The sequence below is a fragment of the Lolium rigidum genome, chromosome 1, assembly GCF_022539505.1.
Source record: "Lolium rigidum isolate FL_2022 chromosome 1, APGP_CSIRO_Lrig_0.1, whole genome shotgun sequence".
Lineage (NCBI taxonomy): Eukaryota > Viridiplantae > Streptophyta > Magnoliopsida > Poales > Poaceae > Lolium > Lolium rigidum.
In genome coordinates this window covers 86,033,745-86,105,833 of record NC_061508.1, presented here as the reverse complement: position 1 = coordinate 86,105,833, position 72,089 = coordinate 86,033,745, and the positions used below count along the sequence as shown (strand labels likewise).

The 72,089-nt window shown below is 44.1% G+C and overlaps 1 protein-coding gene and 1 pseudogene across 1 annotated transcript; one reads left to right on the top strand and one right to left on the bottom strand.

Annotated features, from left to right (window-relative positions):
- Nucleotides 1–37,929: 37,929 nt before the first annotated feature.
- On the top strand, nucleotides 37,930–50,381 carry LOC124648565. Its single transcript, XM_047188306.1, has 6 exons — nucleotides 37,930–39,185; nucleotides 42,138–42,234; nucleotides 48,383–48,452; nucleotides 48,535–48,605; nucleotides 48,823–48,895; nucleotides 49,896–50,381. Exon 1 carries the CDS (start codon nucleotides 37,930–37,932, stop codon nucleotides 39,163–39,165), a length of 1,236 nt encoding a protein of 411 aa, XP_047044262.1. The 3' UTR covers nucleotides 39,166–39,185; nucleotides 42,138–42,234; nucleotides 48,383–48,452; nucleotides 48,535–48,605; nucleotides 48,823–48,895; nucleotides 49,896–50,381.
- Nucleotides 50,382–63,553: 13,172 nt separating this feature from the next.
- On the bottom strand, nucleotides 63,554–67,182 carry LOC124648554 (annotated as a pseudogene).
- Nucleotides 67,183–72,089: the final 4,907 nt, after the last annotated feature.

The following is a 72,089-nucleotide window of genomic DNA, read 5'->3' as shown; positions in this document are numbered from 1 at the left end:
TGATACGTCTCCAACGTACCTATAATTTCTGATGTTCCATGCTTGTTTTATGACAATACCTACATGTTTTGCTCGCACTTTACAATGTTTTTATGCGTTTTCCGGAACTAACCTATTAACAAGATGCCGAAGTACCAGTTCCTGTTTTCTGCTGTTTTTGGTTCCAGAAAGGCTGTTCGGGCAATATTCTCGAAATTCGACAAAACAAAGACCCAGTATCTTATTTTTCCCGGAAGACCCCAGAACACCGAAGGAGAGTCGGAGGCGGGCCAGAGGGCCACCACACCATAAGGCGGCGCGGCCCCAGTGCCCGGCCGCGCCAGCCTATGGTGAGGAGGCCCCAGGCGCCCTCCTGCGCCGCCTCTTCGCCTATAAGACCCCTTTCGACCTAAAAACGCGATACGAATTGACGAAACTCCAGAAAGACTCCAGGGGCGCCGCCGCCATCGCGAAACTCCAATTCGGGGGATAGAATCTCTGTTCCGGCACGCCGCCGGGACGGGGAAGTGCCCCGGAAGCCATCTCCATCGATGCCACCGCCTCCATCATGCTCCGTGAGTAGTTCCCCCATGGACTACGGGTTCTAGCTGTAGCTAGTTGGTACTCTCTCCCCCATGTACTTCAATACAATGATCTCATGAGCTGCCTTACATGATTGAGATTCATCTGATGTAATCGGTGTTGTGTTTGTTGGGATCCGATGGATTGTTACATTATGATTAGTCTATCTATAAAGTTTGTGAAGTTATTGTTGCTGCAATCTTGTTGTGTTTAATGCTTGTCACTAGGGTCCGAGTGGCATGATCTTAGATTTAAGCTCTATACTTATTGCTTAGATTGTATCTACAAGTTGTTTGCACATGTCTATATCTGGAACCCGAGGCCCCGCAGTGACAGAGAATCGGGATAACTGGAGGGGAAGGCTTAGGTATGAGGATCACATGTTTTCACCAAGTGCTAATGCTTTGCTCCGGTGCTCTATTAAAAGGAGTACCTTAATTTCCAGTAGATTCCCTAGAGGCCCGGCTGCCACCGGCTGGTTGGACAAAAGATGTTGTACAAGTTTCTCATTGCGAGCACGTATCCTACATGATTAATAATCTTGATGTTCTGTCTTAATGCTATTTCAGTCCTATCAATTGCCCAACTGTAATTTGTTCACCCAACACTTGTTATTGGGGAGTTACCACTAGTGAAGATAGTTGGGAACCCCGGTCCATCTCTCATCATCATATACTCGTTCTACATGTCATTGGAAATAGTATCAACTATTTTCTGGTGCCATTGCATCTGTGTTACTATTACTCGCCGTCGTGTTATCGTTACTATCGCTCTCATATTACTCGCTGCTTTCACATCACCCCCGTTACTAGTGCTTTTCCAGGTGCAACTGAATTGACAACTCAGTTGTTAAGGCTTATAAGTATTCTTTACCTCCCCTTGTGTTGAATCAATAAATTTGGGTTTTACTTCCCTCGAAGACTGTTGCGATCCCCTATACTTGTGGGTTATCAATCCTCCGCAAATTTCCTTCCCCATATTATGGTTGGATCCAATTTCCTCGCTCACGCCATCCTCCTATCATCCGCTAGCCTCATAATCTTGGTCATTAATCATTTATGATCTACGATCAAAAATAACAATAATATGTCACTCCTAGCCCACCATCCTCTTCTAGCCTTCACAACGCATGTCGCCGTCGCCGAACCGTAGCTCCGCACCCATCCGTGTGGCACAACATTTAGTGAAAAAAAATCCACAAAAATACCCTTGCAATACATGTCATGTGGTAATTCTCCATAAGAGGTCATACCACGGTGACAGCCGACGACGTCTACCCTTGGATAATGGTGACAGCTAGCAACATCCTCGGTCCTCCGCATGGGCGGCATGGACTTTTCAATGCTAGTCACGGACGACATCTTATGCGATGTTGTTAGTGGAGAAGGTGACATGATGGTGGCGCTTAGCGACGTCCTGCATCTTCCATGCAAGCATGGACTATCATATGTTGATGGCCCCGGACTTCCTCCATGCCATCGGAAGCACGAACATTAACCTGATTTCATTCTTGTTAGTAACTGAAATTTCCTTTTGTTCTTTACTTCTACACGATCTGTTGATTGGTGTTTCTCGCATGGATCCAAAGTCTAAATGGTTCCTCCTTCTTCGTTCCCCACATATGATGGGTGAGATCATGGAAGGTCGTACACGAGTAAACACATGCCCCTCAACAGCAACCCTGCTACGCGAACAAAGATGATGAAGTCAACCCGAAGATGGCACTGGAGCCCAGCTTGCAGACACGCGATGACAGGAAAAATGAGAAGTAAGATCAAATATCCGCTCCCCCGCCAACAGAGCCTATCTTGCAGATCCGGTGATAGTTTGTTGTGTGCACTAAAAATGGCTGAAAGTGCATGGAGCCACCATTCATGGTTTTCGTAATTAATGAAAATCCCTAGAGACTAATGTTTGCATTGAGTCCCATTTGTAGGATTTTCCATAGACAATGCCTAAATCATATGTTGTATTCAAGGTTTCAAGAAGAATAACAACAAAGAAGATCAAGTGATAAGTATCTCGAAGAAGAAAATGAATTGAGCTCTTATGTGTATCTTCAAGACATCAACATGATGAAGAAAGAAGAAATGAAGTGTAAGTTCAAGATGAGCCATCTCAAAGAGATCATATGCTTGAATATTTCCATCCATATGGTAATCATCTACATGTGAAGATGCACTGAAGAAGAAGCTCTCCCGTGCTAGAGTATGGGGAGCAATCCGCACGAATTCATCAAGCAAGCAACCAAGAAAGGCATTCCATCTTGCATTCTTGTTGCGGTCAAGATCATCATCATCAAGATCAACTATAATTTGCAAGGTTTTGTTCTTCATAGGGCTTCTTTCTTACCGGTCTAGTAGTGTAGTTGGGAGACCTGTTTATAGGATAGTTGGTTATACTATCAAGGTTTGGAGAATACTCTCCTTCTTCTCCAAGTGGAGGTAGCAGTTCCTTCTTCTCCAACTGGAGGTAGCACTTTCCTAGCTCACCATTCCTCCTATTATTCTTGTATCTTTTTGAGGGAAAATGAGATGAGATCTAGATCTATATTTTCAGCAATCAAAATACTCTCTAAGTGACAGAAACATACTAGATCTAAATCTTAGAGTTCTTTGTGGACTTCCTTTGTTTTTCCTCTCTTCTTCCCAATAGCTTTTTTAGCTTTGGTGAAATTTGAGAGGGAAGAATTTGAGCACCTTTCGTATTCTTGCCATTGCATTTGGTGCATCCATTTGAGTTATCCTCGGTGATACGTGGAGGTGAAAGTTCGTGAGTATATCTCTTCGGGAGCTTGTTGCTATTGGGTCTTGGACCCTAGATGGCTTGGTGACCTTTGTGGTGTTCTCGGGGCGTCCAACTAAGTTGTGGAGATTTCTCAAGCATGAGGCCTTTGTGCAAATTTCTTGGTAGCCTCCAAATAAGCTGCGGAAATTTCCCCAAGCTTGTACGGGTTTGTGACCTCCCTCAAGGGTCCCTTAGTGGATCGGAGACTTCCCTTCTATAGGGAAGTCTCAAAGAGAATACGGTGAGGTCTTTGTGGCATTTGGAGTGCCTTGTGACTCCACACCGTTCCAGTGGAGAGTAGCACTCGCAAGAGTGTGAACTTTGGGACACATCGTCGTCTCCGCATGCATCGGTTACTTCTCTACCTGAGCTCTTTACTGATGCACTTTACTTTGTGATAGCCTCCGTGCTTGAAGTTAAATATCTTGCTATCACATGGTTGCTTATCTTGCTTAGCATAATTTGTTGGTGCACATAGGTGAATCATAGTATATATAAGTTTTTTGATTGACAAATTAAATGGTAGTTTTATTTTGCGTTTGTTCAAGCTATTATCATAAAAGTTTTAAACCACTAATTCACCCTCTGTAGGCGGCATGTGTGTACTTTCATTGCCGCTGGCATGCGATCTCGTCAGCCATGGTGCCTCCTTCCGACTGAAAGGGAGCCGTTGGCAGGCCTACACCTGCCGACAGTTCGTTGAATTAGGCGGATAGAGTGACTAGTGTATTAGTTCTTTTTTCTGCAGGAAACATCGGTCGCCGGGGGAAAGGTTTGAGTCATTGGATGCAAGCCACACAAATGCAATGCACGATTGGGTGCATTGCTGCAGATGCAGGCAAGCCCCTTCCATCGTCGCCCTGATGCTGCCGCATGATACGTCTCCGACGTATCGATAATTTCTTATGTTCCATGCCACATTATTGATGATATCTACATGTTTTATGCATACTTTATGTCATATTTATGCATTTTCCGGCACTAACCTACTAACGAGATGCCGAAGAGCCGATTGTCGTTTTCTCGCTGTTTTTGGTTTCGTAAATCCTAGTAAGGAAATATTCTCGGAATTGGACGAAATCAACGCCCAGGGGCCTATTTTGCCACGAAGCTTCCAGAAGACCGAAGAGAAGACGAAGTGGGGCCACGGGGCGCCGCCACACTAGGGCGGCGCGGCCAGCATAGGGCCCGCGCGGCCCTGTTGTGTGGGGCCCCCGTGACCCCTCCGAGGCTGCCCTTCCGCCTACATATAGTCTTCGTCGCGAAACCCCCAGTACCGAGAGCCACGATACGGAAAACCTTCCAGAGACGCCGCCGCCGCCAATCCCATCTCGGGGATTCGGAGATCGCCTCCGCCACCCTCGCCGGAGAGGGGAATCACCTCCCGGAGGACTCTTCACTCGCCATGGTCGCCTCCGGAGTGATGAGTGAGTAGTTCACCCCTGGACTATGGGTCCATAGCAGTAGCTAGATGGTCGTCTTCTCCTCATGTGCTTCATTGTCGGATCTTGTGAGCTGCCTAACATGATCAAGATCATCTATCCGTAATGCTATATGTTGTGTTTGTTGGGATCCGATGGATAGAGAATACTATGTTATGTTGATTATCAATCTATTACCTATGTGTTGTTTATGATCTTGCATGCTCTCCGTTATTAGTAGAGGCTCGGCCAAGTTTTTGCTCTTAACTCCAAGAGGGAGTATTTATGCTCGATAGTGGGTTCATGCCTCCATTAAATCCGGGACGATGTGACGAAAGTTCTAAGGTTGTGGATGTGCTGTTGCCACTAGGGATAAAACATTGATGCTATGTCCGAGGATGTAGTTATTGATTACATTACGCACCATACTTAATGCAATTGTCTCGTTGTTTGCATATTTAATACCGGAAGGGGTTCGGATGATAACCTCGAAGGTGGACTTTTTAGGCATAGATGCATGCTGGATAGCGGTCTATGTACTTTGTCGTAATGCCCAATTAAATCTCACAATACTCATCATATCATGTATGTGCATGGTCATGCCCTCTCTATTTGTCAATTGCCCAACTGTAATTTGTTCACCCAACATGCTATTTATCTTGTGGGAGAGAAACCTCTAGTGAACTGTGGACCCCGGTCCATTCTTTTACATCGAATACAATCTACTGCAATACTCTACTGTTTTCTGCAAACAATCATCATCCACACTATACATCTAATCCTTTGTTACAGCAAGCCGGTGAGATTGACAACCTCACTGTTTCGTTGGGGCAAAGTACTTTGGTTGTGTTGTGCAGGTTCCACGTTGGCGCCGGAATCCCTGGTGTTGCGCCGCACTACATCCCGCCGCCATCAACCTTCGACGTGCTTCTTGACTCCTCCTGGTTCGATAAACCTTGGTTTCTTTCTGAGGGAAAACATGCTGCTGTACGCATCACACCTTCCTCTTGGGGTTCCCAACAGACGTGTGTCTTACACGCCATCAAGCACTTTTTCTGGCGTCGTTGCCGGGGAGATCAAGACACGCTGCAAGGGGAGTCTCCACAATCCAATCTCTTTACTTTGTTTTTGTTTTGCTTTATTTTATTTACTTTTTTGTTTGCTGCATTATATCAAAACACAAAAAAATTAGTTGCTAGCTTTACTTTATTTACTGTCTTGCACTCTATATCAAAAACACAAAAAAAAAATTAGTTACTTGCATTTATTTTATCTAGTTTGCTTTATTTACTACTGCTAAAATGAATACTCCTGAGAACACTAAGTTGTGTGATTTCACTAGTTAGGCTTAATGGAAAACAACAAAAATATTAGAGATCTTTATAGTATTTATCTTGAGTTAGGACATGAGGTGTTTGAAGAGAAAATTAAAAAACCCATGGAACTTTGTTTGCAAAATAGTTGTAGCAATGTTATTAGCATGAACTCTTTGAACACTATTATTGCTAATGCTATGGAAGAATTTAAGCTTGGGGAAGCTAGTTTTGATGAGCATGATATTTTTAGTCCCCCAAGCGTGGAGGAGAAAATTTACTTTGATGATACTTTACCTCCTATATATGATGATTACAATGATGACTATCATCCACCTACTATTGAGGAGAAAATTAATTATGATTATACTATGCCTCCTATATTTGATGATTATGGTGATAATGATAGCTACTTTGTTGAATTTGCTCCCACTACAATTAATAAGAATGACTATGCTTATGTTAGGAGTAGTAATTATTTTATGCATGAGACTCATGATAAGAATGCTTTATGTGATAGTTATATTGTTGAGTTTGCTCATGACACTACTGAAAGTTATTACGAGAGAGGGAAACATGGTTATTTGCATCTTAATAATATTAAGTTTCCCCTCTCTATGTTGAGAATCTTGAAGTTACTCGTGTTTTATCTTCCTATGCTTGTCACTTTGCTCCTCATGAATTTATTTGTGTACAAGATTCTTTCCCATAGGAAGTGGGTTAGGCTTAAATTTGTTTCATACTTGCTTTTGATGCTCTCTTTTGCTTCAACTCTTGTTTCTTGCGAGTGCATCATTAAAATTACTGAGCCCATCTTAATGGCTATAAAGAAAGCACTTCTTGGGAGATAACCCATGTATATTTTACTACAGTACTTTTATTTTATATTTGAGTCTTGGAAGTTGTTACTACTGTAGCAACCTCTCCTTATCTTAGTTTTGTGCATTGTTGTGCCAAGTAAAGTCGTTGATAGTAAGGTTCATACAAGATTTGGATTACTGCGCAGAAACAGATTTCTTTGCTGTCACGAATCTGGGCCTAATTCTCTGTAGGTAACTCAGAAAATTTTGCCAATTTACGTGAGTGATCCTCAGATAGTACGCAACTTTCATTCAATTTGGGCATTTTCATTTGAGCAAGTCTGGTGCCTCAATAAAATCCGTCTTTACGGACTGTTCTGTTTTGACAGATTCTGCCTTTTATTTCGCATTGCCTCTTTTGCTATGATGGATGAATTTCTTTGTACCATTAATGTCCAGTAGCTTTGTGCAATGTCCATAAGTGTTAAGAATGATTATGTCACCTCTGAACATGTGAATTTTTATTATGCACTAACCCTCTAATGAGTTGTTTCGAGTTTGGTGTGGAGGAAGTTTTCAAGGATCAAGAGAGGAGAATGATACAATATGATCAAGGAGAGTGAAAGCTCTAAGCTTGGGGATGCCCCGGTGGTTCACCCCTGCATATTTTAAGAAGACTCAAGCGTCTAAGCTTGGGGATGCCCAAGGCATCCCCTTCTTCATCGACAACATTATCGGGTTCCTCCCCCGAAACTATATTTTTATTCCATCACATCTTATGTGCTTTGCTTGGAGCGTCGGTTTGTTTTTGTTTTTGTTTTGTTTGAATAAAATGGATCCTAGAATTCATTGTGTGGGAGAGAGACACGCTCCGCTGTTGCATATGGACAAATATGTCCTTAGGCTTTACTCATAGTATTCATGGCGAAGGTTGAATCTTCTGCGTTAAATTGTTATATGGTTGGAATCGGGAAATGCTACATGTAGTAATTCTAAAATGTCTTGAATAATTTGATACTTGGCAATTGTTGTGCTCATGTTTAAGCTCTTGCATCATATACTTTGCACCCATTAATGAAGAAATACAAAGAGCTTGCTAAAATTTGGTTTGCATATTTGGTCTCTCTAAAGTCTAGATAATTTCTAGTATTGAGTTTTGAACAACAAGGAAGACGGTGTAGAGTCTTATAATGTTTACAATATGTCTTTTATGTGAGTTTTGCTGCACCGGTTCATCCTTGTGTTTGTTTCAAATAACTTTGCTAGCCTAAACCTTGTATCGAGAGGGAATACTTCTCATGCATCCAAAATCCTTGAGCCAACCACTATGCCATTTGTGTCCACCATACCTACCTACTACATGGTATTTCTCCGCCATTCCAAAGTAAATTGCTTGAGTGCTACCTTTAAAATTTCTATCCTTTACCTTTGCAATATATAGCTCATGGGACAAATAGCTTAAAAACTATTGTGGTATTGAATATGTACTTATGCACTTTATCTCTTATTAAGTTGCTTGTTGTGCGATAACCATGTTCCCGGGGACGCCATCAACTACTCTTTGTTGAATATCATGTGAGTTGCTATGCATGTCCGTCTTGTCCGAAGTAAGGGAGATTTACCACTCATTTAATGGTTAGAGCATGCATATTGTTAGAGAAGAACATTGGGCCGCTAACTAAAGCCATGATTCATGGTGGAAGTTTCAGTTTTGGACATATATCCTCAATCTCATATGAGAACATTAATTGTTGCTATATGCTTATGCATTAAAGAGGAGTCCATTATATGTTGTCTATGTTGTCCCGGTATGGATGTCTAAGTTGAGAATAACCAAAAGCGAGAAATCCAATGCGAGCTTTCTCCTTAGACCTTTGTACAGGCGGCATAGAGGTACCCCTTTGTGACACTTGGTTAAAACATGTGTATTGCGATGATAATCCCGGTAATCCAAGCTAATTAGGACAAGGTGCGGGCACTATTAGTATACTATGCATGAGGCTTGCAACTTGTAAGATATAATTTACATAACACATATGCTTTATTACTACCGTTGACAAAATTGTTTCTTGTTTTCAAAACCAAAGCTCTAGCACAAATATAGCAATCAATGCTTCCTCTCGCGAAGGGCCTTTCTTTTACTTTTATGTTGAGTCAGTTCACCTATTTCTCTCCACCTCAAGAAGCAAACACTTGTGTGAACTGTGCATTGATTCCTACATACTTGCATATTGCACTTGTTATATTACTTTACATTGACAATATCCATGAGATATACATGTTACAAGTTGAAAGCAACCGCTGAAACTTAATCTTCTTTGTGTTGCTTCAATACCTTTACTTTGATTTATTGCTTTATGAGTTAACTCTTATGCAAGACTTATTGATGCTTGTCTTGAAAGTACTATTCATGAAAAGTCTTTGCTTTATGATTCATTTGTTTACTCATGTCATTACCATTGTTTTGATCGCTGCATTCATTACATATGCTTACAATAGTATGATCAAGGTTATGATGGCATGTCACTCCAGAAATTATCTTTGTTATCGTTTACCTGCTCGGGACGAGCGAGAACTAAGCTTGGGGATGCTGATACGTCTCCGACGTATCGATAATTTCTTATGTTCCATGCCACATTATTGATGATATCTACATGTTTTATGCATACTTTATGTCATATTTATGCATTTTCCGGCACTAACCTATTAACGAGATGCCGAAGAGCCAGTTGCTATTTTCTGCTGTTTTTGGTTTCAGAAATCCTAGTAAGGAAATATTCTCGGAATTGGACGAAATCAACGCCCAGGGGTCTATTTTGCCACGAAGCTTCCAGAAGACCGAAGAGAAGACGAAGTGGGGCCACGGGGCGCCGCCACACTAGGGCGGCGCGGCCAGCATAGGGCCCGCGCGGACTCTTCACCGCCATGGTCGCCTCCGGAGTGATGAGTGAGTAGTTCACCCCTGGACTATGGGTCCATAGCAGTAGCTAGATGGTTGTCTTCTCCTCATGTGCTTCATTGTCGGATCTTGTGAGCTGCCTAACATGATCAAGATCATCTATCTGTAATGCTATATGTTGTGTTTGTTGGGATCCGATGGATAGAGAATACTATGTTATGTTGATTATCAATCTATTACATATGTGTTGTTTATGATCTTGCATGCTCTTCGTTATTAGTAGAGGCTCTGGCCAAGTTTTTGCTCTTAACTCCAAGAGGGAGTATTTATGCTCGATAGTGGGTTCATGCCTCCATTAAATGCGGGACGAGTGACGGAAAGTTCTAAGGTTGTGGATGTGCTTGTTGCCACTAGGGATAAAACATTGATGCTATGTCCGAGGATGTAGTTATTGATTACATTACGCACCATACTTAATGCAATTGTCTCGTTGTTTGCAACTTAATACTGGAAGGGGTTCGGATGATAACCTCGAAGGTGGACTTTTTAGGCATAGATGCATGCTTGGATAGCGGTCTATGTACTTTGTCGTAATGCCCAATTAAATCTCACAATACTCATCATATCATGTATGTGCATGGTCATGCCCTCTCTATTTGTCAATTGCCCAACTGTAATTTGTTCACCCAACATGCTATTTATCTTATGGGAGAGACACCTCTAGTGAACCGTGGACTCCGGTCCATTCTTTTACATCGAATACAATCTACTGCAATTCTTGTTCTACTGTTTTCTGCAAACAATCATCATCCACACTATACATCTAATCCTTTGTTACAGCAAGCCGGTGAGATTGACAACTTCACTTGTTTCGTTGGGGCAAAGTACTTTGGTTGTGTTGTGCGGGTTCCACGTTGGCGCCGGAATCCCTGGTGTTGCGCCGCACTACATCCCGCCGCCATCAACCTTCGACGTGCTTCTTGACTCCTCCTGGTTCGATAAACCTTGGTTTCTTTCTGAGGGAAAACTTGCTGCTGTACGCATCACACCTTCCTCTTGGGGTTCCCAACGGACGTGTGTCTTACACGCCATCACCGCACACTACATATCTTCTTGGTAGTGCCATGACGACCTCGGCCGATGTCGATTAGCGTGTCTACGCTCTGTCAAGGGTAGCCAATGGAGCAAGACACCTGCGATACACACAGCTTAGGGGTCAGCGCGTCTTCATCAACCTCCTCCTAGGCTCGACATCACTTTCACATCAGGAAAGCGCCCGTCCTGCGTAGACCAAATTTTGTGCCTTCGTTGTTTTGTTGATTTTGGTTTTTTATGGTTGCTATATTTCTACCACAAATTTCAGTTGACTTCTTTTCATCCTATAATTTGTTATTTGGATAAATTTGCAATGGTGTGCATAAGCTGCATGGGGAAGTAGTATGAAGGTACTGCTGCTATTGTTGCTCTGCTATAGTTTTATAGTCACGGTGTATTAGAAGATTTTATTTTCATTCACCGTGGTGCCCTTCTCTGTGTTGATGCTTTACACTACAAACAATTCGCAAGTCCATAACGATTTTAGTTCGTCAGCGAATGGCCAAAAACCGTCACGGAGACCTCATACTGACGGTTTGAAATTCCGTGGCGATCTCGCATCACAGATGGCCAGACTGGCGGTTAGATCATCCTATCATGGATATGTGGCTTCCTAGCACACACCTAAAGCCCACCTGGCCCGGTACGTCGTGACGGGCATAACCGGCATGTGGTTGCCTCCCCGATCGAGACCACCGTGTCAGACCAATCATGAAGTTGTCGCTCCAATGACTAAAGGCGCATGATGTCATCATTGTCCTCTAGCTGACCACTCCGGACGAACCTCCTCCCACCACGTGGCAATGTAGAATTGCATTCGAAGGTTGTCACGTGGCTAGAGTGTGGCCATTGGGCATGTCGACACGTGTCACTCGGAATACCAACATGTGCGTGTAGAAGGCCCACTACCATCTCAACACGTGGCAAAATGAACTGCCGACACGTGGACATCGGGGCCGACTTGCAGGAACACACGAGGCACGAAACTAGACTTTGGGCCTAGGTTATAGCGGCCCATTAAAGGACAGTCCATTTATGGTGGCCCGGTATGGAAAAGGCCCATTTGTGGTGGCCCATAACGGCAAGCCCGTTTATTGTGGTATTTTTCTTGGCCCACTCACGGTCGGCCTTTTAACAGCCTAAATGCGCGGCTTTACTATCCCGACCTGTTATTTCTATTGCAACGTCTCAAAAAAATCAATTGCAAAAATGGTCCGTTACTTCCAGCCCATCAATGATGTTGTGTTAATAATGGCTTGTTAGCACGGACCGGCCTAGTTTTCTCAGCCGGCCCGTTACTTCCAGTCCATAATGCCGGCCCGTAAACAACGTCTGGCATGGTTATCTCAACTGGGTCGTTATTTTTAGCCTGTCAAACCCGGTGTGTTAAATAATGGACGTTTTGTGGCGGCCTTATTACATATAAATAATACATAAACACTCAAAAAAATACATACAAAATAACTATATAACTCTGCATCAAGTTACATTCGATCTTAAGTTCATCATGTGTACTCGCACCATAACATAATAATTCAGCTCCTCCAAAATAATAACAGTTTAGCTTGCACCAAAGCAGGACCACCATCCCAAAATACACTTCAACTGTCCACCATAGCACCACCAGTTCACCATGTTTACTCGCGCAGGGACCTGGTTAACGTTTCAACCCTTGCCTCAAGGGCAGCCTGCCTCTCTCTCGCTTCGTGTACCTTCCTGTTAAGCTTGAACAGATTAGCATTATGGGACTCGACAAGATCTTGCAGGTCCCATTTCCCCTCCGCTCGGTCTCCAGTAAATCAGGTAGGGTGCTCATATTTGATCGAGTGGGTTTATGCTCCAGTCCCACATTCTGAAGAAACATAGGTTTCTTTATTATCTTACCAAGGACCTCGGATAAAACCTGGGTCTCATTCTTTCTCTCTCCATCTGGTGTAGGTTGAGACATTTCTTTTTCAATCTCAGGCTTGTTTAGCAATAAAGACAGATGATAGATTGATGTTAGATGAGCAATGTATAAACTTCGATTGAGCGATAACTGATTGAACGCTTACTCACAAGAACAAGTTCAAGTTAGCGGTCGTCCTTGTTGCGGTGTGTCTCCTTGAACAAATCCACAAGATTTGGTTGTTTATCTGTGTACGAGTCTTCCTGAAAACAAACACATACATGCAACCAACTTATAGATTTTATAAAGAATTTTGTGAATAATCAATAATGTGTGCAATGTTATATGTTGATGTGCAAGTTAATCACTATTTAGAGCAGTTAGATGCAGCGCATCTAATTGTAAAAAGAATCTGCAGACTCTTGGGCAAGCAACGATGTGCACAAATGCTCCTACAAATAGCTACCTACCAAAACAGGAATTTAGTTTAAAATGCACCTGAGCTATCCATCGCAGAACTAAGCAATGTACCTTCTTGGAAAAGTGAGCATCATGGAAATGATACCATGAGTTACATATATTAACTATCTATGCCAAACATGTACGAACACAGTCAGTGATTTAAAAGACCAACGCATGCATTCAACAAAATAGAAGCTACATAGTGAATACCCATCCAACTTGTTGATGGAACTGTGTACTCTATCGTCACCATCACCACTACTAAAAAAAGCCTCAGAGGGGCGGATCCAACACATCTGAGCCGCACAATCAAAATATCTGATGTCTCATGTCTCTTTCGTGTTTGACAGGAGCGGACAACTCCTACCATGGTAATCACTTCCCCCGCATGATTAGCGAACGAGCGGTTATCATCAAGATCCCATCGTAGCAGGGCAAAAAGAAAATATGCATGGCCGCCCTCCCACCGCAGCCGTCCTCTCTTCGTCACCGTCCTACCGCCCCATCCTCCCAGGCCGTTAACGCCCTACAATCTACCCACCCTACCGCCCTCAAGGCCGGGAAGCGAATCCCCCCTCTACGCCGGGAAGAGAGGCTGCCCTCAACGTCGGGAAGCGAACCCCCCTGACAAGGGATTAACTTGTCAATGCCTACAAATAGTAGACTAGGGTTTCGTTGGATGTAGAGGGCAAGTAGATCTCGAAGGTTTCAGCCGAAAAGTACTCGACGATGTAAAAGCTAGGGTTTGTGAGACAATGATTGGATCCTTTCTTTGTCCCTCGACTCCCCTTTATATAGGAGGTGGAGCCGAGGGATTCGTGATACACAAGTTTACAGAGTCCGGGAGGGTTTCTAACCCGTTCCGCAAGATTACAAATAATGCTTCCTATTACAACTCTAGCTTTCCTTAATAGTATTTTGGGCTTCCGAATCTTCTTATCCTTCGGGTCGTGGGCCTTCAGTAAACCCCGGGTACCTTCTTCGGCAGGCCCATTGGGGATGCCTATGTTAGTAGCCCCCGAGATTTTGTTTGAATCGTAGAGTCAAGGAAAACCTCCACCTTTATATTTATTCGATAACTTTGAACTTTATCACATATATTTGCATATAAATTTCTATATTGTACAGGGATAATGGTAGTTGGGGCTAGTTCATCTGACGGATCAGGTACTAGTTAACTGCTCTAGTGGCAATCCGCAAAAACCTACTTCAAAATCACGTCCCTGGACATGATCTCGGGATACTGGTGTAAACTTCGACAGGTGCCGCTTAAGGTCTTACCATTCTGTCGAGTCCCAGTCATATTTATCGGGTACCTAACGCGTCCGTTAGGATTTTTCTTCGTATCTGTTGATATGGAAAGAAGTAGCAAACCGACGTCAGAGACGGCGCCACGCCACACAGAACGGATCTGGGGTCTTACCTTCGCAAAGTTTTGCGGAATTCAGAAATTATTCGCAACTTTGGCGTTCTGAGAATATATTGTCGAGTGCTTATTCGGCTGTTGGAATAGCACATTTTATTGAGTCAACGGATGACTTATATTGCTCTCCCGATGGGAGTATATGCAGAGTTATTTATATACCTCAAAATATACTCACTTCTTCTTTCTTTCTTTCTCTTTTCTTTTTTCTTCTTTCTCTCTCTTTTTTTTTAATTTCATCGGGCACGTGAACAGCGTTCCCGATGGGAGTAGCCCCCGAGGCTACAGCCAAGGACTAGTGCTTGGTTGTAGGCTCAACACTTTAATGCCTCGTGTCGCTATATTGTCATTCTTTCTCAAGCTTTTATCGGGTGCGCGAACAGCGCTCCCGATGGGAGTAGCCCCCGAGGCTATGGACAAATGCTTGCATTTGATCATAGGCTCTCGCCATTTCTATTTTGCCATACTCGTATTCTTTTTTCTTTTTTCCAAAGTAGCCCCCGAGCATTTGATCAAAAACTTGTATTTGATCAAAGGCTTCTCGAAATAATCAAGAATCTTCTGCTGTCACCATTTTTACGGACCTTCGTAGCCGAAGTATTCTCTTGCCAAGGTGACATCATTACCGACGATAGCCACGGTCACTTTATCAGAAAAAAACGCGAGAACTTCGCTCGCACTGTCTTGCGGGCCCAAATTGCACATCGTATTGACACGTCGTGCAAGTGGGGGACACACGTCCTCCGCTTTTCCTGGCGCACGTACTGTAGCTCCTGTGCTTTCTCGTCCGTATGAAATTACTTTTTACCCCTTGTCCACGTGTACATCATCTGTCCCACAATCTCTCAATCCAACGGCGCATCGATTCACCGCACCTCTATATAAAGGCATCGTCTTCCTCCTCAAGCCCTTTCGCTCGCGCCGCACCTCTGCTTCTCCTCTTCAAACTTCTCCCTTGCGCCCTATAACTCTTGGAGCTCCACCACGCTCGCACTCTACTCCTGCGCCATTGCTGATGCCATCGCGCAGGTGATGGCGTGTAACTCACACGTTCGTTGGGAACCCCAAGAGGAAGGTATGATGCGCACAGCAGCAAGTTTTCCCTCAGAAAGAAACCAAGGTTTATCGAACCAGGAGGAGCCAAGAAGCACGTTGAAGGTTGATGGCGGCGGGATGTAGTGCGGCGCAACACCGGGGATTCCGGCGCCGGCGTGGAACCCGCACAACACAATCCAAAGTACTTTGCCCCAACGAAACAAGTGAGGTTGTCAATCTCACCGGCTTGCTGTAACAAAGGATTAACCGTATTGTGTGGAAGATGATTGTTTGCAGAGAAAACAGTAGAAACAAGTATTGCAGCAGATTTGTATTTCAGTATTAAAGAATGGACCGGGGTCCACAGTTCACTAGAGGTGTCTCTCCCATAAGATAAAAGCTTGTTGGGTGAACAAATTACAGTCGGGCAATTGACAAATAGAGAGAGCATAACAATGCACATACATGTCATGATAAGTACAGTGAGATTTAATTGGGCATTACGACAAAGTACATAGACCGCCATCCAACTGCATCTATGCCTAAAAAGTCCACCTTCGGGTTATCATCCGAACCCCTTCCGGTATTAAGTTGCTAACAACGGACAATTGCATTAAGTATGGTGCGTAATGTAATCAATAACTACATCCTCGGACATAGCATCAATGTTTTATCCCTAGTGGCAACAAGCACAACACAACCTTAGAACTTTCGTCACTCGTCCCGGTGTCAATGCGAGCATGAACCCACTATCGAGCATAAATACTCCCTCTTGGAGTTAAGAGCAAAAACTTGACCGAGCCTCTACTAATAACGGAGAGCATGCAAGATCATAAACAACACATATGTAATAACTTGATAATTAACATAACATGGTATTCTCTATCCATCGGATCCCGACAAACACAACATAGAGTATTACGGATAGATGATCTTGATCATGTTAGGCAGCTCACAAGATCCAACAATGAAGCACAATGAGGAGAAGACAACCATCTAGCTACCGCTATGGACCCATAGTCCAGGGGTGAACTACTCACTCATCACTCCGGAGGCGACCATGGCGGTGTAGAGTCCTCCGGGAGATGAATCCCCTCTCCGGCAGGGTGCCGGAGGAGATCTCCAGAATCCCCCGAGATGGGATTGGTGGCGGCGGCGTCTCTGGAAGGTTTTCTGTATCGTGGTTCTTCGTCTCAGGGGTTTCGCGACGGAGGCTTTAAGTAGGCGGAAGGGCAACGTGGGGGGCCACACGAGGGCCCCACACCACAGGTCGGCGCGGCCAAGGGCTGGGCCGCGCCGCCCTATGGTGGCGGCCCCTCGTGGCCCCACTTCGACTCCTCTTCGGTCTTCCGGAAGCTTCGTGGCAAAATAGGACCCTGGGTCTTGATTTCGTCCAATTCCGAGAATATTTCGTTACTAGGATTTCGAAACCAAAAACAGCGAGAACAACGAATCGGCTCTTCGGCATCTTGTTAATAGGTTAGTTCCGGAAAATGCACGAATATGACATAAAGTGTGCATAAAACATGTAGGTATCATCAATAATATGGCATGGATCATAAGAAATTATCGATACGTTGGAGACGTATCAGCATCCCCAAGCTTAGTTCTGCTCGTCCCGAGCAGGTAAAACGATAACAAAGATAATTTCTGAAGTGACATGCCATCATAACCTTGATCATACTATTTGTAAACATATGTAATGAATGCAGCGATCAAAACAATGGTAATGACATGAGTAAACAAGTGAATCATAAAGCAAAGACTTTTCATGAATAGTACTTCAAGACAAGCATCAATAAGTCTTGCATAAGAGTTAACTCATAAAGCAATAAATCAAAGTAAAGGTATTGAAGCAACACAAAGGAAGATTAAGTTTCAGCGGTTGCTTTCAACTTGTAACATGTATATCTCATGGATAATTGTCAACATAGAGTAATATAACAAGTACAATATGCAAGTATGTAGGAATCAATGCACAGTTCACACAAGTGTTTGCTTCTTGAGGTGGAGAGAGATAGGTGAACTGACTCAACATAAAAGTAAAGAGAATGGTCCTTCAAAGAGGAAAGCATCGATTGCTATATTTGTGCTAGAGCTTTTATTTTGAAAACATGAAACAATTTTGTCAACGGTAGTAATAAAGCATATGAGTTATGTAAATTATATCTTACAAGTTGCAAGCCTCATGCATAGTATACTAATAGTGCCCGCACCTTGTCCTAATTAGCTTGGACTACCGGATCATCGCAATACACATGTTTTAACCAAATGTCACAATGGGGTACCTCCATGCCGCCTCGTACAAAGGTCTAAGGAGAAAGCTCGCATTTTGGATTTCTCGCTTTTGATTATTCTCAACTTAGACATCCATACCGGGACAACATGGACAACAGATAATGGACTCCTCTTTAATGCATAAGCATGTGGCAACAATTATTATTCTCATATGAGATTGAGGATATATGTCCAAAACTGAAACTTCCACCATGATTCATGGCTTTAGTTAGCGGCCCAATGTTCTTCTCTAACAATATGCATGCTCCAACCATTAAGGTGGTAGATCTCTCTTACTTCGGACAAGACGGACATGCATAGCAACTCACATGATATTCAACAAAGAATAGTTGATGGCGTCCCCGAAGCATGGTTATCGCACAACAAGCAACTTAATAAGAGATAAAGTGCATAAGTACATATTCAATACCACAATAGTTTTTAAGCTATTTGTCCCATGAGCTATATATTGCAAAGGTGAATGATGGAATTTTAAAGGTAGCACTCAAGCAATTTACTTTGGAATGGCGGATAAATACCATGTAGTAGGTAGGTATGGTGGACACAAATGGCATAGTGGTTGGCTCAAGTATTTTGGATGCATGAGAAGTATTCCCTCTCGATACAAGGTTTAGGCTAGCAAAGTTATTTGAAACAAACACAAGGATGAACGGTGCAGCAAAACTCACATAAAAGACATATTGTAAACATTATAAGACTCTATACCGTCTTCCTTGTTGTTCAATACTCAATACTAGATGTTATCTAGACTCTAGAGAAACCAAATATGCAAACCAAATTAGCAAGCTCTAGGTGTTTCTTCATTAATAGGTGCAAAGTATATGATGCAAGAGCTTAAACATGAGTACAACAATTGCCAAGTATCAAATTATCCAAGACATTTTAGAATTACTACATGTAGTATTTTCCAATTCCAACCATATAACAATTTAACGAAGAAGAAACTTTGCCATGAATACTATGAGTAGAGCCTAAGGACATACTTGTCCATATGCTACAGCGGAGCGTGTCTCTCTCCCATAAAGTGAATGCTAGGATCCATTTTATTCAAACAAAACAAAAAACAAAAACAAACCGACGCTCCAAGCAAAGTGCATAAGATGTGACGGAATAAAAATATAGTTTCGGGGGAGGAACCCGATAATGTTGTCGATGAAGAAGGGGATGCCTTGGGCATCCCCAAGCTTAGACGCTTGAGTCTTCTTAGAATATGCAGGGGTGAACCACCGGGGCATCCCCAAGCTTAGAGCTTTCACTCTCCTTGATCATATTGCATCATACTCCTCTCTTGATCCTTGAAAACTTCCTCCACACCAAACTCGAAACAACTCATTAGAGGGTTAGTGCACAATAAAAATTAACATGTTCAGAGGTGACACAATCATTCTTAGCACTTCTGGACATTGCATAAAGCTACTGGACATTAATGGATCAAAGAAATTCATCCAACATAGCAAAAGAGGCAATGCAAAATAAAAGGCAGAATCTGTCAAAACAGAACAGTCCGTAAAGATGGATTTTATTAGGGCACAAGACTTGCTCAAATGAAAATGCCCAAATTGAATGAAAGTTGCGTACATATCTGAGGATCATGCACGTAAATTGGCTTAATTTTCTGAGCTACCTACAGGGAGGTAGACCCAGATTCGTGACAGCAAAGAAATCTGGAACTGCGCAGTAATCCAAATCTAGTACTTACTTTACTATCAAAGACTTTACTTGGCACAACAAAACATAAAACTAAGATAAGGAGAGGTTGCTACAGTAGTAAACAACTTCCAAGACTCAAATATAAAACAAAAATACTGTAGTAAAAACATGGGTTGTCTCCCATAAGCGCTTTTCTTTAACGCCTTTCAGCTAGGCGCAGAAAGTGTGTATCAAGTATTATCAAAGGATGAAGCATCAACATCATAAGCTCCCCCATCTGTAGTGGTACTAAGGGCTTTGTCAATTTTAGGCCTATAATAATATTTCTTTGGTTTAGGCACTTTAGAGACATACATAAACTTTTGCTCCTTTCCCACATAAGTTTTCTCTCTAAACTCGTAAAGATGAAAAGGTTGAACCCAAGGTTCCCATAGCTTTTTCAAGTTTGCCAATCCTATTAATTTGATTATCATGGTCAACACAAGTTCCTAGGACACTAATTCTTTCATCAATTCCTCCTAAGGATTTATCAAGTTTATCGGTTTTATCAAGTAACATCTCCAACTTAGTTTCAACACTAAAATTTTTCTCTATGGTTTCCAATTTTTTCATAACATCCTCAAGGGAGGTTTCAATTTTAATTTCATTAACAGGTGGTGTTCCAAATAAACTCTCAATAATGCAACTAGCTTCTAAAGCGGGAGCGCCTAGGAAGTTACCTCCCGCGAGACAATCAAGAACATATCTATTCCAGACTAGAGATACCAACATAAAAATTCCTGAGTAGGATAGTGGTGGAATGTTTCTTAGTACACCTATTATGGGCATCACTAATTCTATACCAAGCATCTTTTAAACATTCTCCCCTTGTTGCTTAAACGAACGAACTTCAACTTCAGGATTACTCATTTTAGCAGTAGTAAATAAAGCAAACTAGATAAAGTAAATGCAAGTATACTAATTTTTTTTTTGTGTTTTTGATATAGAGTGCAAGACAGTAAATAAAGTAAAACTAGCAACTATTTTTTTTGTGTTTTGATATAATGCAGCAAACAAAGTAGTAAATAAAATAAAGCAAGACAAAAACAAAGTAAAGAGATTGAGAAGTGGAGACTCCCCTTGCAGCGTGTCTTGATCTCCCCGACAACGGCGCCGGAAAAGAGCTTGATGGCGTGTAACTCACACGTTCGTTGGGAACCCCAAGAGGAAGGTATGATGCGCACAGCAGCAAGTTTTCCCTCAGAAAGAAACCAAGGTTTATCGAACCAGGAGGAGCCAAGAAGCACGTTGAAGGTTGATGGTGGCGGGATGTAGTGCGGCGCAACACCAGGGATTCCGCCGCCAGCGTGGAACCTGCACAACACAATCCAAAGTACTTTGCCCAAACGAAACAGTGAGGTTGTCAATCTCACCGGCTTGCTGTAACAAAGGATTAACCGTATTGTGTGGAAGATGATTGTTTGCAGAGAAAACAGTAGAAACAAGTATTGCAAGCAGATTTGTATTTCGAGTATTAAAGAATGGACCGGGGTCCACAGTTCACTAGAGGTGTCTCTCCCATAAGATAAAAGCATGTTGGGTGAACAAATTACAGTCGGGCAATTGACAAATAGAGAGAGCATAACAATGCACATACATGTCATGATAAGTACGAGTGAGATTTAATTGGGCATTCCGACAAAGTACATAGACCGCCATCCAGCCGCATCTATGCCTAAAAAGTCCACCTTCAGGTTATCATCCGAACCCCTTCCAGTATTAAGTTGCTAACAACAGACAATTGCATTAAGTATTGTGCGTAATGTAATCAATAACTACATCCTCGGACATAGCATCAATGTTTTATCCCTAGTGGCAACAACACAACACAACCTTAGAACTTTCGTCACTCGTCCCGAGTGTCAATGCGGGCATGAACCCACTATCGAGCATAAATACTCCCTCTTGGAGTTAAGAGCAAAAACTTGGCCAGAGCCTCTACTAATAACGGAGAGCATGCAAGATCATAAACAACACATATGTAATAACTTGATAATTAACATAACATGGTATTCTCTATCCATCGGATCCCGAAAAACACAACATAGAGTATTACAGATAGATGATCTTGATCATGTTAGGCAGCTCACAAGATCCAACAATGAAGCACAATGAGGAGAAGACAACCATCTAGCTACTGCTATGGACCCATAGTCCAGGGGTGAACTACTCACTCATCACTCCGGAGGCGACCATGGCGGTGTAGAGTCCTCCGGGAGATGAATCCCCTCTCCGGCAGGGTGCCGGAGGAGATCTCCAGAATCCCCCGAGATGGGATTGGCGGCGGCGTTGTCTCTGGAAGGTTTTCCGTATCGTGGTTCTTCGTCTCAGGGGTTTCGCGACGGAGGCTTTAAGTAGGCGGAAGGGCAACGTGGGGGGCCACACGGGGGCCCCACACCACGAGTCGGCGCGGCCAAGGGCTGGGCCGCGCCGCCCTATGGTGGCGGCCCCTCGTGGCCCCACTTCGACTCCTCTTCGGTCTTCCGGAAGCTTCGTGGCAAAATAGGACCCCGGGTCTTGATTTCGTCCAATTCCGAGAATATTTCGTTACTAGGATTTCGAAACCAAAAACAGCAGAAAACAACGAATCGGCACTTCGGCATCTTGTTAATAGGTTAGTTCCAGAAAATGCACGAATATGACATAAAGTGTGCATAAAACATGTAGGTATCATCAATAATATGGCATGGATCATAAGAAATTATCGATACGTTGGAGACGTATCAGCAGGCTCACCAGACACAACACACCCGAATCCAAGATGGCGACCGAAGATCTGGGGAACATGGAGTGGGAGAGATCCAAAATCTCCCCTCAGGACATCAATCTAATGAAGAAACTGGGGATCAGCAAGAAAGAAGGCGCGCTCCGCTTCCCCAGCGAAGAAAGCTACCCAACCCCTCCAATGGAGTATCGGGTCAGTTTCGTCGACCACCTCATCCGTGGTCTTTCCGCCCCCATTCACAATTTCTTACGGGGGTTGCTTTCTTATTTATGGACTGCAACTGCATCATCTTACTCCCAACTCCATCCTCCATATCACAATCTTCATCACGCTTTGTGAAGCTTTCCTTGGAGTCCAGCCTAACTGGGCTCTATGGAAACGCATTTTCTTCTGTCGCCGTAATGGCTCTCCCAATGTTTCCTACAACATTGGCGGTGTTGTCATCTGCGTCCGCCCTGACGTCGAGTACTTTGACGTCAAGTTCCCTGACTCAGTACAAGGGTGGCGCAAAAAATGGTTGTACATTCATGAGGAGCATCATGGCTCTGTTGAAGACAACATCCCTCCTTTTGATGGTACCGAGAAAATCTGTCGCTGTCGTTCCTGGGATGCAGAGGCTACCGACGAAGAAAAAGCGGCGACAGAAGCCTTGATGACACGCATCCACCAACTCCAAAATACCCGAGGACAAGAACTATCGGGTATCCAAATCACGGCTTATTTCCTTAGGATTATAGTGCAGCCTCTACAGGCTCGCAAAAATCCCTTCTGGAAGTGCTGGCGACAAAGATGTGGATCGCTTGTCGGTGGATTTGTCGGTCAAGGATTTAGAAAAACTTGTCCGAAAAATCTCCTCCCTCAACAAGAAAGATCCTGTCCCCTCGTCTTGTCGCGTAAAGCCGTATAGCGCCACCAACGCGCTCCCTGAGGTAATTATCGTATGAACTATTTTTCTCGAGTACTTACTGTTGTTGACATCTTTTGCATAACTTTCTTGTCGACATTCTTCTTTTTTGTAGAACCATCCAGATCTTGTTTCTCTTCCTCCCCTTCCTGAAGGTGGAGAAGTCGAAGAACGGGCTGTTGTCACCGACGACAACCAGGGTACTTCTCGCCCTGAGAGTGAAGCCGCAGGTTCTCGAAAATCTGCGGTATCCTCTCGAAAAAGAAGCCGATTCCGAGGCCACCGCCTCGACACACTCCCTTCCTCCTCGCTTGTTTCTCCAAAGAACAAGAGGAAGAGGAATGAAGTCGAAGATTCCGGCACCTCCAAAGCCGTAGAAGTTGGTCCTTCTGAAGGGAAGACAACTTTCGACCCTTACTTGGATGCCCTTGTCAACTCGTAAGTCCTTATCACTCTTTGTTGTTTATCTTTCAAAAATACTTGTCGTCGTTTTTCCTTATATTGTCGACGTTTTATTGCAGTGGTGACGAGGAAGAAAATCCACCTATTGACATGGCTGCTCGAACAAGTACGTCGCGTACTTTAGTTGTTTCGGATGTTCGACTCGATGTGGAGGAAACTTCGCCTCCTCAACGGAACGTCGAGCATCCAACTCCACCTGCAAGCCCCCATGTCCCTTCGCCAAAGAGGGCTAGGGTCGAGCCAGCCACAGAATCTGCTCTTCAACCTGGTGGCTCTGCAACTCCTCTTCTGGATAACGTAAGTTTCTTACTTCTCCTTTTTGTACAAGAAACTTTTCGGTGCCCATGAACTCTCCTTTTTTTTTACTTTTTGCTGTCGACCTTTTTACCTTGTTTGATACTTACTTCTCTTTTTCCATTGTCAGCCCTTGATGCAAGAATTCATCCGCCTTGGTACCCAATTTGTCGGGTACCATGATTATGCTAAACAAGCCGAAGGTAATACTCTTCTACTTCTGTTGGCAAATCGACGTCTTCTTCCTTTTCTTATCGTGATTCTGATTTATGTCGACTATTTTGTTTAGAAAATCTTGCGGAAGCCAACAAACGTGCTGACACACTTGCTCGTAAACTGGAGCAAAGTGAAAAAGCTCGTAAGAAGGCTGAAGCAGATGCCGAAAAAGCTAAGACAGTAGCCGCCACCGTCGAAGATCTTCGAAAGAGACTTCATGAGGCGGAAACTTCTTTAAGTGAGCATATGACCGAACAATCTGCTCGCGAAGAGGCGATTATCAAGCGCCTGGCGTCACGGAGCCGTCGTTTTGCCAGTAAGTGCTCAAACTATTTTGACTTCCTTGAACTTTTCCTTTCTTGCTCACTTATCAACGAATTTTTGCTTTAGCAGGAAAAACGGGTCAAGAATATGAACTTAGGGATCCTTAGAACGATCCCCTTCTTGACGCGCTTTCTCTCCTTGAGATTCATGGAGACGAGGCACGCGACGGTCTTGCTGAAGCTGAGGCGGGATTATCGCAGCTGTACCCTTACTTCTTCCCGAAGAAAGAACAACCCGCGCCATTTCTTGCTCTCGCCAAGTGCTTCAATACTCCCAAAAATCTTGGGCTCAAACTTCGTCAGGAAGGTTTGAAGGTTGGTGTGGAGGGCACTATTGCCTTGGTTGCAGATAGCCAACAAAATATCGACTGGACTAGGGTTGGCGACACGCAAGAGATGGAGACCAAGAAGTGGCAGTCGCTCATCAAGGCTGCGAAACCGAACTCGAAGAAGGTCCTCGCTTATCTTGGGTGCAAGCCAACTCCAGCTCCAAGCTCATCCAAAACGGAGGTCTAGTAGACCACCCTGTCTTTCCCCTTTTCTTTTTTTTCTTTTTCTTTCTTCCTTTTGATATTGTCGCCAAAGTAGCTTTTGGCGACACTTATCCCACTATCTCCATTGTAATGCCTTGTAATTATTCTAAAAATCAATGGAATTCTATTTTGCTTGATGATTGATGTCGAACCTTTTAATTTCAGTTGATATTTGATAACTATACTCCAACTCCTGCTCCTTCCGATAATTTGCCTTCTTCTTCCCGCTCGAAGAAAGTGCTTGTTAATACTGAACTTGGTGAAGATTCCTCGAGTACGAATTTATCGTAAGATTTGGAAGAACTTCGTCAACAGCTTCAGTATGCGAAGAAGCAAACACTTTTGATGATGGAACAATCCCGCAAGGCATCCGAAGCAGAAAAAAATGCACTTCAACAAGCTCAAGAAGCCATGGCTGCCAAGGAAGCTGCCGTTTCTGAAGCTGAAAAGGCAACCACCCGAGAAAATTTTATGCTTGAATTGATGAACGAAGCCAGTGTGGATATGTCAGGTATGCTTTTTCAAATCAAAACTTCTTCTGTCTTCTTGCTGTATCCCCTTTTTTTTTGAAATTCCTTTGCCGTCGCCAAATAGGTTCCTTTCTCGACACTGCTGCCGAAGAAGAAAGGGTGAATGCAAGGAAAAATCTTCTCGTTAACCTTTCCCTTGACCATGGTTCTCTATTCTGGGCCACTCCAGAGCGGACCCGACAGATTGTCAGGTTTCAAGACCGCGCCTGTCAGGTTCGCGAGTTCCTGGATTTCTGTACTAGAACATTGTCCCTGGTTTACAAGACGATGTTTCCTCGGAACGAGGCACCCGACACTCTTCTTGGTTTGATGGAGAAATTTCGAGATGCTCCTCAAATTCATGGATTTGTTCGGGCCCAACTTTCTGTTGGCGCCAGGTTTGCTATGATGATGATCAAAATCTGCTACCCCAAGTTTGACATGAGCCAAATTGTTACCAAGTGTTTGGCCAAGATGGCGAAAAGGAAAAGGGATGTTGGCAAAATTGATGATCATGTGACCCCTGTAGCCGAAGATATGATGGATGAACTTCTTCGGATGGACGCTGAGTTTTTCGTGAAAGGCAGCTATGCTGAACATAGTACTCGTACGGTGAATCGGATGACCATAGATAATATACTAGGCCGTAATTGACTTTTCTTTTTCTCTGAACTCGTTGAGTTTTCTCAGGAATTGCCTCTTGTATGTTCTATATTGTAAAGTCAATAGATGTTTCTATTTTTCCTCATCAAGCCCCCGAGTGTCTCATTAGCGAATTTATTTATTGTAAGTGCAATGTTTTTAAACCAAGGCAACTAAATTATATTGAATATGCTATATTTGCGGATACGAGCCCCCGTGCCTTGTTGTCGATCGCTATTTTGTATATTTGTTTATTTTGCGAGGTGTTTTCGCACCAAGGCGAAATATTCTCAGAAATATATATTGCAAGTCTTGAGCGTAAGCCCCCAAGCCCGTCGAAGAAAAAGATATATATCTCGACTATCTTTATTATATTGCAGCACCGCGAGCCCGCCTCATCAAAAACCTTTTTCGGCCCCACTCGGTGCCCCGAAAAAGGAAAAGAGTGCGTCTGAAAACTCGCGGGCGTTTCGAGTACGGTGTATTTTTACAAGGAGGACTATATTTCGACACTAAGCGTAAAAACGCCTTAGCTGTGCCACGTTCCAGGGGTTTTTCTCGGGAGCCCCTGACTTCTTATCCTTGATCTTGTACGCTCCTCCTTCGATTACTTCTGTGACGACGTACGGGCCAAGCCATGGCGACTCGAGTTTTTCAGTACTATTTTGATTGAGTCGTAGCACTAAGTCTCCAACCTGAAAGGATCTTGGTCGCAAACGTCGACTATGGTAGTTTTCAGGTCTTGCTGGTATTTAGTGACCCGTGATAATACCTCATCTCTGGCTTCGTCCAATGCATCGACGTCGCCTTCTAATGCCTTTCTAGAAGCCTCTTCGTCATACTCCGTGACCCTTGGGTAATCATGCTCTATCTCTATTGGCAATACTGCCTCAGCTCCATGGACCAGAAAAAATGGAGTTTCCTGTGTCGCTGTATTTGGTGTTGTTCGAATACTCCACAATACACTCGGCAGCTCCTCTGGCCAGGTGTGTCGTGCTTTTTCCAATGGTCCTAACAAGCGCTTCTTGATACCGTTGCAGATAATACCATTGGCTTTTTCGACTTGGCCATTGGTTTGTGGATGTGCGACTGACGCGAAGTGCAATTTGATGCCTATCTCTGCACAATATGCCTTGAATTCCTTGGATGTAAAGTTACTGCCATTGTCCGTGACAATGCTGTGAGGTACTCCAAACCGAAAAACAATGCTTTGCACGAACTTTATTGCAGATGCTGCGTCTGGTGAATTTATCGGCTTGGCTTCTATCCACTTGGTAAATTTGTCGACATCGACGAGCTTATACTCGTATCCTCCTGGCGAAGCTTTATGTAACTTCCCCACCATATCGAGGCCCCATTGAGCAAAGGGCCAGGACAATGGTATTGGCGTCAACTCTGCTGCCGGAAAATGAGGTTTCGCGGCAAATCTCTGGCACGCGTCACAAGTTCGTACTATCTCCTTTGCATCCTTGATTGCTGTCAACCAGTAAAATCCAGCTCGAAAAACCTTGGCAGCAATAGCTCGACTGCTCGCGTGATGACCACATATTCCCTCGTGTACGTCCTTCAGAATTATCCTTCCTTCTTCGGGTGTAACGCATCGCTGTAACACACCCGAAATACTGCGTTTATACAGCTCCCCTTTGACCACTGTAAAGGCTTTGGACCGTCGAATAACTCGCCTTGCTTCAACTGGATCGTCGGGTATTGTTTTCCTTAGGATATATGATATGTACACTTGCATCCATGGTACTTGCACCATCAATACTAGATCCTGTTCCTCTTCTTCTTCTTCTATTTCTTTTGCAGCCCCCGCGGATTTTTCCTCCTTCTCCTTCTTTTTCAATTTCTTCTCCTTTGTTGATCTCTCTGTTATTTCCTCCCAGAACACTCCTGGTGGAATTGCAAGGCACTGCGACCCGATGTTTGCAAGAACATCGGCTTCATCATTGCTCAGCCTGCTTATATGATTTACCTCGCATCCATCAAATAATTTCTCGAGCTCGTTGTACACTTCTTTGTATGCCACCATGCTATCATTGATCGCATCACATTGGTTCATGACTTGCTGGGCCACCAATTGTGAGTCGCCAAATATTTTTAGTCGAGTTGCGCCACAAGCTTTTGCCATCTTCATCCCGTGTATAAGAGCTTCGTACTCTGCCTCATTGTTTGACGCATTTGGGAACGTCATCCGTAAGACATACTTTAATTTGTCGCCTTCAGGTGATATGAGTATCACGCCTGCTCCAGCTCCTTCTAACCTTTTGGACCCGTCCAAGTTCATAGTCCAGGTTCTCGATAAATCCGGAGGTCCTGTATTTTGCAGCTCCATCCATTCTGCGATGAAGTCTGGCAGAATTTGCGACTTTATTGCTTTTCTTTTTTCATACGTGATGTCCCGAGGAGAAAGTTCTATTCCCCAAAGGGAGACACGACCTGTAGCTTCTGGATTGTTTAGTATATTGGATAAAGGCGTCTCGTTGAACACTATTATCGGATGCGCCGAAAAATAGTGCCGCAACTTTCTTGCGGTTGTAAACACTCCATATGCTAGTTTCTGGTACTGCGGGTACCGCTGTTTTGAAGGTGATAAAACTTCACTGATGAAGTATACCGGCCTCTGTACTCCATGAAGTTTTCCTTCTTCTTCTCTTTCGACCACAAGTGCCGTGCTGACCACTTGAGGTGTAGCCGCAATATATAACAAGAGGGGTTCCTTCTCTTTAGGCGCCACCAAGATTGGTGGTGTCGAGATCGTGCGTTTGAGATCCTCGAAGGCTCTATCCGCCTCTTCATTCCACTCGGAACTTCTCTCCTTGTTTGATTAAGGCGTAAAACGGTAACGCCTTTTCTCCCAACCTCGGCGACGAATCCGCTTAAAGCGGCGACTCGCCCAGTTAGCTGCTGTATTTCTTTCAACTTCGTTGGCTTCCTCATCGTTACGATGGCTTGGATTTTTTCGGGATTTGCTTCGATCCCTCTTGCTGAAACTAAGAACCCGAGAAGTTCTCCTGCAGGGACACCGAAAGAACACTTTGTCGGATTCAGCTTGAGACAAAATTTGTCGAGGTTGTCGAAAGTTTCCTTCAGGTCCTCGATCAACGTTGCCCCCTTTTTTGATGTTATAACGACATCGTCAATGTATACTTGGATGTTTTTCCCAATCTGTGTTGCTAAGCACTTCTGCATCATCCGCTGATATGTTGCTCCCGCGTTTTTCAAACCAAAGGGCATTGTTCGATAGCAAAACACGTCGTAAGGTGTGATGAACGCTGTTTTGACCTCGTCCTCTTCTTTCAATCTGATCTGGTTATAACCAGAGTAAGCATCCAGGAAGGAAAGATGTTCACATTCTGTCGTGTAGTCGATAATTTGATCGATCCTTGCGAGGGGAAAGTGATCCTTTGGACAGTGTTTGTTGAGACACGTAAAGTCGACACACATGCAAAGGACTTTAGTGTTTTTCTTCGGGACCAACACTGGGTTTGCTACCCATGTGGCCTCTGTATGTAGCTCCTTAATGAAACCAGCTTCTCTTAGTCGATCAATTTCTGACAGCATAGCTTTGCGGTTTGGCTCCGAAAAATGCCTTAGAGGTTGCTTAATTGGTCTTGCTATTGGATCCAAGTTTAGGTGGTGCTCGGAAAGTTCCCTGGGTACTCCTGGCATGTCAGCTGGGCACCATGCGAAGATTTTCCAGTGCTCACGGAGGAACTCGACGAGCGCGCTTTCCTATGCGAGGTCCATGTTTGTCGCGATGGACGTCGTCTTCTTCGGGTATGTTGGGTAAATCTGCACCTCCTTGGAATCCTTTGCAGTGTTAAAGATTGGCTCCTTGTTAGGCCTCCCCACATCTGGTAGCACATCATAATCAGTCGTAAGCCTTGACTCCATGTATTCTGCTTGCATCCCGAAAGTTTCTGACAGTCGATGGAAATCTTTGTCACATTTATCGGCTAGCGCAAAGCTTCCTTTTACTGTGATTGGTCCCTTAGGTCCAGGTAATCTCCACAATAAGTATGTATAATATGGTACTGCCATAAACCTAGCATATGCTGGCCGCCCCAACAAGGCGTGATACTGTGATGGGAAATCCACGACTTCAAACTCCAACTTTTCTATCCTGTAATTTTCTCGGGTCCCAAACTGAACGTCGAGATTGATCTTCCCCAACGGATAACTTGGCTTCTCTGGCGTAATTCCATGGAAACGCGTATCAGTTGGCTTTAAATTTGCTAGGGAGATGTTCATCTTCCTTAGCGTATCTGCATACATAAGGTTTAGGCTGCTGCCGCCATCTATGAATACTCGCGATACATCAAATCCCGCGATTACTGCTGGCAAGATAAGTGCTGATTGCCCTGGTCGAGGAACTTGCAGCGGATGGTCCACTATCGTGAAGCCAATGTCTTGCCCTAACTAATTGAGGTACTCAACCGTTGGTGGAGGCATCTTCTCTGCCATGAACACCTGTCGCGAGATTACTTTCTGAGCTCTGTTGGATGGCCTGCCTTTATGAATCATCGAAACTACTCCATGGGAGTTGGGATCAACGTAAGGTGGTGGTGTTGGTGCTGCCGGTATTCTGAGATGATATCGATTTTCGTCCGTAATTACGGGAGGAGGTGGCAAGTGAATCTCACTCCTGGGCCCCTGGGGGTTTCTATTTACTGTTTGTGCATTGGCTATCCCTGCAACTCGCAGTGCTTGGAAATTTCGGCAGTCCTTCAGCAGATGCCCTGACTGCCTTCTCCCATTACTGTCGAGGTAAAAATGCATCTGACATGGCCCGTTCATCATATCTTCGGGAGTTACGAAAGGTCGCTGAAATCTCGACCCGCTATTTTGCCTGTTATTTCGGGAATCATCTCTATTGTCGCCTTACTGTGCATTACTCCTTTGATAACCATCTCTATTGTTTCCTCCATTGTTTCCCCGAAACCCAGCCGATATTTGGCCAGGGGCATCGTAACTCGAAAATTGCCGGGAAAATCATCGTCTATTTTGAAAATTTCGACTGCGGTCCTCCTCCGGTGACCTGTGTCGTTTATTATGTACAGCATCCTCGCCATCTGCCCATCTGTTTGCTATTTCCATTAATGCTGATACTGTCCTTGGGTTGGTTCTTCCCAAGTCCTCCACAAAATCGCCTCGTCGAACTCCTGCTACAAACGCATCTATCGCTCTCTCGTCAGATATATTTTCTGCCGAGTTCTTAATGATGTTCCACCTTTGAATGTACTTCCTCATTGATTCGTCGTGCTTTTGTCGGCATGATCTCAACTCCTCTAGTGTCGCAGGCTTTTTGCAGGTTGATCGGAAATTCTTGACAAACACATCCTCAAAACTATCCCAGCTGTCGATGGAGCCTGGGTGAAGCTTCTTTATCCACGATCTTGCGGCTCCGCTCAGGTGTATTTGAATGCTCGCATGGCTGTTGCTCGGTTCCACCTATCGGCTTTACCGTCTCGAGGTAATCGACTAGCCAATCCTCGGGATCTTGTAGGCCATCAAATTTCTTAAAACTATCGGGTAACTTGAATCCTGAGGGGACTCGAGTTTTCCGGACCCGTCGCGTAAAACACGGGAGTCCACACATATCTTCTTCAGCAAGTTCTGGTGACTGCCGGTGTTCTCTTCTACCTTGTCGCGCTCTATCTACCCTGGCCTGAACCGCCGTATCTCTGACTCCACTTGCTACTGGTGGATCTTGCACTGCTGCAGTAGGTCTCGGGCTATTTTGTCTTGCAGCTCCTTCAGGAGATGTGGCTGCGAATGCTGCTCCCATGGCTCCACATCCTGCCATGGCCATGTTGTACAACGCCTCTCTTGGATCCCCGGGAGGTGGCCTAGACGCTAAGATGAAAGCTTGCGTTGCCATGTACCCTGCTTCCGGTGTTTTTGGAATGATATTCCCCCTCGTGTCGATTGACATAAAAGACATGTCGAGGTTTTGAATTAAAGTCTCTCTTTCAGCTTCGGGTATATTTTGCAGCCGCGATCTTGCTCTCCGTCGAGCTTCTCTGTGGCTATCTCCCGAAGTTCCTGATTGTCGACTTAACTCCGCTCTTCGCCTGCTTGATGCTGAGGCTGCCTCCTTTCTTCTGTTCAGAGCAGCTGTCTGTTTTTCTAATTCCCTTCCAGCTCGAGCGAGCCTATATTGGTAGGCCAGCAATTCTTCAGTCGTAGCAGTTGTTGCCATTGGTTCTGAACCATCCATAGCTCTTGCGGCTCTATCCCATGCTGCTTGTGGGAGTTGAACCCTAACACGTGGTATAGGCCCGATGTATTTATTGCCCAAACCTCGCCTTAGGTCAGAGGGATCGACATATGGATTTCCCAAGTTGTCGAAAGCCTCTGATGTTTCCTCCTGATCACGACTTGCTTCTCCAATAGCGTAAATCTGATGATATTTTGGATTCTGAACCTTGCTGGGTTTGGTGACACCATCATAGAGGTGAAGACCTTTTCAACAGTGATGGATTTGTCGATGAAGTCGAAGCTGTCGATGCTACTCGAGTCATCGCTTATATAGGACTCCGCGGATGACTCGAAGGACATGTCGCTGAAGATCTTGGCGAGTTTTTCGCTTGCTTTGATGCTGATGAAGCGTGGCGACGAAATCTCCTCGTCGCCTGACTCGATGGATGATGCTGAGCTTGAAAAATCGGGATCGACCACCGATAATCCCGACGAGATCGGAATTTCGAGACGATACGTTCCTTCTTTCTCGACGCGGAAGTGGAACTTTCCGAACGTCATCTCCATGGGCTCCTCCAGATACGCGTATGCATCCAAACGGGAGGGCGGGTGAGGAATAAAATCAACGAGACCAGTTTCGATCTGTTTACCTCTGTCCATGATGTTGCTTGCTATCGACGAAGTCGACGATCTTGAACGTGCCATCGAGATCAGCTCCTTGTCGCCTCTAGATCCCACAGACGGCGCCAATTGACAAGGGATTAACTTGTCAATGCCTACAAATAGTAGACTAGGGTTTCGTTGGATGTAGAGGGCAAGTAGATCTCGAAGGTTTCAGCCGAAAAGTACTCGACGATGTAAAAGCTAGGGTTTGTGAGACAATGATTCGATCCTTTCTTTGTCCCTCGACTCCCCTTTATATATGAGGCGGAGCCGAGGGATTCGTGATACACAAGTTTACAGAGTCCGGGAGGGTTTCTAACCCGTCCCGCAAGATTACAAATAATGCTTCCTATTACAACTCTAGCTTTCCTTAATAGTATTTTGGGCTTCTGAATCTTCTTATCCTTCGGGTCGTGGGCCTTCAGTAAACCCCGGGTACCTTCTTCGGCAGGCCATTGGGGATGCCTATGTCACCCCCCCTCAATGATGGGGAAGTGAATCCCCCTCCACGTCGAGGAACCGAGGCTGCCCTACACGCTGGGAAGCGACACCGCTGCATGCCGGGAAGAGAGGATGGCCAGAACGTCGTTACTCTGACGACACCCACACTGGCCGGACTCACGCAACTCACTAGTAGGAAAAGGCTCATTAGTGGTGCACCAAAAAGCTATTCTGTGGCGCGTGGGCGGTGCGCCATAGAATCTTTGCCACAAAAATAAGAACTATGTGGTGCACGATCCCATGCGCCGCAGAAAGTCTTATTTCTGTGGCGCACCTTTCTGTGGTGCACCCAGTGGTGGTGCGCCACAGATTTTTTTTTGATTTTTTTTTTAAAATGGCGGCAAGATCTAGATCTAGATCTGGAGCAGTCAAAATTTCGCCGTTTTTTGAAATTTTTCGGTCGGAGGTGGGTGGTTCGGTTCGGTGGGTGGGGTGGGTGGAGGATGATGAGGATGGAGAGGAGGCCGACCGGAGGTTGTTGGTGGAGGAGGAGATGGTGGTGGTGGTGGTGGGTGGAGGAGGAGGTGGTGGGTGGGTGGTGGATGAGGAGGCGGAGGAGGTGGTGGTAGCCGGAGGAGGAGGAGGTCGCCGGAGGAGGAGGAGGTCATCGTCGGAGGAGGTGGTCGCTGATGACCCACAAGTATAGGGGATCGCAGCAGTCTTCGCGGGTAGTAAAACCCAATTTATTGATTCGACACAAGGGGAGACAAAGAATACTTGAAAGCCTTAACAGCGGAGTTGTCAATTCAGCTGCACTCGGAAACAGGACTTGCTCGCAAGAGTTTATCGATAGTAACGAGTTTTATAGCGATAGCAGTAGTAAAATAACGACGACAGAGTAACAAAGACAGCGAGTAGTGATTATAATAAACAAGCAGGATTAAAATACCGTAGGCACGGGGACGGATAACGGGCGTTGCATGGATGAGAGAAACTCATGTAACAATCAAGCGGTGCATTTGCCAGATAATAATAAAACGGTGTCCAAGTACAAAGCAATCAATAGGCATGTGTTCCAATTATAGTCGTACGTGCTTGCAATGAGAAACTTGCACAACATCTTTTGTCCTACCAGCCGGTGGCAGCCGGGCCTCAAGGGAATCTATCGGATATTAAGGTACTCCTTTTAATAGAGTACCGGAGCAAAGCATTAACACTCCGTGAACACATGTGATCCTCACATCACTACCATCCCTCCGGTTGTCCCGATTTCGTCACTTCGGGGCCATTGGTTCCGGACAACGACATGTGTATACAACTTGCGAGGTAAGACCATAAACAATGAATATCATGATGAAATAATAACATGTTCAGATCTGAGATCATGGCACTCGGGCCCTAGTGACAAGCATTAAGCATAACAAGTTGCAACAATATCATCAAAGTACCAATTACGGACACTAGGCACTATGCCCTAACAATCTTATACTATTACATGACCAATCTCATCCAATCCCTACCATCCCCTTCAGCCTACAGCGGGGGAATTACTCACACATGGATGGGGGAAACATGGCTGGTCGATGGAGAGGCGTCGGTGGCGATGATGGCGATGATCTCCTCCAATTCCCCGTCCCGGCGGAGTGCCAGAACGCAGAATTCTGGCTCCCGAGACGGAGTTTCGCGATGTGGCGGCGTTCTGGAGGGTTTCTTCCGACTTCCACTTCTTCCCGTGCGTTTTTAGGTCGAAGGCGATAAGTAGTCCGAAGGAGGGCGTCGGAGGCCGGCCGAGGGGGCCACACGCTAGGGCCGCGCGCCCCCCTCCTGGGCCGCGCCGCCCTAGGGTGTGGGGCCCTCGGGCCTCCACCGACTTGCCCTTCCGGCTCCGTAAGTATTCGGGAAAATAGGACCTTCGCATAAATTCCGAGGTTTTTCCCGAAAGTTGGATTTCTGCACAAAAACGAGACACCGGAACGATTCTGCTGAAAACAGCGTTAGTCCGTGTTAGTTGCATCCAAAATACACAAATTAGAGGCAAAACAATAGCAAAAGTGTTCGGGAAAGTAGATACGTTTTGGACGTATCAGTCGCCGGAGGAGGAAGCGATCGCCAGGGACGGAGGAGTTCGTCGAGTATGGGTGGAGAAGGAGGAGAAGGGAGAAGAGAAGAAGAAGTGGAGGAGGAGGAGGAGGAGAAGGAGAAGTGGAGGAAGAGGAGGAGGAGGACGCCCCCGAAATTCAAAATTCAGCACTACAATTCTGATGCGCATGAGCATATGGTGCGGCACAGAATATATTTTTCGAATTTTTTATTTTTGCAGCATTTTTTTTGACTTTGCCATATATTTTTTACTCTTTTCGATTTTTGAGAATCTAAAAATTGTCTACCTGGCAAGCCCTGGTGAATTAGGATGTAAAATTTTCTTCCGATCATTTTGATATATTGTGCGTTTTTTCAAGTTCGTATGCAACCACAAATCCAGTTTGATGATTTTGCAACGCAATTTTGCAGAAAAAGTCAAAATTCATGTTTCTTAATTTTCACTTGGGTTAGGATGAGCTGGACCAAAAATTCATATTCAGCTTTGACAATGTGTTCTATGATGAGGCTGAACAATCTGATGTCTATATTTGTCTGACAGTCAACATTGTTGCACATTTTAATTATTCGTATTTCTTTCAAAATTTATGCATAAAGTAGCCTAAGATTTGTCATATTATAAATTTTGGTCATGACTGGATTTATTTAGGCACCATAGTACTAATTCAGTAACGAATATTGGGTTCATACGATGACATTGGGATAAATGGCACAACAATCCCTTATGAACAAGTATGCGTAGCTGTAAAAGCCAGCTTACACAAATGTTTGGAAAAGCATGATCCATTGATAAACCCATTGTGTGTTAAAGTGAAGATTGGCCTACTGAAGTCTCAAACTTACACAAATACAGCATATACGAAATGAGATGATTCTATGATAGTGCTAATATTTCATTTGAACTTCACATTTGTATAAGCTGGAGTTGGAAAGACTAGCATCAAGTGATGGAGGTAAAGATAACACCATTGGAATGTTGATAGGGGCCAAGCATCTTGCAGTACAATGAGCTGAAAACTGAACTGGTTCGGAGAGTTCTAATTGGTCCTTTAAGTGCTTTAAGAACATCAGCAAACATTAGAACATGGACCTTGAAGTTGACAATGGTAAGCATTCCACATGTGTATGATGATTTTAGATTCACATCGATAGATCTTCACTTACATTGATTTGTGCTTTCAGAGTTACTCAAAAGTGCAGATAGCCAATGATGCAAGGAGACTGGGCAGATGTGCATTTGAATTTACCTCTTCCATCAGAAGCGAGTAAGTAGTATGCAGCTGCTCAGTTTTGCTTTCTTGGGATATTCTCAACTAACTAATTCATTTTGAAGTAAATATTTTTTACCTTCGAATTAATGTTATTCAGATGTTTAGTTCTCTGTTTAGTACAACTGTTCTGATTATTTTTCTCTCGTGCTATTTCAGTTTTGTAAATTGTTTTATAACTCGATTTTCATTTTATTTTCAGAAAAGTCCACCTAAAAGCTCAGTGAATCCTTTAATTTCCTTTGAATTTATTGTGGGGGAGAGTTAGGAATGTATTCCTTGTTATTAATTTGGTGGATATACTGCTATGGTAATGGAGACTTGCCAAACCAAATCCTGTTTTCCCCATTTGAAGTGTTTAGAAGTTTCTCCGATACATTAAAATGTGTCAACAAGTCAAGGAGGAGCTTGACAAGGTGCAGACGGTGATTGACACATGAACTGATGGAACCTTTATGCAGCTTTTCAAGCAGTGGTAGTACAACAATGACGACGATGTGCCTCCAGCCAGGGTCGAATGCTATCGAGGGTATTAACAAGCTCCTCTCGCAATGAAAAACTTTTTTCTTACAATCAGTTGTTTTAATTGTATCAACTGATTGGGCTGATGATGTAATATAGTCGGTGTGGCTGATTGGGATGATGATGTAATATTGCCATTTAATTTTTAATTTTATATAAATTTTGATATATATATGGACACTAAATATATCTAAATACGTCTAAATTTAGAAAAATGGAAGCCATCCTTTTGTGAACGGTGCGAGTAATATGTATTTCATATTTACACACGCATGGCTACATGTGTAACACTTGTAAGTGTGCTCATCTCACTGGAGCAGTAATAGTAAAATATAATCACTGAGACTATCTCACCTATAACAAAAAAAGATTATAATTTATTTTGCTAACCACATTAGTATCTTTTACATCAAACTCTAGTAGGTTCTCCGAAAGATCGCCCTCCCGTCGACATGCCCAAGCAGGCCCATTCCGCCGCCCAAATCTTTCCCACCCCAAACCCTAGGTTCCCAATGGTGCGGCTCGCACCCAGCCCCCCAACCCGCACCACCGCCACCGCCCCCGACGCCGACCACCCCTCTCCGCCGTCTCGTCTCCTCTCCAAGCATCGCCCGCGCCGCCGTGCCGCGCCGCCCCGCCCGACCTTGCCGCCCCCTGCGCCCACGCGCGGCCAGCCCGACCTCAACCGCTGCAGCTGCTGCTTGGTCCGCCTCCCGCCGCCGCCACCGGGCGCCAAGCGCCACCCAATCCGTCCTCTCCGCTCCCTCTGGCGCATCGTCCTCCTCTGCTCCGAATGCCTCTCCCTGCTTCGCGCCGCCGCCGTCTGCTCCTACTGCCTCTCCCTCGACAACCTCCCGTCCGAGGACTCCGCCGTCACATGCCGCAGCTGCAACCGCTGCGTCCACCACCACTGCATCCTTGCCGAGCACCGTATGGCCCTGGTCCAGCCTATCGATTTGGACGATTTCGTCTGCGTGGATTGCTGCCCGACCGTGAAGCCCGGTAGAAAGAATGTGGGAACCGCATCCGTTCCTAAGCTGGAGCTGGCCATCACGGAGCCCCATTCTGCAGGGAGGGGGAAGCGAGATGCTCTCGCTTCCGCTAAGTTGAATTCCCCCAGGAAGGCTGTGCCAGTTTCCAAGGAGGTGAGGGCCCTCGTTGCTGTAGGTGGGGAGTCACAGAGCAACGGTGATCCGGACCTGCCAGACGAGAAGTTGGCGTTGCAGCTGCATCTGGCGATGAACGGGTCGCAGAGGATTTCTCGTTCCGGTAGCGCATCGGGGATTGTCTCCGCTGGGCAGGGCAAAGTGAAGAAAGGATTGGTTTCTGGGAGGAAGGTTAATGAGGATCTGGGCCTTTGTGTCACCAATATGATGGATCATCTCGACTATGGTGAGACTGCAGCAGAGATGCAAAGCAACTGGAATGCAAAACATGTTATGGGGCTTGATCCCTCTGTCACAGTGGTTCTTGCACTGGAGTATACAGGTAAATACGCTGAGGACTGTATGGGAGGTAAAAGGAAAGGTCCTCCTGGGACTAATCAGCATGATGGGTTGGTGGATCGGTATCAGATGAAGTACACGAGGAAGTCAAGTAAGCAGGCGAATGCCCAAAGCACTGGAAACAGGACCATGCCCAATGGAAATGTTAGTGACAGTGGTAAGGGCAAAACTCCCATGACATAGACTGCATCTTCCTTTTGGAGGTACAGAAAAATTCTTGCACTATTTCTAACTGCAGTTACACTTTCACTTCCACTTTCAGTGATTGTATTTTGTGTCCTCTACATCCGTTCTTATAGTTGTAGGCAAACAACGTGCACGTCGTTAGCCAAATCATAAGTTTATTTCTTGTTGAAAAGGCATGGACCTTTCAAAATCCATTGCAAAGATGGTGCGGTAATTAATAACCAAGGAACTCATACCTTTCGGTAGTTGACTGGTCTGTGTGCTAAGTATATTCTTTGATATGAAGTACACAACTATGTTATCGTGCACCCTATAACTTTGCGCAGAGTAAAAATGCCACCTCTATGAATCATCTGTATCCCGTACTGGCAACTAAGGCTGTACGGGTAGTTTATGGCTTGTTGCTAAATGTCGGGTCGTCAAAGAAGTAGCAGGTTAGATTGGAAGAGCTAGATGGTAGCTCCGTAGCTGATGAAGCAAGGGGCAGAATCATTGCTTTACTTAAAAAATCATGCAATAGATCCTTCATATAGGATTGGCCCTTGACTGACATAGGCATGGTCACTGAATCTATTTTTTTTAAACCAAGCATTGATCATAGTGACTTGACCTAGAAGTGGATTCCTTGCTTATGTAACCAAGCTAACTGGTACCTTTCTCTTTCTTGGACTCCCAAGCTGACTTCAACTCCTCTCTTGCACCGGCACCTTCCTCTTGGATCAAACATGACGCTGCCTCCTTTAAAATTGTTTTCTCTCATGAGATTCCACAACACTGCAACAAAATCATAACAATAAAATTAGTTTTTGAGCACCATATTCTCTATTTAGGCATGCAGCAAATACTTTTTTTTGGCATGCAGAAAATACTGATAAGTATCAATGGGGCTTGTGATCAGTATTGTCCCATAAAATGAAAGGACTATATGTTGTATGTCTCTGTAAATGGTTTATTTGCAGGTAAATTATCTGCGTCAGTCTTAACCAAGCACCACAATATATGCAGGCTAACAAACAAATGAAGCAGTAAACATTCTGTTAATGTTTATGCAAGGCCCATGTCCTCAAGTGCGCAAGTGAATTCTCACTTTGGTTGCACAAATAGCTTAGTCATGTAGAGCCTTTTGCTGCCTGAGGCTCCATTTAATAGGGAATCAGCTGTGCTAAAATATATATATGAAATCTAAGCCCCCTTGTGGCCCTGTCCATTTTGTTTGAGGGGTGATAATTTTTGCAGTTGTTGAACCTAGTCCTATGCAGCTGTTTGGGGAGCAAGCCCATCTGAAAATGGTTTACCACTTAGTGTAACTGGTAAGTAGAGAACTGAGCTCTAGCTCAGTGGCAAGGCAAGCGAGTGCGCAGCCAGCCCACCCGGGTTCGAATCCCCATGCGCGGTAATTTCGCAGCAGGGGCGAATAAACCGGGAAAGTCTCATCCTACCTAACAACGTATAGCCAAGGGAGGGATCATTCCCCCGTTGGTCAACGTTTTAAGTAGAGATTTTTGGTTTACAGCAAGGGAATAGGGGCATGTTTTTGTGGTACGCATCTTCATTTCCATCTTCTTAATCATTTACGTCAGTGTTGTGGACATTAGTATGTTTCATGAAGGCAGCGGTAGTTCGGTTGTGGCAGCCTTGCTAGCAAGAAACCTAAGGTCATGATCATATTGCGGCAGAAAGTAGGCTGGAAGCATTTGCATCGGTAGATAAACGGATTAATGAGAGTCTTTGTAGGAAATATTATTATGAAAGGAAGTCTAAGACTAGAAGATTTTGGTTTGTTAGGATTTTATTTTGTGTTAGGAAAATTCAGTGACAAGGCTCAGCTCCATAAGGATGAGATGCACCTTTATTTAAGAGCTATATCTGAGAGAGGCAAGAAGGATCAGTGTATTCCATCCCTGTTATTCTCTCATCTAGCCTAGGTCTGTCTAAACACCTACAACCATGTCATCTGGTCTCTTCAGCATGGTAGCTGTCCTTTTGTAAATCAAGGTTCACTACGTCCAGTCATGTGGAATATGGGCTTCACAATGAGAATCGACTGAGTAGTGAAATAATCAAAGACAAGGTTTATTATCAAAGTATATCAACAAATGATAATCATGTCATGCAACTTGGATTTCTGTTCCCATTTTAACTTCTGCTATTAGTCTGTGGATTATCCATGCATGTTTGTGTTTGGCAAGGTATTGAATGATATTGCTGGAAGTATTATTATCAGGCGTCTAAGTGTTCGAAAAGTTCACTACTCCCTCCGGTCCGAAAAAAATGTCGGACGGTACATTTTGCAGAAAAGCCGTTGCATTTATTCCCTTCTCAACCCGCACTCCCCTCCATTCTTTGTCTTCAAAACGCAACCGCACGCAGAGGTTCGAGAGAAATCCCCAATCCCGCTGACTCCTCGTTGATCCCCCGCACCGACAACTCGTCTTCCTGGGAGAGCACGGCGTACCTTCCACGCGACGGCCCTCCCGCGGAGGAGGATGGATCGCCGGAGCCTGCAGCACCGGGGGCGTAGGGAGGGGGGGCGAGGGTAGCGGGCGACCACGCGCTCAAGCAGATGATGGGGCGGCGCCTGGCAACCGTCGAAGTGAAGCGGCGCAAGGGTCGCCGGCCCTCCGGCGATGGCGCGGCTTGCGCTGCAACATGTTGGGCCACCACCTCTGGCTCGATCCGGGTCTGGCCGATGTCGTAGGCCGCCACGGCAACTGGTTGCCAGAACAATATCCTCTGCGCTCAGCAACGAGTAGAGCATCCGCTGCATTTTCTGATTTTCGAAGGGTCTAACTGTAAAATGTTGTTGTATTAGCCGTCCGACACTTTTTTAGGATCGGAGGGAGTACTAGAATTTACTGTTGATTTTAATGTTAAACCTTTCTAAGGCGATAGCTGCCTGTACCATGTTCTTTTCTTTAAGATTTATGCTGTTAACCTCACACTTATGAAATTTCATGTGATATTAGCAGGTGATTTTTGATAGCTGTAGTTTGCAACCGGCAAGTAGAGGATTTGAAGCTAGCAACTTGTTAGTGGACGTGATGGCGACTGCAAGCAAAGTTATAGGTATGTTCTGACAAATGAGATGCTTCATGAAGGAATCAGTAGTAGCAGTACTTCATACCAGCTACATGCAATCAACAAGCAACAACATATTAAAATTGTACTAGCTGGTTGTTACTGCTTAATGGTTCAGCAACATTAATTGAAGACGGTGGTGAGGCATGTGTGGATTTTGGGTTGAACTTTTTGGTGGCTGTGTATTAGCGACTACTCCGTACAAACTTATAGAATGTTTTCGCAAGTGCTTCATGAAGGAACAACAAGTAGCGCTCCATTGCATTCAACAACCAATCACATATTAAATTGTTGTCACTTGTTTTTCTGTTGAACAACCTTAATTATTAAGATACTGGTGGCATGTGTGGAATTGTGGGTTCAGATTATGCTGATTTAGTTGACATTGAATTTAGCGAATAATAATAATTTTTAGTTCCATGTCAGACTTATGCTAGTTTGCAATATATTATTTTGTTCAGTTCTTAAATTTCAACCTTTGGTATACCTGAAAGGTAGATACATGATTACATAACCTGTGATGACATGTTGTAAAGTGCTAAGTATTGACTAGAGATGAGGTGTAGAAGCACTCATTTATAATTAATCATAGTAAATTCGGTTGTCCCCTAATTACTGTTTATAATCAACATGAATAACAAACACTTTGTCATGAATAGCTTTCAGTTTATTTTCATCAATTAACTATGCCACCTCGCTTTCAAATCACTATTATTGCTACTAGAATACTAGATAGCTACAAAATGTGTTTTGTGTGTATATTTTAGTCTTTACCTTGTGAACGTGTCTAGTCCATGAACCTCTTTCTGTATCGTGTTTTTTAGCTTTTGCAGTTTGCTGTTACCAAACTATATTTAATAATTCAGGAGATCATTACATTCATCTTTTCATGATAGAGCAACAGCTGGAGGGAAGTATTTCCTCGTTTCATTATGGATTATTTATGTTGGAATGTGGTGTCTAGTATGAAAACAGAAAGAACTTTGTGGTAGGAAAATAAATTAACTAATCTTATGACTTGACAGGGCATAGAAGTTAAGAGCTCATGTTTCATAATTTAAATTGAAACATAAAAATATCTAACAATCATATGTTAATATCACCAACAAAAGCTAGAGATAATGCGCATATAGTATAAAGGAGGAAAATATCGTCAGATGTATTTTGTTAGATTTTATTCTCATGAAAGCAACCATATGCTGCTGCAATCCTTTTGCTTACATGTTTATTGAAAAGTTGTCATGGTTAGGTGAATTCTGCTAGACTTTTAATACCTCTATTTTCCAGACCCACAGTAATTGAGTAATGACATGAAGAGTGTGTTTGGTTTTGGCCCAAGCTCACCCCGCCAAAATGCTGGCTAGCCAATTTTTTTGTCAAGATATTGGTTTCCCATGATTTAGCAAATGTTGGCAACAAAACTGAACTAGAGTGGGCAAAAAGACAATGGTATGCCATAATATTGGCCACCATTCAAACAGGGTCCAAAACTTTGTTCATGACCCAAATTTGTGTAAGGTGGATATTGCATACAAACCAAACCTACCTGAATTGCAAGGACACCCATCAGCTGATAAAAATTTATTTTGGTAGGTGAATACTGCTGTGTTAAACCAACTAAAACATCATATCACATGCATACAAGTACAGATCAAATTCTGTGCTGACCACGTTTTGATTCATTAGTAACCATTGATCCATACATTGCACTGACCAATTGATTACTGACCCATGCTGGAATCAATTTAAACATGGACCATGTTTAAAGACACCAAGCAAGATGAGAGATATCTGTCACTTACATTGCATGTGGCGGACTAGTGGTAGCGTGCTGGTGGCTGGAGCCTAAAGCCTTAGAGAATGGAAGGAAGAGGGCGCAGATGGGAAATGGATTGACCGCAGGTTCCCGTTCCTGGACGTTGCATGAGATAATGAGGATGCCACTGGTCACCCTCCATTGGGGATCGGGCCGCCGAGTGCTGAACTGCCTGGAACATGAGCAACGATGGATAAAATGCCTTGGTGGTGGCCTTGTGGGGCTTTGGCTCAAAGGCAAAGGGCGACTATTTTGGTTCACGCCTTTTATTTCTCGTCGCGCCTTCCCTCCCGCGCCTCCCACCCCTCCGCCGCTGGATTTGCCGGCCGTTTCGACGGCTGATCTCTTCTGAGAGTCGGCACCGTCGTCGTGGCTGGCTCTCTCGCTGGTCTGTTCGCTGCCGCCGCTTCGCCAGCGCGTGGGTCCCAGAACGCGGCGTCAAATCCGCCTCACCTCCGTGCACACAAGGTGTTCGACGACTTGTCAGGTAGACGCGATTGGCCGCTGTTCGTTGCCTCGTCTGCCGCGGCGCAATTTTAACCATTAATTTTGCTTCAAACATGGATAGCGACGACGAGATGCTTGTGCGGCTGCTCGAGGACGAGCAAGCCTTCGATGACGACATCCGGGAGCATTTGCTGATCATCGCGTCCCTCCAGGACATGATTGACGCCAAGGAGGAGAAGCGGAAGAGGCCGCGCCGCGGAGGATCAAAGCCGGGGAGAAAGAAGTCGAAGCCCCGGCAGAGGATGAAGGGGCATACCATGCTGCACAACGACTACTTCGCAGATGAGGCAACACATGCCGACGATTTTCAGCACCAGTATAGGATGAGCAAGGGTTTGTTCATGAATATCCTCCACGGCGTTCGATAGTTCGACCCCTACTTCAAGCTCAAGCACGACGTTGTAGGCGTTGTTGGGTTCTCGTCGATCCAGAAGTGCACCGCCGCCATGAGAATGCTTGCATACGGAGCACCTGCTGGACGACTACCTTCGCACGAGTGAGTCTACTGCCATTGAGTGCATGTACAAGTTTTGCCGAGCTGTTGTGGGAAAGTTTGGCAAATGCTGCGAGAGGATTCCCTGGAATGCTTGGAAGCATTGATTACATGCACTGGTCATGGAAAGGTATATACAAAGGGCGTCATGGATATTGCAGTGTGGTGCCTGAAGCTGTGGCAGATTATGACCTGTGGATTTGGCATTCTTCCTTTGGCATGGCGGGATCACACAATGACATCAACGTGTTGCAGCAGCCGGTGTTCAGCAAACTAGTGGAAGGGCATGCTCCACCATGCAACTATGAGATCAATGGCCACCAATATACCAAAGGCTATTACCTAGCCGATGGTATATATCCAAAATGGGCCACTTTTGTCAAAACAATCTCGGCTCCATGAAGAATTGCCACTTTGCTTTGGGACAGGAGGCTTGCAGGAAGGATGTCGAGCGGGCATTTGGTGTGCTTCAAGCTCAATTTGCAATTGTCCGGTACCCTGCTCTAAGCTGATCTCGCGACCAAATGTGGGAGGTGATGCAGGCTTGTGTGATCATGCACAACATGATCATCGAGGATGACCACAAGAATCATGCCAGGACACATGTTGGTCCCTATGTGTGTGAGGGCCCTCTTGCGGAGGTTGATCACGAGTTGCCTAATTTTGCTGATTTCCTCGCCATGCACACAGAGATCCGTGATAGCAATATTCACGAGCAACTTCAAAATGATCTTGTTGAGCATATGTGGAGGATCAAAGGGTTATCCAGCAAATGTCGCGCGGCACCTTGATCTAGCCCCATTTGTTACATTTGTTTAGTTGTTTTATTGTTTGTTGTATTTTAATTTGAAAACAATCTCAGCAAACATATTAATTTGTATGCTATATTTAAATAAATGGTTGTGTTTTCGAAAAACCCTGTAAAAAAAGTTTGGGGGCGGCGTTTGGGGGACGCGGCTGGGGAGCGACGTCCCCCAAACGCGGCACGAACAAAACATGTCCCCCAAACGCTCGATCCGGCGCCGGTTGGGGGACGTTTTGGGGGACGCGGCTGGAGATGCTCTAACATTCCCCACTCAGGACTTGTCGTTGTACATGGGATGGGAGATAATATACTATATTGGTTATTTTGGTGTTTTTATTTGTGAAGACCGCAGCCAAGTTGACCAAAATTTAGTACACCAAATGCATTTGCCCACATCCATGGCCTTGAACACCTCTCACTAATACAGCTTGTCTTCCATGGAGGGCGTATGTCAACCTGTCCACACATGACCACTGACCAGCCTTTTAAGATAGAGAAGCCCTTGCAGGATTTTTATTCATCCCTTTTCCAGCAGTTGGCAGGTGTACCATCCCTGCTGTAATGAGGATTGAGGAGGCCTTCCGGTAGTTGTGAAATTGTCCCTGCTGTAATGAGGACTGAGGCGGCCTCTTCCGGTAGTTGTGAAATTGTACCATCTTTTGAGTGAAGCCATGGAGTTGCCATAACCTGTCCATATTTTGCTTGGCTCGCCCAGCCTCTAATACACCATTAAAGGAAGAAGAGTGACATGCACAAATTCCACTCCTCTGCCGCTGCAGCACCTCCTCCGCTGCCCCACCTCTCCCTCCCCTTCACCGCCTTTCCTCCCCAACTGCCACCGCCGAAGGTGAAACTAAGGTAATAGGCCTTCATCCTGGGCAAGCACTTATGTAACCTTCTGAAACCTTGGCAAGGTCACAAGTGATGGCAGACAACACGACAAGAACAAAAGTCAGCTGCACGAACGCTATCCTGGCAATGGCTGCAATGGCTGCCATTTGTAAGATATGACACCGATGGCCGACTCCACATCTCCGTCACTGCTCTGCTGCATGTGGTGGTGCTACTCCCTCCTGGTTGAAGTTGTTGCTTGGTGGTGTCCCTCACTAGCAGCTGTCAGACCAGCCAATCCATGGCGTGCTGCCTCTCCTTCGGCCTTCCCCTTCCAACTAATTAGCTTATTGAAGCCTCCCTGGTGAAGCCTACCATCTATGTTTTGAAGTTGGTGTTGCCGATGGGCACGCAGTGCAGAATGCTCATGCCTGCACCCTGTGGACTATTTCCTTGGTGTCTGGCAGATCCACTGCAGGTAAACCCTAAACCAATGAGTGAACTTTGTTACATTTCAGCCCCCCTTCTCGCTGAAGGGTTGAGAGCAGCAGCAGCCATGGTGATGGCCTACATTCCTCTCTTTCGTCATCTTTAAATGCTGCGAGTGCTTGTCGTGGCGGGATCTTTTTTGATAGTCAACAATTCCATACTCAGAGGGTGGTTCATGTGGGCTTCATCTTTTCCAAGGCATCAACATCGCTTTTCTCACGTTTCATCACTCAGGTTCTGCATTTATATTGGAGCAATGGCATGCCATGATACAAGATGGTATGTAATAGGGTTTTGGGAGAAGGGAGGGTTCTCTCCCTGCGAGGCACGTAGAGGGAGAACGCCAACTTTTTTTTGCTTAATCATAAACAGTAGTCGCTAGTTTTCTTTTTATGTGTGGGATGACTCTTGATTTGATCCACAAGTTGCTTAGATGTAACCAAATTCAGACTCTTGATTTGATCCACAAGTTGCTTAGATGTATCCAAATTCAGACTCTTGATCCCAATCTTAACTAATCCTCATCTTTAATACTACAATCCTTACTATCCTACTTTTAAGGAAATACTCCCTCCCAAAATATATTGTCTATAATTTTTGATCGAAGGCAAACTTTAGTTGGACCAAGCATATAGAAAAACTATCAATATCTAAAATATCAAACAATGTTATCAAAATCATTATGAAATATCTTTTCATATTCTATGCATTTGGTATTGTAGATATTGATATATTTTTCATATGTTTGGTCAAACTTTGTAAAGTTTGACTTTGACCAAAAGGCAATGTATTTTGGGAGGGAGTATAAGCTGTCCATGTTCAGTAATGTCTCATGGGCGTTGGCCGAAACCAACGATAGGGACGGTGTGCTTTACTTTTGGATACCCATAATTGAGCAATAACTAGTAAAAATAGTGATGTGCACAATATACTTGTTTCTCATGAAATTTAGCACCTGAACTCACTAGTGCACAAATTAATAGGTAGGAATCCCCTGTTAGTTAGGAAAGTAGTATTAAATAAGATTGTATCTTTTATATGAGTATGATATATCAAATTCTCTACCTCTGCCATTTTGAGCACCGACACGTCGGCCCCACTGGGCGCCAAGTCCTTGATTCCATGCTGGCATATCCTGAACGGACTATTCGACTATAAACCCTAAAAAGATACACTTCCGCTTCCTCCTATTCAGCTTGCCGCCATGCCCTCCTCCTGCAGCTCAGCTCACTAACACCATCTCCCGACTCTTCACCGAAATCCAGGTATCTCATATATGACATACTAGTATCGTAGCTACCCCCGTTATTAACACAGCTTTTTTAATGATGTTTGGTTAATGTGCAGATGGACAGAAAGTTGGGGTCGAGGAAAGAGCCGCCACTGACACCCATGTGTTTTGTCAAGCAAATCCGAAGGTGAAGACACAATCATTGCTACTACAGTTTGGTTCTTTTTCTCGGCTCTATAAAGATTGTTATGGAACATAGCTGCTTTTACTCTGCCATACGTAGGATTCAGCAGTCCACACATAAAAGAGTTACGTGTCCAGCCTTGTTTTGATATATATACCTATTGAGTTTTGCTACCAAGGTGAAAAAGGGAGAGCCTTATATATATATATATGCTTTGCAGGTTCTGGGCAGTGCATAGTGAGAAGATGTGGGTTGTGATTGTTGACTTAGAAATTTTCTTGTCCGCGTTTGAGGTATTTCGCTATCTGTTCTGCTTCTTGGTCATTTTACCAAATTGCCTTTTAGATGCCAGTGAAAAGTTCATTTTACCAAATTACCTTTTAGATGCCAGTGAAAAACATTTTGCGTTAGTTCTTCCTCTTACATGAATCAAAGTGTCATGTTTGTATGTTGCCTCAAGTTTCATATACATTTTTCTGTTACCTAATGAATACTCCCTCTGTTCCATTCTATAGTGCCTATTGTTTTTTGGCACGGAAATTAGCGCAAGAGTATTTTTTACACAAGACCCCTTGCTGAACGATTTAAGATCAACATAAAATTTGGTAAATACATATCTTTCTAACTTATCATAACAATTTTTGGGAGCTGAACGATTTGGGAGCTGAACGGGGAGGGGTAATTGAAAAAAAAGTAAGCTACAACCTTATATTATGAAACAAATGCCGAAAATCTATAGGCACTATATAAAGGAACGGAGGGAGTATAATTTGCCACGATGCATACTTGTTTTAGGAATGGATTGCCCTGCAGACGTAAGGAATATTTCTAAACCATATCATTATTTTGCAGTTGCTTATTTAAATTGATTGACATAATTAATTACTATTACTTATGTATGTGGGTTGCTGATTTATGCAAACTAGAAGAATACCCCGCACGTTGTAGTGGGAATCCTCAGTATTATACAAGCAAAAATCTAATATTGAGTGAAATAGTGTAATAGTATAATTGGAATTACAAATGATACTGCAAATAAAATATTCAATAACATATTGTGAGTATTGAATTTGGCCAGATGACTTTTTATTATTGGGCATGTACATACTGCAGAGTGAAGACTATAGACAATACAGTAGCAATAGACAGACATTGATAGCTGAAAATCGTGGTCCAATGGCTACTATTATCTGATGATGTGGATGGGCTGCATGTTGAGATAGACTAGCTGTTCATATTATTTATGCTCCTGGTTTGTGTGGTTGCATAAAATAGTCGACCGATGTTCTGCAGGAAATTTTGACGCATTTGGCTAAGATCATCATGACACACATATCTGGGTCTGGGGAATTTGGAAACTATGATTCTTACGAGCAGCACCGCTTTGATGTTGTATCCTTCAGGTTCAGAAGCCTACACGAGGTTAATACAGAAGGCTGAGAACTGCAAGAGGTTAATTGAAATGTGTATCTGCCTTTTGCGAACAAGATAACTGGTATCAAGAATATGAAGGCTGAAATTCAAATTATCCTTGTCATAGCGAAGGCTATCCAGAGATCATATTAAAGCATGAATGTATGGTTGTTTACACTAATCTTCATACATAGCACGAGTGCGAACACGCGGAAAGTTATTCACGCTGGTCTTGTTTTATGGTTCTGTTTCTGATACCAGACGTAACCTCAGTTTGTACTTTCTAATTTCTAACTGGAGGATGTTGGGAATATTAGCAATCCTGATATTACAATCCATGGCTCCTCATGGTAACCTTGTGCACCATTTGTACCAATGCCTGTTCTTTCTCCTTTGGCGTGCTACTGTCTTTGTTCCCTTTTCAACTCCAAAGAGTACCATTCACAGGGTGTGATACTACACCGAGCTAGTGTCTACTGCAAGGCAATAGATTTACGCTCTGTGATTGCTGAACTGTGCTCCACTGAACTTGTTTTATGGTCTGCTTCCAAAAGTTATCCATGGAACTAGGAAAAAGTTAGTTGGACAAACATTCAAAAGCTAACCTGAAGTTTTTGATTAAATTAACCATACAATGTCGAAGTCAGCTCTAACAAATGATGTGAACATATAAATATTGGGGAGACCTGGAATGAACAAGCTCATGTGAGCGTTCATCGTTCATGCAATTTTTCAGTTTTGATTCCAGGAACTTCTTAATGTGTCTGACTAATGCTTTATTTTATGATATATTTTACCAAATCTTGTGATAGCCACCCTTCAATAATAACTACTCCCTTTAATCCATAATAAGTGTTTGTTTTAGCTCAAATTTGAACTAAAACCACGACACTTATAGTGGATCGGGGGAGTACTTGATATGAAGTATATAGTCTTGAACAAAGTCTATATGGACGAAAGCTTTCAAAAATAACCGCTCTTAGTGATTACGGCATGTGAGGCCCATGGGTTAGATTTGACGTGGCAAAAAGACCGTTCAGGAGTTGACTTGTCATATGCTGACCGAAACATGGTCCGAACGAATAGAATCGTTATGACTTGAAGGACTAGGAGTAGGGGTTGAGTAAACCAATGTAAATTTTAACAATTACACTGCTTATCAAGGAAGTGCAAGATAAAGTGGTACTCTTAAACACGACCATGTGAATAAACCAATTGCAAGATTACTCTAGGAAGCAAGATAAACAAGATAAGTAAGGCTAGAATCAATCTAAGTATAAGTAATCCACAAAATGGTAGAAATGGCATATAGTGGAAGGACACATCGATGATTCCGAAACTTCAAGAGAAGCATCACTGCCAATACAAAAGGACCCCCCCCTCCCCCTCTAGAACAACACACTAATGTGTATCTAAACCTCTACGCGTTGGTAGCACCCCCTACCAACGGATTTAGTGCACGTTTTTTGGGCGTTACGAGGACATAATGGAACACATATATATGTTCGTAACCAATTGGTAAAGCGCTGCAAAGTGGCTATGTCGAGCAACATATGTATCCGTTGGAACATAATGTACACGGGTTGAATAATTCTATTTCAAAATACATATAGTTTTTAAAATACATTAGTGGCAATCCACATGGGCTAGTAGAAGGGCTAATCCTACTTTCGAAAAACTTGATCGGGTTCTCACGAGTGTGGAGTGGGAACAGAAATTTCCTTTGGTTTCGGTTAGGGCTCTTACTCGGGCCGGATCAGATCATACCCCTCTTCTAATTGATTCGGGCAATCATGCTCATATTGGGAATAAAGCGAGATTTTCTTTTGAGCTTTCTTGGTTCGAACAAGAGGGTTTTTATGATATGGTTAAAAGGGAATGGGCGGCGGTCTCCAGCTGGAAAATCACCAATTGTAACTTGGCAGAATAAAATAAGACATTTACGGAGATTTTTACATGGCTGGGCAAAGAATTTAAGTGGAAAGTATAAGAAGGAGAAGGAAAGGTTGCTTAATATAATAGATTTCCTAGATATTCAGGCTGAGTCTTGTCCTCTAGATGATGTGGAAAGGGCTGAATTGAGGAAGGCAAATGAACAATTAAATAAGCTTAGGAGAGATGAAGAGACGAAATGGGCACAAAGAGCTAAAATAAAACATATACAGGAGGGGGGGTAATAATACAAAGTATTTTCATCTAATTGCTAATGGAAAACATAGAAAGAAGAAAATTTTCCAACTTGAACAGGAAGAAGGGACCATTGTCGGTGATGGAAATTTAAAAGTTTTTATTACTGAATATTATAAGAAGCTCTTCGGAGCACCTGATGAGAATTCTTTCACCTTGATGGAGGATCACAGTTGTCTGTTCAGGAAAATGAGCTTCTATCACAAATTTTTACAGTGGATGAAGTTTTTAATGCCATCAACCAGATGGAACACAATAAATCACCAGGACCTGATGGCTTTCCAACGGAGTTTTATCAAAGATTTTGGAATGTAATTAAAGGGGATTTGATGGCCATGTTTGGACACTTCCAAAATGGTGGCTTCCCCCTTTTTAAATTAAACTTTGGGATTATTAGGTTGCTTCCCAAGAAAGAAAACGCCGTCCAAATTCAACAGTATAGACCTATTTTTCTGTTAAATGTCAGCTTCAAAATCTTCACTAAAGTAGCTACTAACCGGGTGTCAGATGTTGCACACACGGTAGTGAGACCATCCCAAACTGCTTTCATGCCGGGTAGACATATTTTATAAGACGTAGTGGTGTTACATGAAACGATTCATGAATTACATAGTAAAAAGCTGGATGGAGTCCTTTTCAAAATTGATTTTGAGAAGGCATATGATAAGGTAAAATGGCCTTTCCTCCAGCAGGTACTTCGGATGAAGGGATTTAATAACGTTTGGTGTGAGCGTATTAGAAGTTTCGTAGAGAGGGGTAGTGTGGGGATTAAGGTCAATGATGATGTGGACCATAACTTCCAAACACGAAAAGGATTGAGGCAGGGGATCCGTTATCACCTATCCTTTTTAATATTGTTGCTCGATATGTTGGCTATTTTGATAGCTAGGGCTAAGGAGGAGGGTCAAGTTGGAAGCCTCATTCCACATCTTGTCGAGGAGGGGTTTCAGTTTTGCAGTACGCTGATGATACCATTTTTTTATGGAACACGACTTAGTTAAGGCTGTTAATATGAAACTCATTCTTTGTATTTTTGAGCAATTATCTGGTCTTAAAATTAATTTTTATAAGAGCGAGCTGTTTTGTTTCGGTAAAGCTACAGACTTTGAGCATCAATATAAAACTATCTTTGGGTGTACATCTGGGACTTTACCTCTACGTTACTTAGGGGTTCCTATACACTACAGACGACTTCGTAATTCTGAATGGAATCCGATGGAGAACCGTTTTGCCTCAAAATTAGGATGCTTGGAAAGGAAAAATGTTGTCCTATGGGGATCGCTTAGTGCTTGTAAATTCTGTTCTTACGAGCCTACCTATGTTTATGTTATCTTTCCTAGAAGTTCCTAAAGGGGTACGCAAGAGACTTGATTATTATCGTTCTCAGTTTTTTTGGCAAGAGGAGAATGATAAGAAGAAGTATAGATTATCTCGATGGAATATAATTTGCAGGCCTAAGGATCAGGGAGGTTTGGGAATTGAGGTGCTTGAATTGAAAAACTTATGTCTTTTAAGCAAATGGCTTTTCAAATTGCTGCAGGAGGAAGGGATGTGGCAACAATTACTTCACAATAAATATATCAAAAACAAAACGTTGGCTCAGGTAGAGGCTAAACCTACAGATTCACCTTTTTGGAAGGGGCTTATGCGGGTTAAACCGGAGTTCTTTAAGAGGGGGAGGTTCAAAGTCGGTAATGGTCTATCGGTGAGGTTTTGGGAGGATACTTGGCTGGGTAATTGTCCTCTAGCTTTACAATATCCGTCTTTATATAATATTGTCCAACGGAAAAATGAGTTGGTTTCTACGGTATTAGCAAATACACCGCTGAATATTGGTTTTAGACGAATTTTTAATGATTATAAATACAATTTGTGGTTACACTTATGTCAGAGGCTTATGTCTATTCATCTTTCTAATGAACCGGATACGTTTGTTTGGAACCTAAATGAATCTGGTATATTTTCTGTTAAATCTATGTACCTTGATCTTATGAATGGTCATACAAGATTTTTATGGAAATACTTATGGAAGATTAAGGTTCCTCTAAAAATTAAGATTTTCATGTGGTTCTTAAGTAATAGAGTATTGCTTACTAAGGATAATTTGGCAAAGAGGAAATGGACTGGATGTCAAAAATGTTGTTTTTGTAATAATGATGAAACTGTTGATCATCTATTTCTTCATTGTCCTTTTGCGAAGATTGTTTGGAGAATGATATTTTTTACATATAATATTCCACCTCCTTCCAATATAACTAATATGTTTGGTAATTGGCTAAATGGAGTGAATAAGAAGGATAAAACATATATTCGAATTGGTGTTTCGGCAATTTGTTGGTCGATTTGGACTAGCCGGAATGATATCATCTTTAATAAACAAAAGGGTACAATTTTTTTGCAGGTTATTCTTCGTGCGGCGCATTGGATACAACTATGGGCATATTTGCTCCCGGCGGACCAGCGGGATACCATGGTTTCTGGATGCAACCGGCTCCTGGAGGTCACTCAGGATTGCTATTTCCGGGCTACTGGATGGCGGCACATTAGCAGAATTCTAGATGGATAGTTTTTGCACACTTACCATCTACAGATGTTTTGTTTTAATATTTTTAGTTCTATTCGGCTACCAGTCTATCTTTATGTAATAAGTACTTGACATCGACGTTTTATTTAATAAATGGCTGTGTGCATCGATTGATGCAGAGGCCGGGGCTATGCTCCCATATCTAAAAAAAATATAGTTTTTGAAGACTTACTGGCTTGATTACTTCAAATATGATAGTATATTTTTCCTCGGCAAGAGAACATAGACCTTATATGATAGGTATGACAACCAATAATGCTACATCTACGTACTCCACTTACGAAAACAATGCTACGGGATTACGTGGTGAGAGGATGAGGGATCACATCCCTAAAGTCACGGCACCTGAAAAATGTGAACCAACCTCGTGCTTCCACTTCATTCCGTAGCCTCTTCCCGTACCAAATTTGCCCGTAGGTTTAGCTATTGGTACGACAACAGACACAAATACAAATCGCGGAATATGAGTGCATTGCATGAAGAATTTTTTTAATACTTATTACTAAAATCAACGTCTATATATATGAAAATTATCTTAAGATTACACAACTTACAATATCATTTAAAAATATGAAACTCGAACATTGTATATATACTCTTTCTAATGTTCTGCCTTCATAGAGCTGATATCTGAATATAGCCATCGTTGGTGATCTTCCTGCATAGAAAAAGTTCCAGTTTCAGAATCAATGCGTCAAGCACCAAACTTGATAATCTTGGGAGCAGCTCAACAGAAATATTTATACTTGCACATAGCTGGGAGCATTATAGATCAATAACCGTCTAATGATCTAAACTTCTTGGAAGTCTCACCAAACAAAGTATGAACTTTTTCACTGATGGTAGATCTTCAGGCGATCTACGGGCCTTAGAAACTTTCCGAGGAAAATGCTCAAGCAAAGATGCTCCTGGGTCAATCCAACCGTCTATGAGTCCCCACAACTCTAAGAATAACAAGCTCCGTGAGCAATTTGAGGGGGGAGGGGGCACAATTGGGACAGTAAAATCTTAAATCCTTGTACCCTCTTCAATTTGCTCACCTTGGGTACAAAATCTATCTTGATGGTGGAAGCTCATATTCGAAAGGTTTCCTTCTTAAGGGATAAATAATTTATATAGTATGATACACAAAATATGGCATAGAGTATTTTTTTTTTTTGGAAATCGCGACCCTCCAATTCCCGAGTTCGGACGGCACTATAGACAATCCAAAGAAGAATTGCTAATTCTTGGACGCCCTCCAAAAAATGGAAATTCATTTATACTCCAAAATATCCAGTAAATTAGGAGAATGGATTTATCTTGGCTTTGCTGGCAACAAATACTTACTAATCCATCATTTACCTTCCTTACGAGTTTTTCAATGAGCAACTCATTTTTTTGAAAGGAATACAGTAGGAAAGTCCCTATAAGAAACCAAAATCTGCATCCCTAGGACTTGAACCTAGGTGCCCGGGTTGTACATCCACTTCCCTAACCAAATGAGCTAGGCTCATTTCTTAAGCAACTCTTTATAGTATGGTGTCCATATGACTCAATATGTCAAACGTCACTAAACCATATATAGGGAAATCAAAGTAATCTTGTTAATATCACCATCTTTGTTTTCCTTTTCCATGGGGAGGAAGAGAGGTCGATAACCACATTCCATTCACCATCGCGGGGACAATAACTACATTCGTATATCAATGGTAACATGTGTCCCCTTAGTCGTTTTTCATTAACACCAAATCCACTTACTAGAGAAGACATCCTTTCATGACTAATTAAGTCTTCGCATGCACTTGCTTGCCCAATGACCCTACCATTTTCAGGACTTGCTGAGAAAACTGGTACTGTAGCTATATCAGGTCAATTTTTCTCTGATGTATTTCAGAGAGCTTCATGCCAGCTTCGGACATGCATCATGTTCTCGTTCCTATAGAAGTCATGACGACTAACTAGTGTTAAGTTTACGACATCCAATCAGAACAATGTGATAGGCTATTGGCACCTTCTTTTTTCCTTGATAAGGCGTGGCCTAGATCATGTGCTGGGTTGCTGGCAAGGCAACACCGTCTTATAATTCTCTTGCATTATTAGTGGGCTAGTAGATTTTGGTGAAATTATACTCATTCTTCGGCTATATCCCTTGGTTCTCGTGCTCTTGGTCTTCTACTTACCAAGTTGTCCATGGTTGATGTGCATCTTCCCTTGGGAGTGGGGGTGCGCATTTTCCTTTCATGCCTTAAAGTCTGCGGTTTGTCAACACCGTGAAGTATGGAAACACGAAGACATCGAGAGTTACTTTGTTTCGTGGCGCTCTTGAAGTACCAGATCTTGAGCTCTAGGTGAAAACATCATGTTGGTCATTAGCTTGACCTCGCAATGGATATGCATGTAAACCATCAGTTTGCTGAAGACTCTCTTCGGAGTTTTCTGAATGCTATCCACAGTGAGAACTTGTGAATTGTCCTTCAATGCATGGCTATGGCAACTACGGGAGCTGAACCAAGATGTATGTGCACACCTTCCTTGATAAAGGCATTGTTTACGGTTTTGTTGAATGTTATCTAGAGTAAAAATCGGGGACTTGTCCTTCATTGTTTGGATATGACTACTCGTCACCATGTATATTGCCCCCTCCTTTTTGAAGGCATTGCTTTGAAAAACTATCCGTGTAGTTAATTTTATTTCATATGCAGGAGTTGAAGTTGAACTTAAAGATCGATGATGTGTGCCAAGGCCCTCTACTGGTAGAAAAAGGAGCTTTAATCCCGGTTGGTAACTGGCTTTAATCCCGGTTGCGCAACCGGGACTAATTATGCGAGACTAAAGGCCCCCCCTTTAGTCGCGGTTGCTTACGTACCGCGACTAAAGACCGATCCACGTGGGCAGCAGGCGTCCGTCGGGGCGGAGGACCTTTAGTCGCGGTTGGCCAGACCAACCGGGACTAAAGGTCTCCGCAGGTTTAGGGTTTTAACCCCCCTAAATATGGTTTCTTTTTTGTTGTGTTTCATTTCTTTTATATTTTATTTTGTGTTTCATTTTAATTACAAACAAGTTTGAGTACACATATTCTACGCTACTATATACATGTTACACGTTGATGCATATGAATGTACAATTTCAAACAAGTTTGAAATTTCAAACAAGAAGAATTCAAGAGGAATATATAATATTCAATCTCGGGTGACCATATACAACTTCAAACAAGTTTCCATATACAATTTACGGCAGAAGAAGTTTTTTAGTCCTCGTAATAGTGTTCTCCGTTAGGATTGACGACTTCCCTCATGAAAAATCCCGCTAATTCCTATTGAATTGGTCCGAAGCGAGCTTCTGGACTAAGCTTCCTCCGCAAGTCATGCATCCGCAAGTCGATATCCTGAGCCCTTCGCTCCGAGGTGAGTCCCCGAATGAACTCACAAACATAGTATCCACATAGATTGCTTCCCGGTGGCTGAGTATCCACATTAGCTAACACTCTAAATGTTAGCTCATCTTTGAATTCACCGGTTATGTCATCTTTGAACCGTTTCCAAACCCTACAGGGCAAAGAAATTAAATGAACAAAGGGAGTTATTAGTTACTTGATATCAGGAAATGAACGAAAGAGACCGATATAGTGTGCAAATGATTGAAAAAATTTACTTTTGCAGCATTAATCTTATGCCGATCCAATGCTTTGTATCCATATTCAGAGAGTCCATGACGAGAACTCTGGAGTTGTCAAACTGAATTATTAGCAGAATCCAGTGAATCCTGCGAACACGTTACGTGCACAATCATGCATAACAACTCATCGATTATACATAACAAAAGAGAATATGCACAAGACAGAAACACTCACCCAAAATGGTAAGGAAATATAATTTCACTTTTGAGTTCCTGCTTTGTAAGAAAGTCGTACAAGTCTTTCTCCACGTCTTGGGGGTATTTTTCTAACACATATCCATTAATGATATGTGGGTCAATGAACCCAACATCAAGGATGTTCCTTCTTGTGCATTTCCCAAGCTTCATTCTGCATAATAGCATACACAAGAATATAGTTAGGATAATATAGTGCAGACAATGAACGAGATTATAGAAATAAATCACTTACAGAACGTAGCAACTCAGGATAGATTTGTCGAGCTCGCGCAGATTAAACAACTGGAACAATTCACTCATATGAATTTGTACACAGTACTCTTTGAAGTGGTGCTCCTCTCTAACATCCGCATAAATATATTCTTCGTCGAGATTATGTTTTATGAAATTGTTGTACCAGTGTAGCAGATTTCTCATATGTGTTGGTAGACTCGCTTCCTGCGCAGGCTCAACGAGAGGCCCTTTCCGCACATATGTAAATGCTACCTCACTTACTGGCGCATCCTCAAGGCCTAACAATGCACGAAGAGTCATACTGAACTCGGTTGCTCTTTCTTTGGCCGCCGTTAAAGTCATTCCCTGTGCTCTAGCAGCTGCTTGGATAGCGGAGTCCAATAATTCCATGTCCTTATCCATATCGGCTCTGAAGGACGACGTCGTAACGGAAGGACCGAATTCCACTATGAGCGAGGGGATCGATAGTTTTTTCTGTTCCCCAAGGGGATCGATAGTTTTTTCTGTTTCCCGCATTTTTTACTTGCTTCTTTCTTATCCGCCAAGGCTTTCTTCTCCTTATCATTCAAGCCCGTAATGAACTCGCCCGAGAGTCGATTACCGTAGATCCATTGCCGATTCATCTGCATTATTATTATATAAAGTATATAATTAACCATCATGCATTTGTTAAACTAACTACCTAAAAATAATAGAAATTAAACAATGAACTACACACATGCATATTTTATCAATGACACATGAAAGGTTCAAGTTGCTAACCGCGATCGAGGAGGAAAAATAAATGAGAAAGCTCAAGTGTGGCTCGGACGCTTCATATCATGTTTGTTTCATGCTCTCGGGTATTTCATCGAACACCTTGTGTGCATAAGAGGATCCAAGCCAAACCCAACACCCCTTGTGAATAAAAGTGACACACCAAGTTGCTAAGTGAAGTATGCTGAAGTGTATTTATAGGAGTGGGGATTTAGTCGCGGTTGGCCTGAGGACCTTTAGTCGCGGTTGGCCAGGCTAACCGGGACTAAAGCCCCGCCCGTACACCAGCTGTCGACCGAGCCCGCTGGACCCAGACCTTCAGTCGCGGTTCGCCTGCAGAACCGCGACTAAAGACCCCATTAGTCGCGGTTCGAACATTTTGGGGACTAAAGGGGTGGTATGAAAGCCCCTTTTTCTACTAGTGCTCTACGACCTGTCAATTGGTTGTAGTGGTTATCATTTTTTTCAAATAAACTAGCTATGCCTATTCTTGATTTTTCAATGGTTGATGGTAGAGTGTATTCTGTATCCATTAAAAGTCCGTGCTATCAAAATCATGAAACACGATAATAGACCCATGACATATTATAAATGGAAGATACAATGCTAGGCAACAATTCTATAGTAAGTACTGCTTCAAATCAGTGCATATCTGCTTTTGTATAATTTTTTAGATATTATATCTACATCCACATCCATTTCTATTTTAATTTGGGTGAATATGTCTACTTGACTAAGCGTTGTTTTGCTATATGGATTGAGAGTGACTAGGGCTCAGCCGACTAAGAACTAACTTAGTTCTCAGTCCGCTCACGTCACATTTGTTGTTTGCTATGCTTTGTCGCTAATTGATATGTGTTTTGCTGATCCTGGCCTGCGCATGTATTGCTGAACGTGGCCTAGGCGAGGGAGCTGCCCCGGCCTGTCCTTGTTCGGGCCATTGTCCTTTGTTCATTCATTGGCCTTTTCTTGCTCATGCATTTTTGTATGCTTGTCTTGTATCGTTCGGTAGTAGAACTCTTGAGTGGATCCCCCCCTCCGTTCTCTTGCTTAGATAGTTGAAAAGGACATTAGCTCTCATAAACAGGTTCTCAAAAAAGAAAATAAAAAGTCTCTCATCTAGCCAAGAATTAATTCAGATATCCATTAGATGCTGGCGACCACTATTGTGTATATGTGAACAATTTTAAATCCCAGTGAATATTTAACTTACACTATGTGAATTGTTTTCCAATTCACATCTAAAAAAAAGGATGTGGGCATAGCCCAGTGGTTGGGGTCGCAGTGGCAAACCCCAATGACCAGAGTTTGAATCCTGTTAGGAACGAATTTCTGAAATTCTCATGCCGAGGTCCCGCTTCTACTATACTATCATTAAGTGTCTAGTTTCTCCTAGCACTGATTCATTTTTTTTTGTCATTTTGAAAAAAATACCAATCGCAACCCACCTCTAACTCACTCGGAATTGGGAAAACAATCTGTTGCGGTTCAACTCTGCAACACTTCAAAAACAAATCTTGTGGTCCCACTTGCAACACTTATTTTTTTAATTCGCAATCCAACATGCAATTGAAAAAAATCAATTGCAGTCCTAGCTGCAACTGGAAAAAAATATCGGCTGCAGCCCCAAAATGCAACTGGAAAGAATCTCAGCCGTAGTCCCACTTGTAACACTTGAAAAAAAATGTTATTTGCAACCAGAAAAAATATCAGTTGCTGTCGCACTTGCAACTGGAAAAATATATCATTTGCAACCCCACTTGCAAATTTTTAAAAAAATTAAAAGAAAATCTCCACTTGAAACTAGAAAAAAAATTATAATAGTTGTAGTCCCACATGCAACTGGAAAAAATATCATTTGCAACCTTAGTTGTAACTCAAATAAACTCACTTGCAACCCACTTACATCTGAAAAAACCTTGTTTCAACCTCAGCTGCAACTAGAAAGAAAACACAGCTGCATTCCCACTTGCAACCCGGAAAAGTCAATTTCAAACCCATTTCCAACTAGAAATTTTTTAGTTGCAAATCGAAAAAGCTGCAAACCCAATTGCAATTAGAAATATACAAGTTACACCCTACTTACAACTGGAGAAAAGAAAAAGCACACACACTTAGCCCACAACTCCCGGATAAAAGAATCAACCTCTTCAGTCCGATGCATGCCTAAAATTCAATTTTTCTTTGAATTACTTTTTTTTTGAATTTTCACACTGGGGTCAAAAGTGACTCACATTTGTCTAGATTCACATGTGAGTGAAGATACATGTGAATCTATGCAAATATAATTCAATTAATTTGTAATGGAGAAAATATTTAATAGAATAAAAACTAGTAACAAATATAAAACAGAAGTCAAATAAAAAACCAAGAGTTTCGTGCTCCCCTTTAACACAAAAGAGTTGCTAATATTAGCCCATCTGCTTATGCAAAGGATAAAATCAAAAGCTGAAAGAAAAAGAAGAAAATCCCACCTACGTGCCCACATGGTTCAAGGGGAGATCGAGAAAAAATAAGGCCGAGCAAACTCAGGATGTGTCCACTAAGGCTGGTGCCAATGGGGGCGAGAGTGGGGGCGATAGCACCCGGGGCGGGGCGGGAGAGAGGCGAGAGAGGGGCGAGACGAGAGCGGGAGGCGGCAGCGCTGGCGCCGGGCGGTAGGGGGCGGTACCGCCCGCCTATAGCCCGCGTTGGAGGCGAGAGCGGGGCGAGAGGGAGGCGATAGCGGTGCTAGTGGGGGCGGTAGGGAGGCGTTAGGGAGGAGAGAGAAGTGAGAGATGCCACTATAGCCCGTGCATTGGCACCGTGGGGTGAGAGTGGGGTGAGAGTGAGGGAAAAAGCTGACGTGGCGGGCGAGAGTGGTGTGGTGCATTGGCACCAGCCTAAGCCACATGATAAACGCCAAGAAGTTACACAAGTCTTAAAGTGTAAATATCAAACGGTTAAAAAATTGACTGAGCACTAAACTAGTTCTCAGTAGAAAATCTCATATGGATTATATACATTGGAGTAGATCATTACGTAGTGATTTAGTCTTCTCAATTAATTATACATGTTTCATTTGTTGTTGGAATTTAAACACTACGTCAAGATTTACCCTCTCTAGTCCGCGCCAAGGAAGGAGAATTTAAGTGAATAAGAAGATAAAACAGCTGTTAAATCCTTACAGAAAATATAACAGGCGAACATTCCAGCAGTGGTACGGGGGAGCGATGCGGTCGCAAGCGTAGCTTAAAAATCTAGACGACGATGTCTTTTTACAAATTAAAATAAAGTAAAAATAAATTGCCGGGCCCATAAGGGAAAACTGCAAGAGCAGAGGTGCGCTCTGCACACCTCTTCTTTTTTTGACTTTTGCTTTTTTAAGTTCTCTCAAATTATATACTTTTTTTGCAAGTCACCCGAAATAACAAATATAATGGGGGAAAAATAGTTTGGAAATTTTTTGTGCAATTTTAAATTTCAATTTTTTTAAAATTCAAAATAATTTTTTATATATATATATATATACACACAATGATAAAAAAATATCCAAACTATTTTTTCACGTTCCAATTGTTATGTTTAAGTGATATGCAATTTTTTTTGTTCAAACAATGTGTGGTGTGAGAGATACAAAAATAAGAATTTGTTTGAGAGGAACAAAAAGAATTTGCATGGATCTTGATGCAGTATACACGGTATGGATACGAGTGCTCACCAGCAGCTGCTCCAAAAGTCCACTCTTGGGCCCATAGACAATTTTCCCTTAGCAAATTTGTTTGGAGTCGGGGACGTTCGTGCTCCAACCCGGCCCAAACCTTTTGTGATGATGTTCATCTTGTTATACTACTATCATTCTCCATTTTTTATATGTCTTTTGCTTACTGCTTTGTTTAGAATTTCAAGAATTTTGAAGCTCATAAATCACCTATTGATGTATACAAAGTAACAATTTGTTTCGCTATTTTTCTACATCTAAATTTAGATAAATCTCCAAAATACTTTAGAGGAAGAATGGAGTACTATTTTGCTGTAGCTGTATTTCCTTTTTCTTTGGAAAAGATCCTGTTGTATTTGCATTTGCTATCCTCTATTCCCCGAGTGTCCTGAGCAGCTGGTGCAGCGTGGGAGCAAATCTGGTGACGTTGAGCCTGATGTCTTGCTCCAGCCAGTAGTACTTCATCCCGAGCTGCCAGCCCTGCTTATGGATTGACTCCGGATCGCTGACCGCCGGGTGATCCTTGCCGTATTTCTCATACAGCGTGCTCTCCTCGGCGGTGATGCTGTACTCCACGTCCCGCAGGTTCATCTCCTTTGCCTGCACGCCGTAGAAGATCATGGCCGAGTACTCCATGTGCCCCCACGGCACCACCTGCAGCATCGCGGCGCCGGTGCGGAGGAAGAAGAAGTTGGTGAGGCCGGCCCCGTGCGCGCCCATGAGCACGTCGCACGAGTCCACCGCCCGGGAGAACTCCTCCAGCCTCAGGTCACGGCGCGGCTCCACGACGACGACCTCGAACCCGGCCGCCCGCGCCCCGTCGGCGATCTCCGGAATGTTGACGAACTTCCTGTTGTGGCCCCGGTTGATGAGCATCAGCCGCGGCTTCCGTTTCTCGCCGTCGACGGTTGCGTTATTGTTGCTGGCGGCGGCGGCCTTGTACGGGATGCCGACGCTGTCGGGCGGCAGCGAGAATATGTCCCGGATGTACATGCGGAAGTCGAGCAGCGTGTAGTTGCGCGGCGCGCGCTCCGGGTTGATGCCGAGGTCGCGGTGGCTGCGGAGCCCGACGACGACGCGCGGGTAGCAGCGGACGCCGGCGTCCCTGTCGAAGTCGACGACGTCGTAGCGGGAGAGGTTGGCGAGGATGAGGCGGTACTTGTCGACGAACCAGGGCTGGAGGTCGGTGACGAGGAACTGGACCTCGCCGTCGAAGGCGCGCGCGGTGATGAAGAGCGGGACGAGCACGTCGCTGAAGTCGTGCCACGGGTTGGAGGTGAGACCGTTCATGGCGAAGACGACGGCCGGGACGGCGTGTCGGGAGGTGCACTCCGGCGCCGCCAGGGACTGCTCGGCGCTCAGGGACCGGACCGTGACCTTCTTGATGTACTCCAGGTGCTTGCGGGACTGGTCCTTGATGGCCCACTCCTGGCCGTCGGCGGTACGCTCGGCGGGCGGCGGCACATAGAGGACGGTCCGGTTGGTGGCACGGGCGTCGCCGATGATCTCGCAGATGTCGTACCTTGGGTCGGACAGGTCGCAGATGGGCTTGCGCGGAACTGGAGCACCTGCATGCGGCCGATGTACGTTTTAGTTTACTACGAACTCTTTTGTGACATTCTTTTTGAATGAATGCGATCAGGTGAGATCAGCAGCTCACCTATTTTGACGTTTGTTTCATCCTTATCGTCGTCCTGATCGAGTTCTTGCCGAATGAGCTCCTCCTCCTTCATCTTGTCACTTACGTTAGTAATAGTATTATTTACTGGTTGACCGCCTGACTGCTCCGTTCTATTAGCTTGCATGTTATCTGAATTAATAGGTGCTCAATCATCAGTAAGTAATCAACGATCCTATCTGTATCATCAGACAAAATACGAGTTGGGTAGGGAAAGGTCTAGTTACCGAAGTTTGCATCAGTCTTGTTATTCTTGTCGGTTCCAGGTACATTGTCTTGGGTATGTTCTCCCCCATGGTCTTGTTTACGTCGTCCTTGTGCACAATAATATCTACATCATGCACCGCAGTTGTCAATTTTAGGTACAGAGATCTACAGAGAAAACTTAGAATCACATGGCCGTAGACGTTTCTAGCGTGCAGGGGAGGTCTTCTGCACACATCGATCAATAGTTCGTTTAAATCTGTGTATTTCTTTTCATGAAAACCTGGCACTGGCAGGGAGCTAGCATAATTTTTCTCGGGGTACTAGCTTATTGCAACACAAAGTTGGACTAGACGTGCGCACACAAAACCGTAGTACTACTGACCATGGATTGAAATCGAAGGCCAGCAACATAACCTTTTCTTTTTGGAATTAGACTTGTGAGTACATGAGAGAGAAGGCTTTTTACGCTTGAGAACTACTATGCAAAATAAATAAATTTGGCCGACATGCATGATAATTAATAAACCAAGGGAGTAATTAATTAGCAACCAAATGATACACCTCGTATCATAAATAATACAGCATATGATCGTACCACATCTTCTATGTACGTATGCTGCACGTTTACACCCATCTCGATCGTTTACTATTACTCCATTATCAAGCCGCTGATTACGACGCCGCACCCTAAGCCACAAGTTGCGTCGGCTGGGCCATAGACTTTGTTCTGTCATTTGTCACGACTCGGCGCGTACGCCAACAGTTCCATCACAGTTTACACAAAATTCCAACAAAACAAGTACTAACTAACTGGGGCTGGACTACATTTGATTATAACTGGTTTGCATTTGGCAACCCACACGCTAAATTACAATATAAACGTCACAAGCAGAAATGGTATACCTTTTGCAGAATTATTAGGCGCCGAGGCTGGCGACGACGGCCGTGGAGGAGGAGAAGCCCTGGCATTCTGTTCGGCCGGCGTGGACTGCAGTACTACTGCACGCAGAAAGAATAAGCTGGCGAATCAGACGCACAAGTTTGACACTCCACATGCATAGTGATCTCATGATGAAATGAGTAAACAAGACGGAACCTAGTATATATGAGGCCAGTGGTCTCTTGTTTTAGACTAGCTAGCTAGAAATGCTGTAGTATAATGTTAATCTTGCATGCTTCTATCTTACTGTCAAACAAAAGTAGGCTGTAAGTTTGGAGAGATTGCAACGGAATTATTTGGAAAGTTAACTGTTTGCAAAAAATGGCATTACTATATATGTGGTGTATTATAAATGTATTAAACATTACCATTAATGCAGAACAATAATTTGGATAGATAGAAGTATCTTCTGAATACTTCATGAATAAGCTACATTTTCCAAGAAAATAAATCTAACTGGTTTTCCACATTTAGTCTTGATCTCTTTGGAGCATATGCAGCACAAAGCAGAACCAATGTGTGAAGGCGATTTTATTTTTGAGGGAGCAGAAGGAGAATTTCAAATAAATATACTAGATACAATTAAGGCGCTGTAGGTCACTGAGTCTACTACGGAGATCAAGTAAGAAACTAGTAAGGATTTAGACCAGTTTATTTAGCCATGAAATTGATCGTGACTCTCGTGAACAGGAATCGGATGCATATATATAGGTGTTGAACTGGAGTAGTAAAAAAATTACAAAGCAATACGCTCTAGCTAATATGATGCCGATAAAGAGAAACCACAAGGACATTGCCAAGCAAGTTGTAACTGAGCACGGAGAATAGGAGTAACTGACACTAGAAGGTTACTGGTAACTGACCAATGGTGTTCGTCCACCCGAACTGGCCAGACACCGTGGTGTAGAGCACGAGGATGACGAAGAAGCCGAAGAGGAACCCGACCACGGCCTGGTGGTGCTGAGCCAGCGTTCTCGCCACGCCCTTCGCGGACGGCATCGTCGTCGACGAGGACTCGGTAACCATCCCGGCCGTCGCCTCTGATCGAGCGATCACCTCTCCTCTCCCCCGCCGTGCTCTACCTTGTTTATCTCTGCGTGCTAAGCTTGCCTCCTGCGACGGGCAATGTGTGGGCGGGCCGGGCACTTATGTATCAGCGGGAAGGGCAGGGCGGTTCAGGCTAAGAGCATCTCCAGTCGCGTCCCCCAAACCGTCCCCCAAAGCGATTTGGGGCGCGCCGGACAAAAAAAGCGTTCCAGCCGCGTCCTCCAAAGCCCTTTTTTGTCCGGCGCGGCCCGATACGGTGTCCGGCGCCCCGAGCCCGTCCCCGTCCCACAGGGACGCTCCGGGGACGCCGGACACAACGAAGCGAGGCGGGGAGTGGCGGGGCCGACGCGTCGGCGGCACGAGTTAATTTTAACCTAACCGTCGCCTACCTCGCGACGGAAGTTATTCGCGCGCGATGACACACGGCGGCATCTTTGCCTTAATGGCGACGGAGGGGCAGGCGAGACGTCTCGTCGGTGCTTGCGCGGCCTCCACGCGTCGCTGGCGTTCGCACGCCACCGCCCGTTCCCGCGCGATCTTCCCGCCTCTTCTCGTCCGTTCCCGCGCTTTCTTCCCGACGCCGGCGTCTATAAAAGGTCTCCCGGCTCATCAATGGTAGCCACCACACCCCGCCGGCAACAAACACAGCCCTCGTCGCTCCACGGCCGTCTCCTCCATCACCCCGCCGGCAACAAACACAACCCTCGTCGCTCCACGGCCGTCTCCTCCATCACCAATGGCGAACCGCCCGGCGATGGCCACTTCCCTCCACCGCCGTCTCCTCCATTGACGAGCCGGCAGCGGCGTGCGGCACTCGAGGAGGCGCTCGAGGAGGAGGCCCGCCGGCGGCGTGAGGCGCAGCAGGCGGCGGATCTTGCGGCGTTCTCCGCCCCGCCTCCGCCGCCGAGGAGGCCGCGGCGGCAGCAGCGTGGCGAGAGCAGCAGTGCGACACCGTTGCGGCGTTCGACGCCTCGACGGGACAAGAGGCGCGACGGCGCCGGTTCCGGGAGGACATGGAGCAGCGATGGGCTGACGAGCGCGGCGCCGGCGCGATGAGCGGCGGCGCTGTTCCGTGAACGGCGTGACTCGATCGAGCGCCGGCGGCGTGAGTCGATCGAGCTCCAGCAGCGGCGACGGCGGAGGAGCGTCGGCCGGCGGGAGTCGGCGCTACGGCGCTATGGGGAGGCGGGCGGAGCAGTTGGCGGCGGCCGACGCGTATGCGGCGGCGATGATGGAGGCGCCAACAGATGTGGAGGAGGAGGCGCCAATGGAGGAGGAGGCCGAGGCGGAGGAGACCGAGGTGGAGGACGACGACGACGACGACGACGAGTTCGACTGGTCCGACGACGACGCCCCGCACCCGGACGAGACGGCCGATCAGCAATGCGCCCTCGTCGAGTCCTTCGAGTCGGAGAAGAAGCTCCAGGACGACGCCCGTGCCCGCGAAGAGGCGGAGATTCGTCGCGCCATCGAGCTCTCCTCCTGCCGGCCCGGCGAGGGAGGGCGGAGGAGGACTATCGGCGGGAGCGGCACCGTCCGGCCACCGCCGAACGCAAGGAGAGGAGGCGCGCGCAGGAGGAGCTGCGGCGTAGGGAGAGCGACGACGGGGCGGGGCCGTCGAACGCGCCGCCGGGCGGTCGGTAGCCTAGGTTTAGATGAAATCTAGCCGTTTTCATTCAAACTTTGTAATATATAATCAAAATTGAATGAAAACCTTTATTTTCCTGCACAAATATTCATTTGGGGGCGGCGTTTGGGGACGCGGCTGGGGAGCGACGTCCCCCAAACGCGGCACGAGCAAAACACGTCCCCCAAACGCTCAATCCGGCGCGGTTTGGGGGACGGTTTGGGGGACGCGACTGGAGATGCTCTAAGCTAGCTAGGTACTCAGCGATTTCCATGTGGCTCTCAAACTAGTTTGATTATTCCACACAACGTGCTGCTGGCGGCGAGCGAGACGTAGCTAGGATGCGTTGGATAGGTCGCCAGCTCTACCATTCCGCACGTCTCCACGCGGTGGACCTCCCCACAGCAACAGCTTATCAGCGACTCGTCGGTAACGTTCTTAATTTCTTCCTTGTATATTGATGCTTACACTTTCGTCTCAGGCTTGTGCATGGGCAGGTGTCCATCTCGAAGAAGCAAATGGTATTGCCAGAGAATAGAGCTCTCCCAATACAAATAAGCATCGCAATGAATTGCTAGCTAGCTAGCAGTAGTCACAATCAGGAAGACTAGTGTGGTTAGTTTCTGCATCCCCATGGGCTAGCATGTAGATTCTTTTGACCAATGACCACACGGAGTAGAAGACTATACTTCAGAAACTCGGAAAATGGTCATCTAGGTCACAAACTTGCTCATACGGCGCACATTGATCATCCTTACTACAGCTCTTAAGGAACGTTACCCTTAGATCGTTGTATGATTAGAAAGTCTTTGCAGGAGAAATCCGGTGACTACCAATACGCAGCTCCGCCCACAGACAGTCATTTGTCAGGAGGCTCGGTACGTACATCAACATAAGTATAATTGCGCCTGGAGATTTTATTAACATATAACCGGGCGCCAATCAGGAATAAAAGATACTGGTGACGCCACGAATTATTAGGCGCCGACGCTGGTGCCAACGGCCGGGGAGGAGAAGTCCTGGCATTCGGTTCGGCCGGGGTGGACTGCAGAAGAACAATCTGGCTGTGTACTAGTACACTATATGACAAGCTGGCGAGTCAAACACACAGTTTGGCATTCCGCATGTAGTATACTACTAATTATTATTATTGTCACAATTAGTAATAAACAAACTCAAGTATAAAATCTTTCTTGATACTATTTAGAATTACTAGGAGTGAATCGTGTATCTTGCTTGTCAGTTATCAGTACAGTACTTCTAAGCTTTAATTTGGTGGCTAACTGGAGTATGAGTTTGGAAGAGATGGAGAAGGGCATCTAGGTAGATAATTGACAGCAACAAAAGACGTGGCTATATTTTTTTTAGATAACAGATGCTTTATTATTTAGAGTTTAAATATTATACCTGGCATCTGCACAACTGAGATGCACATAGCCGTACCAATAAGATGGCTATATGTAATGCACTGTTATTTTTTTTGCGAAAATTAATGCACGGTTAATTAACTCAATAGAATAACCAAGGAAGTTTTAATGAAGTACAAAAACCTGTATGAAAAATATATACCACAGTCTTTACTTGAATAAACTTTCTTTGCACGAATCAAGACAAAGATGTCCACTAAAAACTGCTTTATAGTGGAACCATGGAAATGAAAATATAGACCACGAGACTCACAATGTTTGGTCTTTGGTCACATCTGCACCTTGTGTGCAACTTTTAAAATAAGTCGAATATCTTGCTGATGTTTCATTAAGTTCGTTATAAAGGTTAATATATTAAAGATGATGCTAAATACACTCGGCCGATGTAACAACCTGATATGAAATGCTAGTCGAGACATCAAGCTATCTAAACAAATGCATTATAGAACTAGTATCCCTGGAGTGATGCATCCTATATGTGTATGAAGCTCGTCATAGGTTGTCAGTACAAACTTTACCCTTAATTTTTTTTTGTAAAATTCTACACTATATGTCACATAAATTTCCTATGCTTCACTCTAGAGAATACCGATTCACTGCACTCTTGAATCCTTTCAAGCTGGATAGCCTCCTGGTGGATGACCTATAAGGTTGTGCAATTTTTACACAAACCAAGTCCAACTTTTTTCTGACTCAACCTCTAACACTCCGTAAACAATAGAGAATAGCCAATTGTGTCCACCAACTGCACTAGCAGCTCCTAGCCACCCTCTAAATATTCCATTAATAGTTGTTGCATCCACAACCAAATAAGGCATGCAATCATATCTAGAAACCCTTTCCAGCAAGGTTTGAAACAAACAAAAGCCCTTCTAAAGTATCCCCTCTCTATCGTGTTCCCTCTTTACCTTGTACTGAAGTGTATGCTTGTTTATCTCTACAACACTGATTGGAGCCACCCCCAATTCGGCTTTGAAGGTGTAAAGCAACTGAAAGCTCTCATTCCATGGACCAATAATCCTGTCAAAAGGCATTTCCCTACCATAGAACATACACATGTAAGGTATGTTAATCTGGTACTTGTCAAAAATCTTATCCTTTTGTGATGTTGGAACAAGTGATGGATTTTCTCTCAACCAACCAATGATTGCATCTGCCACCCACCTAGTCTATGCTAGCTTTATTTTGGACAATTCTCATTTCAGTGGTCAAGTGTGCACATGTTGGTTTTTTAATCTAAAACAGAATGAAAATAGGGTACGCTGATGTCAGAGACAGTTAAGAAACTTTACACAATGATTTGAAATACACAATTGGTGCATCCTCCACCTACACCTCTCATATGGGTACCTACATTTTGAATGAGAATGCAATATGTAGTAAGTACATTACGATAGTCCCGCATCAATTCAAATACGGTGGCTGGTGTAAGATTAGGATTTTCCCGATTCCACTCAATTTTTGGCATGTCCTTACCATCGTAGCCGACTGCAAGTCGACTGTTATTGTTCTCCACCTTCTCTTCATCATCGGTGTCATAAAATCTAGAACGGATGCTCAGTTCTTCTATGTATACATCCTCCATTGCTTGATGGATGAATTTATCTACCAATTTAGGAAATATCAACCAATCCTCATCATCTAGACGAGGCACTGCCTCATCAGGCTCTGCATCCTCCTCCATATCAGCGGAAAGAGCGGTCTGCCTTATATTGGCAGTGGGTCTAAATGGTACGGTGTGGACCTACAAGGACGGCAGGGCCGCACATTATTATCAAATTATTATCTGTGACACATGATGATGCCTGACCACCAGATGATGCCTTAACACT

Excerpts from the sequence above, each read along its gene's own strand:
- LOC124648565 (XM_047188306.1), top strand. The coding sequence starts at position 37,930 with ATGCCCAAGCAGGCCCATTCCGCCGCCCAAATCTTTCCCACCCCAAAC.